The sequence below is a fragment of the Lissotriton helveticus genome, chromosome 5_1 (assembly GCF_964261635.1).
Source record: "Lissotriton helveticus chromosome 5_1, aLisHel1.1, whole genome shotgun sequence".
NCBI lineage: Eukaryota > Metazoa > Chordata > Amphibia > Caudata > Salamandridae > Lissotriton > Lissotriton helveticus.
The window spans coordinates 1,521,188,981-1,521,261,069 of NC_136065.1; positions in this window are offsets into that span (position 1 = coordinate 1,521,188,981).

A 72,089-nucleotide genomic window follows, 5' to 3' on the forward strand; every position below is an offset into this window, starting at 1 on the left:
CTACCACAAATAACACAACTGTAGCTCACATTTAGGATATTACAAAAACCAGAAAAATCAGCCGCCGGGCAGTGCAAGCACTGCATCGCATTTGAGGATGCAGCACACGCAGCAAAATTCGTTTTATTTATTTATCTGTTTACTTACCTGTAAAGCTCCATAATCCAAATATTACTACTCACCACCCTGCCCCTCCCCACATCACCGCCCGGCAGGTACTCCCAATACCGACCGCGGCTGAACGCAAGCGCTGCAGCGAGGTATGGAGTAGTGGGGTATGGTTTTGAAGCACCATCCACTCTCCACCCATATTTTTAATTGGCTTATGTCATTGTCCTTCGTAAACGCTGGCTTCCGAGTTGTTAGTAAGTTTGTTTGTCCCTCCCTGGTACCGCCATGTCAGAATTTGTTACCTTCCATAACGACTGGACCTTTTACTAGTGTTGTTACATGGTCTGCAATTTAAGTTGGTGAGCACTACTTTCTTTAATGCTCTTACCCTATTTCACTCACGCCACCACAGCACGCCCCAAGCTTTTACTACTTTATTTCTTTCAATTATTATATGGTCCGCTTTAACCACATCAACCGTGCTTATTCAATAATTTTATTTACGCCGTGGTCCGCTTTCAGTTTAGCGGCCAAGCCTAATTCATTATTTATTTTATAGGCGGCTGCTTTCACATTAGTGGCCATGCTTATTTATTTTATTAATTAATAGCCAACCGGCTTTCACTTCATCGGCTTTGCGGAACGTTTCTAAATGTTCTTTTTTTGCTTTGTATGAAAGGTCACCGTATGCGCTTTCACTTTAATATTGTCCTTGCCCCTTTGTTTAGACGCTGCTCACTGTAACCTGAATACAGTGCCCAGCGTCTAAAGAAAGGGGCGCAGCTAACATTAAAGTGCTCTTGCATTTGCAAGAGTTTGAGCTATAGGCATTAAAAATAACAATGCCTTTTATATATGTGTTATATTTAAAACACATAAATAAAAAACATTGTCATTTACAATGCCAGTCACTTAAACGCTTGCAAAAGCGAGACCTATTGCATTGAAAATGCTTGTTTACTGTTGTGCTGACTTTGTGTTTGCTGTCTGTAGAAATATGGTTACTTTACCCCTGCTAACCAGTGCTAAAGTGAATATGCTCTTTACTTACAAAAACATGGTAACATGGGTTTATCCACAATTCGGATATTTGATTTACTTGTAAGTCCATCGTAAAGTTCACTACACGTAACTCGGACCTGTAAATCAAATGCTACCAGTGGGCCTGCACCACTAATAGTTCTACCCGCTTAATTAGCCCTTTAAACATGCCTCAGGTCTGCTACTGCAGAGCTTGTGTGTTCAATTTTAAAGTGCTATTTCAACATGGCAAGTTATCCTACTTCCCAAACCTTCCTTTTTAATACGTGTCGGTCACCCCTAAGGTGAGCCCTGGACAGCCCATGGGTAGGGTGTAGCGTATTTAAAAAGTAGGACATGTACCTTTAAGGTTAACATGTCCTGGTGGTGAAATACTCCTACATTAATTTTTTACTGCTACAAAGCCCATCTCCCCCCCATAGGATAACATTAGCATTGCCTAATTACAGTTTCCAAGTATAATTTTCATTTGGGAAAGGACTCCCACATTTGGTGTCTCTAGAATCACAATTACAAAACAAAACTTATGGTAAAGTTGGTTTTTTAATTGCAATTCTGAAAATGCCACTTTCAGAAAGTCGCCATATTCTTACTGTCACTATTTGATGCCTTCTGCCTGTCTCTGGAATACACATCAGGGATGGGTGACAGATGGCTTCTTGCCTTCCCTACTAGACAGTCACACACAAATGAAGGGTAGGTATAACTGAGTGGACATCTGCATGCTAATGGGACATCCTGAGCAGAATGGGAGGGAGGAGCTGACACACCTGAAAGGGCTGAGTCCTGTCCCCACACAAAGGGTGCATACCCCCTGTAGTGAGTCCAGAGTCACAGCAGGAAAGAAAGGGACTCAGTGCACTTCAAAGCATATCTTTGAAGACTCCCCCACTTTGAATGCCCAACTGGGAATATGTACTATACCTCAGATACCCTCAACTCAGAACACCTCCGGAACTGAGAACATGCACCCAGGAAGAAGGAACCACACTATCTCAGAACTGGTGCATTTCTCACAGACCTGACGCATCCCAGCTGTTGCATGGAGAAATCCAGTGCATCACCCCCAACTGTGAGTGGATCACAGACATCTCTTGTTGCTTGCGACAGGATCAAGGTACTTCTGCTCAGCGGGCCCTACGTGGGTCTTGTCTCGCCTGGTCTCCATCGAGGCTGGCCTGACTCTTGACTTTGTAATGGTCCTGTAAGACCAAATAACTCTTTAAGCGCTTACTGCTTATAAAATTATTCTCCATATTTCAAAACTGGTTTGGATTCTTTTTGGGGTGTTGCACAAATACTTTGCACACTGCCTCTTAAGTTACCTCTGCCAACTAGAAACTCAATTTCTAACAGTGAACAAGAAGGAGTTTGTGTATAAATCACGATTCCAAGGTCTGCCAGAAACACCGTTTCCCACAGCCACATTGTGGCAAGTAAAAACTGGTGAAATCTGTCTAGACAAAACAGCCAGAATGGGAGAAAACATGTAGACTCCTTGCAGCTGTTGGCAATGAAAGTGGAGGGTGCTGGGGGCAGCAACAGAGGACAGCGAGTTAAAAATATAAAAAATACTTACCCGATGCGGCCAGCCACCTTGTTCCTTGTTTCTTCCCTGCTTCCTGGTCCTGGCAAACCCTGGGACACCATGAGAGACTCCCCATCCCATTCCCAAACTGCTCTTATGCTGCGTTTGAGCTGTGTGAAGATTAGTTTGCTCAGGGGCAGGGAATATGTGCCATTTCTCCACCCAGCTGTGGAATACAGTTGGGTTGGAGATACCTAATTGTTTGGCCAGCCAAACTTACATGCACACTTATATCCACTCCTCCTCCCTTCCATGGCTTATCCCCATACCTCTCTGCACACACTTGGCTCAGCCAGAAGCTGGAAAATAAAATGATAATACTATATCATTTTATTTTTAGACGGAGGCAAGATTGAGAGAGAGCTGGTTGAAACGCTCTCTCCCGAATAACTCGCCGATCTACGATGTGCCATGGCTCCTGAAGACTGAAATTAGACAGGACTTCAGTAAACTGACCTTACAAACTTCAGCAACTCTATTTTCATAATAAAAAGGAAAAAAAAACTCTATGCTGTGGTGGCCCCTTGTGTATAGCAACGGACTTACTAGCTGGATTCTCTCTCGTCGGACGCGCTTCTCCATTTGCTGTTTTGGCTGCGGCTCCGCATCTCAGCTGTTTCGCTCTTCACGCTCAGCTATGCCACCTAAAGCTCAGGGGAAGAACCTGGTCTCCGTCACCGCAGGACGTGCCTCGGCAGCCCGGGGTGCTGGCTCTTCAAAGGTAGCTGGTGTGGTGGAGCAGTCCCTGGCAGGAGCAGGAACTTGTGAGGATGCGGGGGCAGCCGACAGACTCCTGCAGAGACGCTGGCCCCAGCGATAGTGAAATCCAGACAGACCCTTCCGGTCATGTTTAAATCACAGGCAAACAAGAAAAGACACCGCAGCAACCCATTAAGAACAAACAAGGTCAGTATGCATTTGTCTCTCCAAAACTCTCGGCAGTATCTCTCCTGGTAAGGCGGATGGCGCACTTTTTTTGTCTCCTTTGGGGCCAATATTATCAGATGGTAGTAAGGGGGACTCTATAAGTAAGGCTGGGGAGCCGGAGGTCGGGGGGAAAAGTACTGATGATAAATCTGGAGCCCCCTCTAACAATGCAGACCATTCGGTTCAGCTTTGCGGAACTCTGGGAGCAGTAGTCTTAATGGAGCCTATGGAAACTACAGGTACTTCCCCTGAACAAAGGGCTGCGGAGCAGCCACAGCGAAAAAATAAGACTACCTCAGGCGAGGCATCCCATGCGGTTCCACAGAACACTATGTTAAATTTAAACGAGACACAGAAGGCAATACATTTTACTCTTTATCTGATCATACCGGGTCATCCGAGGATGATGTCGGTCTGGATGAAGACTGGACTGATGATGACAGCGAGCTGGGTGAATGACGAACTAGCGAGGCATTAAACTCAGAAGCTTCACCAAATGGGCTTCGTACAGTCCGGAAAGCATCCAGAGACCAGGGACCTTCAGCATCTTGCCCGAATACAGGTTCATTAGTCTGGGACTATTCATTCTCTATGCAGTCTGGTCTGGAGGGTAATACTACTGACGCAGGGAGTGGGAATGGGGCCAATCCCTCCTATCCACCCCCAGGCGAGATGACAGTTGCGGTAATCTACCAGACCATTATGGCTCACCGTGAAGAGACCTGCAAGAAAGTGTCCGAACTCAGGGTGCATGGCGTAGGGTGCAAAACTCTATCCGCAGAGTAGCAAAAACATGCTCGGATATTGCCTCCAGAATTGGAGAGGCGGAAGAGAAGATCTCCATCCTAGAAGATAACATGGCCACTCAAAGAGGCCTTACCGACCTTATTAAAACTCAAAGGGATGACATCCAGTGGAAACTTGAGGTTCTGTGATTTTCGACTTCGCTTCGTAGTCAGCCGCCATTTTGTGACAGCCGCCAATTTGTGTTGCCTTTACTCAGGTAGCACGGCGAACATAGTGTTTTTGCCTTTCCAGCTGCTATGCATCTCTCCCGTTAAAAAGTAACCCTTTGTCCTTGTTTATGAAACCTATGTCAGGGTCTGGCCGAGTTGGTTAATCCATGTCTAGACTGATTGATCCTTGTCTTAGTTGACTGTTTGGGTCCCACCATTCTTCCTTTACTTTCTTATTTGACTGGCCTTCACTATTCTCTCCTTGTATTCTCCTATTACACAACTATCCTTTGAGGCTTGCACATACGTCCTGCTACCTGCAAATTGGATTACATGCACTAGCATTGATTAACTTGAGGGGAGGGGAGAACACGGGGTCTGAAAAAAGGGCGTATTCAAGACATTCGATTGCTTGTTTTCAAACTTTTCCTATTTGTCAGTTTTGTATGTTTTGGGAGTAGATGTCGTAAATATGTATACTATAAAAGATTGTGCGCCACGGATTGAAGTGGCAGTCTCCTAAGAATATACCTTCTGTACTTCTTGGATAACTGTGCTTAGCTGCAGCTAATAAACCCGATTTTCTATGCCTAACAGAGTGTCTCATGTCTCTGACAAGGCAGGTGAACCCGGAAATTTCAGTCGTGCCTTGCGCCGCTCGGCCCATAAGGCCCGGTTCTCCAAACTCACAGATCTTGAAAACAGAGCACGGAGGAACAACCTGAGAGTTTTAGGAGTCCCGGAAGGGACCGAATGGTCGGACACCAGGCAGTTTGTGGTCAAATTGTTCACTGAAGCATCCCCTGTGGTTAAACAGTGGGACTGGCAACTCGAAGTCCAGCGGGCACATCGCTTTCCATTTAAGCAAAAGCAACGGACTGGCCAAACTAAGGATAAGCCTCACGCTATCCTAATTTGTTTTAGTAACTTTCTTGCCAGGGAAAAGATGTATGATTTGGCCAGGCCCGATAGGAGGCGGGCCCGCAAAGGTTGTGAGTTTTTTGTCAGGCCTAATTTTTGTCCAGCTACTGTTGAGTGGAGGTGGCAGCTCTGTCAGTTAATAACACCTTTCCCGTCAAAGGGAGCTCAAGTATTTCTGCTCTTCCCTTCTAAACTTAAAATTATCTATCAGGGCCAGACCAGATGTTTGGTCTCTGAAGTCCAGGCTAAAGAGTTTTTTAATTCACTTTAGGCTTCAAAGCTTGGTTCTCTGATGTCCTTTTTTCTTCAGGAACCTATGGGTCTTTAAGGAGGGTACTGACCATTTGTTGGGGAAGAGTCTCGGTTCTATATTCTTTTTTTTCTCTTCTTTCCTCCCCACGGCCGTATCCCCCACTGTTATTAATAGCTTGACACCGGGGGAGACTGCGCTAAATCAGCCCTTCCATCACAAGGACCTAGGTCCTCTTGCCTTACACGGGGGTGGTGGGGTAGGGGGTTTCAGGTGAGTTGGGTTGGGGGGTGGGCTGGAGGGGGAGTGGGAGAGGGGTGGGGTACAAAATATAAAAAAATGCTTACATTTACAGTCTAATCGTGGCACTTTGACTGACATTGGTATCATTAGGGCATGTTCATTTCTTGAAGGCTGGATTAAAATTGTTTTGTATCTGCTTGTCGGGTTAATATCTCTTATGAAAGCAAATGGCGTGAGGTAAATTTCGCCTAGGCTCTTGGAATATGTGTGGGTTGAATGATGGTAAGAAAAGGGTCCTGTTTTCGAGAATTGTTCAGGTCTTTCGAATAGATGTACTTTGCTTGAAAGAAACGCATGTCTCCTGGAGCAATCACGATTATTTGAGAATTCCTGGGTTTGATTTAATCGGATGCTCCCGCCAGACCTCTATGATTAGAGGGGTGGAAATTTTATTGAGACGGGGGACTGGGTCATGTAGGAAAACTAGTCAAGATAGCGCAGGGAGATGGGTAATTACTGAGTTGACAATCAACGGCAGACCTTTAACCGTTTGCACAGCTTACTGCTCAAATGTAGATGACCCGGCAGTCTTACATCACTTGAATGTAGAGTTGGCACTGTGGCCTCATCCTATTTGTTTCTGTGGGGGATATGAATATTAATCTGTCTGCTGATTTTAATTTAGCTGGGGGCCAAAGCTACGTAGGTAAGAAGGCTAGAGTATTTAGGGCGCTCCAAGCTTTGGTTCAAGAGCACTGTCTGACTGACCTCTGGTTTCACCATAATCAAAATCAAGATGGTTTTACATATTATTCTGCCCTCCACAATAAAATGGTCTGGCTGGACTATTTTCTTATGTCGGATCAGCTTGCTGAGTTAACCTCTATTTTAGCTCACCAAAGAAGTTTGTCAGACCATAATCCCCTGATTGCTGAATGTCCTCTTTTGCACGGGCCTAGTGTCCCAAGGGTCTGGACATTTGAAAGAAAACTATTATTAGAACAGTCTTACTTGGATCACATGAGGAACTGGTTATCGGAATTTTATTTAATATTAATAGGGGGACTGCCCCTGGTACCATTGTCTGGGATACACTTAAGTCTGCTGTCCGGGGGAAAACAAAGAGTTTTCGCCCTTTCGACGGAGGACTATTCAAGAACAAACTAGAAGGAGCATCGAGGAGCTGAGGGCCGCAGAGGTCCAATTAATATGTTCTATCAAGGAGGGTCGAGACACAGCTTAAAGTCAGTTACTGGTCGCTAAAACCAGGGCTGGCCTGCTGGAGTTCTTTGGTCAGGACCTTGCTGCGAAGTTCTTACAGTTTCGTACTATGATATTTGAGTTTGGTGAAAAATCTGGCGGGGTCTTGGACAAAGGACTCCAGCAGAGAAGTCTGGCAAATCGTATTATTAAGATCCAAGATTCTCAAGGCCATGATCACGACACACCGGAGGGGGTCATGGGTGTCTTTCAGCAGTTCTATCGCACATTGTATACAGAGGGAAATATTGATTTAGATATAGTCTGAAGCTGGGGCTTTCCTTCAGGACATCAACAGCCTCAATGTCACGGCCCAACAGAATGAAGTCCTTTCTGCCCCCATAGCATGGGAAGAGGTTGAGCTAGCAATTAATTCATTAGCCAACGGTAAAGCTGCAGGTCCAGATGCTATTCCTCTGGAATTTTATAGTGTGTTCCGCTCGGAGATCCGGCTGGACTCTCTCTAAGTTCATAGAGAGGCACAGGACGGTTGTATACTGGACTCATGGCGCCAAACTACTATCATTCTTTTCAAGAAGAAAGATAAACCAGAGCTCGACCCTTCCTCGTTTCGCCCAATATCACTAATAAACACAGACAGTAAAATGGATTCCAAAATTTTGTCCACCAGATTAGCCTCGGTGATCTCTCCGTTGGTTTCATTATGTCAGCATGGCTTTATCCCGGGTAGGGATACAGCCAACCATGTCCGCCGGGTTATCACACTTCTGGATTGGGCTCAGGTTACTGAATCTCCCCTAGGGGCGATCCTATTGGACGCCGAGAAGGCGTTCGACAGGGTCACTTGGGTGTTTCTATGGGCAGTCCTTTGTGGAAGGGTTTTAGTCTTGAGTTTATCCAGACAGTTCAATCTCTTTATACTGCTCCAGTGGCCACTCTATGTGTCTCTGGTCTAGTGTCAACTTCATTTAGCATTAGCAGGGGAACTAGGCAGGGATGCCCCTGCTCGCCTCTGCTTTTTGCCCTGTACATTGACCGTTTTTTAAGTAAAATCGAGTGTTCTTTAAATATTCTGCCGGTTAGGGTCAATGCTACAGAGTACAAGACTTTGGCTTACGCTGACAATATCGTAGTCTTGACTAGTGATGTCGCATCTGCTTTTTCCACTCTAAAGAACTTAGCAGAACAGTATGGTCAGCTCTCTGGCTACAAGCTTAACGTCACCAAATCCCAGGTTATTCAAATTGTCGCCATGGGCCCTTCTCGAGCCCCAGTGGTTCAAACTGCAACATATCTAGGGGTTAAAATCACTGCCATAGTTGGCAATCGCCCAGACATGAATATTTTGCCGGTTATTGATTCAGTTAACTCTACCTTAGCATGATTGGACAACCTACATCTTTTTTTGTATGGTAGGTGTAATGTTCTTAAAATGCTGCTTCTACCTACATTTTTATACCTATTCAGAACCATTCCACTGGAATTCCCACAACTAAGCCTGGCTCGAGCAGAAAGGACTTGTAATAGATTTCTTTGGGGGTATCATCGCCCTCGTAGGGCGGCTAAGTGGATGTGCCTCCCGAGAGACCGGGGGGGGGGTTGTTCAGTCCCAAACCTATTGCTCTATTACTGGTCTGCACTGCTCCAACATTTTGGCCTGCCACTGCTTGGGGACAGGGCGGCTGTGCTGTCGTTCTGTAGACCTTCTATTTATGAAATATGGTTAGGAGAGGATTCAAAAGGGATTTTACTGCGGATTCATGAACCCAGTTATTACAAGAAGACTGAGTTCAAGGTCATTGGGGCAATGTTCTCAGTTTGGCGCAAGATTCGGCGTAAATGGACGATTCCGAATATTAATTCCTACACACCTCTCACCACTGCTCGACTCTTGCTGATCATTTTTCAAGATCAGACCACTTTTAGGTGGATGTCGCTAGAGTTAGGAGTTCTGAGGGATCTAGGCTTTGATGGAAAAATGGGCTCCTTTTAATTTTTAAACAATAAGTTCCATCTTAATACACGTGCTTTTTTAAATATTTGCAGATCCCGAGCTACATTGATAAAATGAAGGGTCAGTGAAGGGTCAAGCTACCACCTTGTTTGACAGGATCACATTGATTGAATTGATTCTGAGGAGGTCAAGAAAAAGGGTGGGCACTGGGCGGGGCCAGCAGCATGGCCGAGTGAGTCACAAGCCGCCGCAGCACCGGCGCGCCGACTAGATCCGTCATGCTTTTCCCGCATCCAGCGGAAGAAAACAGCCCCCAAAAGAAGCGTGAGACAGACCGCAGGAGGGTATGAGCAACAGATTCACCTTCCAGCGAGTTAGGAGCAGCGGCACCGGAGAAGAGAGCTTAGCGCCCGGAGGCGGAGGCGAAACCAAGATGGCGGCGCCCTGCTAACCTCGAGAGCAGAACCAGAGGAAGAGGCCGTGCCTCGGGATTGACTGAGGAGACCGGAGGACACGAAGCGCAGCGGTACGGAGCGGCCGGGCGTACACACCACAGGGCATCCGACACTGAGACCGAGGAGGGAGCGAGGAAAGCAAGCGCTGCACTGGGAGGCGGGCCGCATCTTCAGTCAACACAGCCAGGCGGGGGTGAGCGCCAAGGCGGGAGAGTCTCCCCCCACTGTGAGGGAAGAGGTACATCCACAGCTGGCCGCCGGGAACACCACGGTGCCTAAGGACGTAATCTGAAGTCGAGGGGCTGTCACCGGTTTGCCCCCCCCCTTCGCCAAGAGAACTCGGCAGCGCTGCCGCATCGCCCCGCAGACCGAGGGGGGGACAGCAGAGGGAGAGTGACGGCCTGAGGGAGGAACGGAGCACGCAGAAGGGGAAAACGGATCACGCAACACCCTGGGCGAAGACAGAGGGAAACACCGAGTGACAGGAATGCCCGCCCCCTCCGCCTCAAACCTCCCTGCAAATCTGGCAGCAACGCTGCATCGGGGACAAGCCTTGAGCCGGGGGAGGTCACTAGGTTGAGGCAGAGCTCCTGGGAAGACCGGGGCAGACTCACACCAACGCCGGGCGCTATGGGCAATTGATCACCTCTGGCCTGAGATGGGGGACACCCCCTCGCCCTACCTTCCCCCCTCCTTGCTCGGGGAGACAGATCGATCATAGTGGAAGGAGGCGCAGCGCACCCCGCCGAGCAATTACTTTCAACACCAACCTGAGGAAATAGCGTGCCAGGCTGATATTGGAGGCGAAGTGGGGGTGAAACCAAACCTGGGCATTCAGTCGCCCCGGAGTGGGTACGGCTAATAGCACGTAGCCTAGTAAAACTGGACAAGGCTAGAGGAGAGGTGATGCTCTGGAGGGCAGAGGCGGACTGAGGAGCGTGACACAGAAGACGGGCCCTACCCTCCCCCTCCCCCGGCAGAGGGACCGGTGTAACATGGGGGAGAAGGACTGTTAAAGCAAACAAATTCATTAATAGGGACAAGAAGAAGGGCACATACAAGGTTTCAAATGAAAGTGGCTTTATTGCCAATAAAGCTGCAGCTTGAGACAATTTGCAGGAGTGCAAAGTGATCTAGTTTTTCAGTAAGCAAGCCAGTTCTTATATACAGTTTTCAGAACCTGGATACATTAATGATTAACAATGACATCATGGTGTGACCATGCTAGAATTAGGATCACGTGTACATTACAGTATCAAGGTGCATTTCAAAAATATGTCTACGTTCACAATTTACATTATTTGCAACACATCTGACCATGCAGCTATAGGTTAATCTTTAAACTACCGCCTCCTGACTTTCAGCCTTGCCTTGGCCGGTTATCTTGAAATGTCAATGTGCAATGTTGATCTACTATCAGCAGAGGCCCGTGTTTTCTGCTTTTCCATACAGATGACGCACTTGCTATCTACGCTATCTATGCTGAGCATACACTGCCCTTTCACTTAACCGGGCGAGGGGCAGAACAAACTTGGCGCGTCCTGGGTCAGCGAGCGATTCTTAGAAAGGTCTCGCTGAACTGACTGAACTGGCTCTGTTCATGGGTGAAAGCTAGTGATTCATTAAACAACTTGGAGCTACAGCAGAATAGGGCACGCACACGTTCACCAGCTATTCTTTTCTGGCTTTAGCTGAATTTCAGACAACTTAATTTAACTCTCTGTGCACCAGCTGTGCATCATGGAGCAACATTTCATTATGACTAGTGGGCTTATTTTATTAGCAAGCAGGTTAAAGACAGAAATTAAAATAAACTACGGTTCAATTTAATATTTTCATTCAACAAAGGGCCAACTTATTTTTCATCTTTTACAAATCGACCCTTTGAACCTCAGTTTAAAATAATTTCGTCACGCAGCATATCACAGTCTAATAATTATATTGTTCATTCTTATCAATGTCAGAAATGTCTATGTTCATTAACTCAGTAGTGGCTGTTTGCATCAGCATTCTTTTTTTTTTCTTTAATTTCCTCGCTTGGCATTTAGTCAGCTGTCCCAATAGTTGACAGCACATTGGCAGGCAATTAATTAATAGACAACAGCCTATTATTTTTTTTTTTCAGAACAAATTTTATTGGGGTTCAGCAGTTGAAAGAATATAAACAAGACACCGCTTCCGTAGCATCAGGAAGGTAGTGAAAGTAAAAGAGCAAAGAAGTCAAAATATTCAATCAACGTTCCCCCAGGCCCCCCTCCCCGTATCCCAACCCAACGCCCCCCCCCCCCCACCCTGCACGGTGTTTACATTGTCCAGAACATAACCTGAGAGATCACATCAGCAACCTGTGGCGCAGTTCACACAGGGGCAGAGCCAACAAGGTCTAGACCCACGTCTCTCGTCGCTGGGGGGTCCAGCAGGAGGCCCCGGTAATCTGCCCACTTCTTCCAGATTCGGTAATGTTTTCGAGGGCAGCCCCTAGCCTCAAAGATAGGACGTTCCAGGCCCATGTTGAAGTCCATGCCTCGCTTCCACACTCCCACCAGCGGAGCTCTGGGTGCCTTCCAAGCCTGAGCTATGTCCCTCTTGGCCACCGTGAGACCCAACAGGAGCAGATGCCGTTTATACCTATTGCCCCCTACTTGCTCCATAACATGGAGGAGGCCCAGCTTCGGCGTGCGAGGGAGGTCCCATGCCAAGACTTCCTCCAGACAGTCCCATACACCCGTCCAAAACCTCTGCAGCCGCACGCACTCCCATACCGTATGTAAGAAGGAGCCTATCTCAGTCCCACACCTCAGGCACTCCGGGGAGGCTATCAGCCCAGCCCTCCACAGCCGTTCCCTTGTATAGTATGCTCTGTGTAGGTACTTAAATTGGATGAATCGCAGGCGCACTGCTATTGCTGCTCCTCTAGGGGCCTCCAGAGCCTCCCTCCAGTCCTCCTCCTCTAACTCCCCCAGCTCACTCTCCCAAACCGCCCGCAGTTTATCAAGGGAGGGGGAACAATGGGTAACCAGCGTCTGGTATATAGTCGAAATTTTCTTCGTCTCCAATTCCCCCATAAATACTTTAGCTTCCAAGGGGCTGAATTCCGGCAAGGACGCTAAAGTCGCAATTGCGGGGGTCAGCGCGTGCCTGAGCTGTAGGTATCGGAAGAATTGAGACTGGGGCATGTCATATTCCACTCGCAATGCCTGGAACGACTTGAGGACTGTGCCTTTCAGTACGTGGCCCAGTGTCGAGATGCCAATAGCGTCCCAGCCGTCAAAGCCCCGCAGGGAAGCCAGGCCGGGCAGTCTCCCATTGTGCCACAGGGGGGTCTCACCTGTTAGCCTATTCCACCATCCCATGCGGCGGAGAGCGTCTCGCCACACCTTAAAGACCACCTGGGTGACCATCGGAAGTCGTTTCCGAGTGGCAGCCGAGTAAAGGATAATATGGAGTGTGTCCGGATCCATCAGATACCTTTCCAGGGCATAGGCCGGGTCTCCCCGGTCCCCATACCACCATTCATTGAGGACAAGCAGGTGCGACGCCTGGTAGTAGGACTGGACGTCCGATGTGGCCAGCCCTCCACAGTAGGTCGACAGAAAGCAGGTACGGAGCGCCACTCTTACCGCTCCCCCAGTCCACAGGAATCGACCCAAGGCAGAGTTCACCTGCCGAAACCAATGCGGCGGAACTGGGTACGGGTGGTTCTGTAACTGGTACAACAAGCGGGGTAGCGCCACCATCTTGAAGATGGCCGAGCGGCCATAAACATTGAGGGGCATCCTGGACCACGTCTGCATATCTGAACGGACCCTGTCCCAGACCGGCATTATGTTTCGGGACCATGACACACCCGGTATATCCGTCAAGAAGACTCCTAAATATCTAAGGCCTCCCACTGCTTCTTGTAAGACCGAGGCCCAAGGACCCAAGGTCCCCCGGTCACCCAGGACCCACAGTTTCGACTTCCGTACATTGATCCTGAGACCGGACACCTCGCCAAAAATGCGCATTATATCCAGGACCCTCGGTCCCGATTTATTGAGGTCTGTGAGGAAAAGGAGCACATCGTCCGCATAAAGTGCAATCCTGTCAGATGGACCTCCCACCCATTCCACTCCGTGCAGCTGAGCGTCCATCCGGACCCAAGCCGCAAGCGGCTCCATAGCCAGGGCGAACAGGTAGGGTGAAAGGGGGCATCCCTGTCGGGTGCCCCGACCAATGGGGAATGAACCGGAGACCGCCCCGGCGACCCTGACCGCCGCCGTCAGGTCCGTATACAGCAAGTGGATATACGACAAAAAGCGCGGGCCCAGATTAAGCCGGAGGAGGAGCGCTCGAAGATACGGCCAGCTCAGGGAGTCAAAGGCGCGGTCGATGTCCGCCAGCAGGAGGGCCGCAGGAATGCCCGCCGCCCGCACCGCCTCTATCACTACATGCGCGCGGCGTATATTATGTCGTGTCGCTCTGTGGGGCATGAAGCCCGCCTGGTCCGCGTGGACTAGGTCCGCAATAGGTGGGAGAAGGCGATTCACCAAAGCCTTTGCCAGTATTTTCGCCTCGAAGTTCAGCAGCGATATCGGACGGTAAGATTCGGGACTATCCTGGGGCCTCCCCGGCTTGCAAAAAACCACAATCTCGGCGTGTCGCCAGTCCGCCGGCATCCTGCCGCGGTCCCTAGCCACTTCCAGGGCCTTTTTATAGCGCATCCCCAACTGAAGATGGAACTGCTTCATGAACTCACAGGGGAATCCATTGGGTCCCGGGGCCTTGCCCGTATTTAGTCCGCCTAGAGCAGTTCCCAGCTCCTCAGCAGACAGCGGAAGGTCCAGCTGTTCCCTAGCTTCATCTGAGAGCGCCCGGGGCGGGAGGTCAGCAAGGAATCCATCAATGTCCTCTGCTGGGAGGGAGTCCTGGGGGGCATATTGCGCCTCGTAGTATTGAGCAAACGTGTGGGCCAAGACCTCGGGAGCCGATATAGGAGTTCCGGCAGCATCACAGATTCCCGGCAAGGGCTGGGCCTGGTAGGCGTCTCGACATAACCTATAAAGCATCGTACTAGATTTGTCCCCCCATTGATAGATTCGACTCTGTGTAGCTAGCCAGTTCTGTTTGGCTTCATCAAGCAGTAGGGAGGTATAAGAGCGCTGGAGGTGCAGCAACACAGTTATCGCGTCGTCGCTCTCCCCTGTCAGGCAGGTCGCCTCCTGGGCACGCACCTGGTCCGCCGCGTCCGCCAGGGCCAAAGTACGGGCCCTGCGATTTGCGGCGCACCACGCAATGTCCACACCCCGGAGCACAGGTTTCAGGGCCTCCCACAAGGTCACGGCATCAATGCTCGGGTCCTCATTCTCTATCCAGTAATGTGCTATCGCCTCCCGCATGTGTGATCGGTAGTCGTCGCGCTGCAGGTGCCACGTGGAGAGTCGCCAACGAAACGGCTGCCGCCGCGCACCCAGACTCAACGTCAGCGCGGTCGGGGAGTGGTCCGACAGACCCCTAGGAAGTATGGAGGTAGAAACAACCCTCCCTATCCAGGGCTGTGGGATAAACAGGTAGTCCAGACGGGAGAAGGATTTGTGGACTGCAGATACAAAGGTATATTCGCGGATACGCGCATGGTAGTGTCGCCAGGTGTCAATCCACCCCATCCCCTGCACCATCCTACTCAGGCGCGTAGTGGCATCCGTCAACTGGCCTCCCCCGGGTCTACAGCGATCCAGCCTCCCGTCCATCACGTCGTTCCAGTCTCCGCCCACAATCGTCAACACAAGCGGGATGTCAGTCCAGATATCAAACAGTCGTTCAATCAGAGCGTCTTGTAGTGGGGGTGGAGCATACACACTGCCAAAGACCACAGGCTCACCGCCCAGCTTCCCCTTAACAAACACGTACCGTCCATGCACATCCAGCCACTGTGTATCATGTGTGTAAGGGACCCTGCGGTGTATCAGGATCGCAACTCCCCTGGACCCTCTCGTGAACCCAGCATGAAACACTTGGTCATAGCCATACCTCCGCAGACTAAGAACTTTTGTACCCATGAGGTGCGTCTCTTGAAGTAACAATACATCCGCTTTTTCAGTCTTCCCCAATCGCAGAACCGCACTACGTTTGATTTTGTCAAGCATACCTCTCACGTTCCAACTTAGGACGCGTATCGTAGCATGCGGGGGGTTCGCACCCTGTACATCAGCCGCCATCAATCACCCAAATCTCGAGAGTATCGGGCCACCAAGACCACACGCACCTATGCAATCGTCCCCAGGTTCCCGCAGACACCGTGCTAGAGCTAGATCCAACTTCCCCCCCCATGTTTCCCGAACTCCCAAAACCCCGGTTCCCCCCCCTGCACCCCTTCCCCTGCCCCAAACTGTACCAACGACCCCCTCTCCAACCCCCCACCCCATACCTCAGAAACATTGAAGTACCTGTCGCGGTGCAGGGAATCACAGACCTCCAACGGGAGATCCAAGACCCACTACACCAATGGATCCCACCCAACTACCCACAAGGTATCTAACAACCTCCCACTTAACACGTGGGAACGAACTCCGGGAGTAGGCCCGCCCTTGGAGAGGCGTCACCCGACCCACTGTCCACCCATGAGTATGAAATTGTGTAGTCCATCAATGAGTGGCATGTCCGAGAGCAGCGCCTGGCCTATACTATACTGCCAAGCACTTCAATAGTCCTGTAGATCCATCGCCGGAGTCAGTGTGAAGAGAAGGGCGTCAGGATTTCGATGGGGAAGAGTCCGTCTCCTCCGGAGCCTCGGCCGACTCGTCGCGGGGAGGAGGGCGTTTCTGGGAGCGCGCCCTCCAGTTGCTTCTGCTGCGTGACCTTCTGGGTGGTTTCGGAGGTCTCCCGGTGGTCGACGAGTCCGAGTTCCGCCTGGGAGGGGTATGCACCCTGACACGCACAGTCTCGTCCGTCCATTCAAATACTTCCTCCGGAGAGTTGAAGAACTGGGTGCGGGACTGGAAGACCACTCGGAGGCGGGCCGGGAAGAGTAGAGCGTATGGAATTTTGAGCTCACGCAAACGTGCTTTTGCCGCGGTGAACGACTGCCTCTGCTGTTGGACCAGCTTTGTGTAGTCCGGGAACACAAGGATTTTGTGGTTCTCAAACATGAGAGGGTCCAGGGCGCGGGCCTGTCGCAGGATAACGTCCCTGTCGTGGTAGTTGAGCAACTTGGCAATCACCGAGCGGGGGCGAGCTCCAAGAGGTGGTTTTGGAAGGAGTGCTCGGTGCGCCCGCTCTACCACAAAGCAGCGCGACAGGGTGTCTGGGGGGAGCCATCCCTCAAGCCATTGGGTCAGGAAGGCCACCATATTTCCTTTCTCACAGTCCTCCGGGAAGCCAACGAAGCGCAGGTTGTTCCTTCTGGCCCTCCCTTCCGCATCTTCCACCCGCAGCGCAAGTCCCTTCTGAATCCCCTCCATGGCGGCAACTTTCTTCTTGAGGACGGCCACATCATCCTCGACCTCCGTGATCCTGGATTCCGTTTCGGTGATGCGGGCCACCGCATTGCGTAGGTCCTGCCGGAGCAAGGTCACGTCGGCACCGACCGCCCCGATCTTCGCATCCAACATGTCCCTCGACTGCGTGATCGCCGCCATCAGCGCCGCGTTGTCGGGTCCCGCGCTTTGGGGACCCCCAGATGCTCCGGCCGTCCCACCGGGTCCTGCAAACTTGTCCATTGGGCCCTGCTTCGAAGCATTGCTGCTGTTACTCCCTCTCGTCATGGCGCGGATAGAGTGATGGTTCCGACCACGAGGGACCAGCAGTCCAATGTGCTCCGCACGTCGTGCACGGCCTCTGATTATGAACGTCTCCCTGACCGCCGTGAGCCTGTGGAGATGGAGCGCACCCCCGTGAAGCTCCCGCAAGGTGCTATACGTGCGGTGGCAGGGGATGGTGCCACGCGGTATCGAGACCGTTCACTACGCTGCGGGCCCGCAGCAATCAGCTCAACATCCGTGCCCCACCTCCCAGCTGTAGTAGCAAAGCAATTTGGGGGGCCTCTTGTATGCCCAGGATCGTGCCAGTAGACTGCGGGGGTCTGTCCAAGGCACTTCCCCCCCACCGTGGCCCGAGGCGGCCACCGAGCAGGAGTGTAGCAGTATTCCAGCCCCAGGAAGAGTCCAGCAGGGTCGCAGTCCGAATATGGAGGGGGGAGGGGGGGGACGAGTAGGGGGTCGGCAGGGCCGCCACCCCCCTAGTGTTCCAGTGTCTCAGAGCCCCGCGGCTCGATCCCGCCGCCGAGTGGGGCCAGGCACAGTCTCAGGGCGTCCCCTCCCCCACTAGGCCTTACACCCAGTCACCTCTCCTTACCCCACCTCCGCTGGAGAACGGGCGCCGATTTCGTCCTCCCCAGCCGGTGTAGCCGCCACCGCAGCAAGTGTCCAGGCGTCAGCGGGGCTCGATCAGTCCCGGTCGCCTCTCCGCCACTGGACTTCCACTGAAGCGGCACCTTCCGGCCGGCGCGCCCCGGCTGCCACACACTTCCGGGCGGATCAGCCCAAAATCGAGGTCCCGGCCGTGCTGTGGAGGCAGGCCCCTTCGCCGTCAGAATTCCCGGCGGCTGTATCTCCCCAGCCGCAGACCGCCGGGACACCGGAGTCACTGCCGAGGCGTCGCCGTCGGATCCGCCGCCTGCCACCAGGTTTTTGGGCGCAGTGCAGTCGGGGCGACGTAGGATGCAGGCAGGATATGTGGCTGGCGGGACGGAGCTCGGTTAGGCTGCGTCCGCCATGTTCGCCGTCTTGCGACAACAGCCTATTATTAGTAGGAAAATTGTTATGAACACCATTCCTATCTTCCAACCCCATGCGCTCAACCAACTCCAAAGTGAACCTCCTATATCCCATGTACCAGACTCCTGATGTGCTTCTACACCTATATGATGTAATCTTTTTATTGCTTCCCTGACAGTAACAGAGGAGTCAGGGACATAGGTACAGCAGGACGCCCCTATAACCGCACAGACTCCTCCCCTTTCTGCTAGCATCATGTCAAGAATCATTCTATTTTGTAATGAAACTAATCTCACAGCTTGAAGCTCTACTGTAATATTTTCAAGTACACTTGTAGTTTCGTTTATTGTTGCTTCGAGTAGTCTGGCTAATCTACGTATATCCCTTGAGTTGATAGATGGACCAATCCATGGTATTATTCCTTTAAATATATCACCTGCTATTTCTGCTGCTGTATCTCTTTGATCCACACTCCTTCTGCCTCGCCGTGGTGCATGTCTTTGCATGTCCCTTCGTACTTCCTTTGTGTCTTTTATCGCTATAGCAGGTAATACAAAACCTAGGTGACAACAACCACTCCAACTTGTTGGAAGCCATGTATAAGCCTTATCTCCACAAATGAAATAAATTGAGTCACCTACGTAAAGTGGAATGCTAATATTTCCGGCCGTCATTTCAAATGTCATATTGCAATTTGTACTATTGCCCACCTGATAGGTCCCGTTACTCTTAATACAAATACTCCCTATTGCGTTGTGTTTTCTTAATTTTAACTTCAAAAATGGTATATTCTTATTTGCCTCTTTTGATGGGCCTGCTATCCCAATGCTTGTATTCTGAGTTGGAAAGATCGGGGTAAAGATGTCAGAAATATTGAGTCGACCATTGAGAATATTGAGTCGACCATTATGAATGAAATCCTCCCCCTGTCCTGGTCTGACCACTCCATGATATCCTTCTCATTCAAACTCACCGGTAAACCCATGAATCCCAAATTCACCTCACCCATTACCAACAGAGCTTGGAGACTCATTAATGACTCCAACTTTCATAACCATTTCCTTGACACAAACATCATCCCTAGTGACGACGCCTCCATCTGTACCAACGCCACTCTCCTAGAAACTGGAATTCGCCAAACACTAGACAAACTAGCGCCCCTGCGGGTGTTAAGGAAAAAAACAGCCACCAGGGAAAAATGGTACACCCCTCTCCTTAAAAGCCTCAAAAGGGAATGTCAAAAAACCGAACATCGATGGAGACAAATAAAAGATTCGGAAACCAGAGTAAACTATGTCACCAAACGGAAACAATACATCTCAGCCATCCGAGACGCAAAAAAAGTATACTTTAGTCAACGAATCCTTGACAACCAAAACTCCACAAAACAACTGTTCAAAATTGTAAAGGAACTCAGTAATCCCTCTAGTACTTCACAAATCCTTTCCCCGTCAACTGAGGCTTGCGACCGCATTAGCACCTTCTTCATGGACAAAATTAATAAAATTTACTCCACCTTCACCCCCCCACACTCCCCAAATTCGCACGATAACCCTGACGAGAACTCACCAGCATCAGACAATAGCAATTCCCAACAATTTTCCACGTCTAACAAGTTTTCAACCAGTCTCCGAAACCGAGGTACTATCTGTACTACAAACAATTAAATCAGGCTCTCCTGCGGACCCATGCCCCCACTTTGTGTTTTCCACAATCGCACCAACGCTCTGCCCCTTTATTACCAAACTTTTTAACCAATCGCTCACCACTGCATCTTTTCCTGAAACTTGGAAGCACGCATCCGTGACTCCCCTTCTGAAAAAAGCCGGATCCGACATCACCAATCCAGAGAATTACAGGCCTATCTCCCAGCTCCCCTACCTCTCCAAGGCCTTGGAAAAACTGGTTAACACACAATTGTCCCGATATCTGGAAGACAACTCACTCCTGGACCCCACCCAGACCGGCTTCAGAGCCAACAATAGCACCGAGGCAACGCTGCTGGCAGTATCGGACAGTGTGAGATGCATCACAGATCAAGGAGGATCTGTGGCTCTGATACTGCTCGACCTGTCAGCGGCGTTTGACACGGTGTCACACGACCGCCTTTTAAACATCCTCCTAAGCAAAGGAGTGCAAGCTACAGCTTTAGGCTGGATTAAATCATTTCTCAGCAATCGCAGCCAAGCAGTTCACATGGGCCAATTCTACTCAAAACCCTACCCCATCAGCTGTGGAGTCCCACAAGGGGCCTCACTGAGCCCCACTCTCTTCAATGTCTACGTTTCATCTCTGGCAGACATTGGAAGAAAGTGGGGCATCGGCATATGTTCCTATGCCGACGACACACAGCTGATGGTGAAAATGGATGAGGGATCAGAGACAGCAAAAGAAAAGCTACACGGCTGTCTCTCCGAAATGGCAGACTGGATGCGCAACCATTGCTTAAAGCTAAATGCCGGCAAATCAGAGATACTTCTGTTTGGAGGAGCTAAACTCACATGGAACGCTACATGGTGGCCACCCTCACTGGGATCAGCTCCCACCCCAAAACAGCATGCCAGGAATCTCGGCATCATTATGGACGATGTCGTGTCCATGAAGGACCACATCCGTTCACTTTGGGGCAAGGGATTCGCAATACTTAAACTCCTGGCAAAATTTTTTTCCTGGATACCCTTGGACTGCCGACGCACTGTCACTCAAGCCCTCTTAGTCAGCCGCCTGGATTATGGCAATGCCCTGTTCGAAGGGATGAACGAACAACTGTTCTCCCGCCTACAGGTCCTCCAGAACCAGGCAGCCAAATTGGTATGTAACAAAGGTAGGCGAGACTCGGCATCCGCATGCCTCAAAAGACTCCATTGGCTACCAATGCGTCAGAGGGCCACTTTCAAACTACTCTGTCATGCACACAGAGCCCTTCATAAAACGGGCCCCCTCATTCTCCAAGAGAAAATTGAGTTCTACATCCCCAACAGGAACCTAAGATCAAACCACCTGGCGCTGGCTAAATCTAAGCGTATCTACAAGGCACGAACTGGCGGTCGCGCCTTCTCATACCTGGCTGCCAAAAGATGGAATGAGTTACCCGTAGACCTTAGACACACCACAAATTACCTTCAATTCCGCCAAAAATTAAAAACTCACCTTTTTCCTAAAAACTAACTCCCCAATTCAGTCCTCAGCAGTTTCCTTTTTTTTTTTACAGCGCCGTGATGTCCCATGGGACGAGTGTCGCGCTTTACAAAAACCATAAATAAATAAATAGAAAGGGGAAATGTTGCATTCTGCTCTACTACCTCCGTGCAATTTCCCAGTGTCAGAATCTCTGCCATATATTTGTTATATAATGTTCCTGCAGGCGGAGCCGTAGTTGCCCCTGCACCACCAGAGGTGCTTTTCTTTAAATTCTGTAAAACAGCTATTATCTCTATCTTTACTATTGTTACGTAAATAGCATAACAGGATGCTGCGAAAGGCAGTGGGACTTGAACCAGGGGCAAACTTTGGTCTACCGAAGCTGGGAATTGCAAACATATCCAGCAATCTCCCCTTGGTAATATTTTATTGGTATGATGCAACAAAGTCACAAAGGTATTGTGGTGCATATCTTCTCTGTGGGCTATTTCTTCAGGTGACAAAGTGTATGCAGGTACTGTAGCAGGTGTTGTTGGTGCTGGGATCAATTTTTCCATGGGATAGAACACATCTAATAGATATACAGTAATTAATGCTAGCAATAACAGACAGAATATCACCCCAGGTATACACATTTTAGACTTGTACCATTTTTTCTTCATTTTTAAAGCTGTATTTTCCCTATCCATACCTATCTATTCTTATACTTTTGTTAATTGGATGTAGAGCTATTGATGACACTATGTTGTGAATTATCACTGTGAATTTTTACTATAATATAAGCTAAACACACAAAAATCATGAACACATATAAGGTGAGGCTGTAGTACAGAATATATTGCGAACAACTATTCGTTAATATTTCAGATGGTCTCTGAGAATTTCTTGGTACTTCTTGCCTCCCAAAGATATGCATGTAATTTTTGTAATGCACGACCCTTTGATCATATATACCAGTTGGTAGTGCAGCCACACTTAATTTCACAGGAGTGTCCACTATACCTCACCCAACAGGTAATTTTCTAAAGCTAGCTGTCTTGACGACCTGGAAAAAGTTCTTTGCTGGTTGCTGCAGCAGCACGGGTGCTCGCAGTGACAGGAGGACTCGCAAATACCTCCTGGATCAGTTCATCTACTATTTACTGCAGTGGCACGGGCACTTTGCAGTGACAGGAGGACTCGCAAATACCTCCTGGATCAGTTCATCTACTCAATGCTGGACTGGCACACTTAAAAGAGCTATTACCCCTGGTGGTAGCGTGTATCCTTTTTAGTCTGAAAGTACTCTACTCAAAGCTTCTTGTAATGCTATTCTATTTAGATCTCGCATTAATTGATATTCTAGCTGATCAAATACTTCCTGAAGGTGTATGAGTGCAATTTCGTTATCTTCTTCACTGCTATTCTCAAAGTCAAAAATTGTTGTTAAAATATCTGTTAGGATGATATCTAGTAGTAGTACTTCACCTACTTCCTGTAGAAGATCAGGTACTGGAATCACTGACATTTCATCTCCTTCTTCTTTGTAGATCTCAAGTTATACCTTTTTTCCTCTTTGACTGGTTCTGGTGTTGGTGTGTGTTGCTGACCTGTGTCTTGACTGGATGCTGTCTCAGTGGGTGCCCTCTTTATATGACTGGCGTGAATCCAGGATTTGTAGTTGGTGCACTTCACTGCTGTCTTTGTAGCGAGCAGCACCTGCTGCGGTCCCTTCCAGCGAGCTTGGAGGCAGTTGGACCTCTGGAATGCTTTGATGAGCACCCAGTCTCCAGGCTTGAACTTGTGCCCCTCGACCTGCAGCGGCTCTGGAAGTGCTCCCTTCACGTGCTGGTTGATAGAAGCAAGAGTACGTGTAAGTGACATGCAGTAATCATTCAACAGTTCATTCGTCATCATAGGCAGAGCATTTTTGTCTGGAACTCCCCAAGCTACCATCGGCAACCCAGTGACAATCTCGTGTGCACTGAGTTTGGTCTTGGCATCTGGTGTGCTCCTCATGCTCATCAGGGCAATAGGTAAGGCATCCATCCAGGTCAATTTTGTGTCAGCACATATTTTAGCTATTTTGGCCTTGAGCACGCCATTTTTTCTTTCCACTGCGCCAGCGGCCTCTGGATGGTAGGCACAGTGTAGCTTCTGCTGTATTCCCAAGGCTTTGCATGTCAATTTTATTAGTTCATTACAGAAGTGACTGCCATTGTCTGAAAATATTGTTTTTGGGACCCCAAAACGTGGGATCAGCTCCTTTATCAGGCACTTGGCTGTTGAGATGGCATCATTGCATTTTACCGGGTATGCCTCTATCCATTTTGAATACATGCACACCACCACCAGGATATACCTATACTTATTTGTACGTGGCATCTCCACATAGTCTATTTGCAGGGCTTCAAATGGCATTGTTGGCTTCTGAAAGTGTCCCTTGGGTACTGGAGCAGTCTTACCCACATTGTACTGTGCACATACCATACATGTTTGACATATCTCCTGTGCTATCTTTCTTATGTTCTTGTTCACCCAGAATTTATCCATGCAATTTACAATCGCATCCCTGCATATATGTGCCGGGCCATGCATGGCCAAACACATAGAGTAGACCATCCTGTCTGGTAACATATATTTATCTTTGGCATCATTCATCCAACATCCTTGAACAAATGACCCGTTCTTTGACCAACCCATCTGTTCTTCTGCTGTTGCTCCTTGTTGCATTAGTCTTATACCTTCACTTGTTAGATCTAATGACTTCACTTCATCAGGTAATTCTTGGACCGTTAGTACTAGTGCTGAATTATTTCTTGCTGTCTGTTTTGCTGTAATGTCAGCAAATGCATTTCCCTGGCCTACCTTGTCTGTAACTTTCTTATGAGCACTGCATTTAACTATGGCCAATTTCTTTGGAAGTGCCAAGGAATTAAGTAATTTAGTGATCAGCACTCCATGCTGTATCTTTGTGCCTTGTGAGGTAATAAAACCTCTTTCCTTCCAGAGTCTTCCAAAGGAATGTGCCACATTAAAGGCATATTGGCTGTCTGTATATATGTTAACACACCTTCCTTCAGATAATTCACAAGCTCGTGTGAGTGCCACAATTTCTGCTGCTTGTGCAGACAACTCAGGTATCTTACAGGACTCAACTACAGTTCTATTTGTTACAACTGCATAGGCTGCTGATGTATTTCCATCCTCTGTTCTAAGGCAAGACCCATCCACCCACAGTTCTCCTTCAGGATCTGCATAGGGTGTATCAGTCATGTCAATTCTACCCTTCGTTTGTTCTTCAGTTAACAGAATACAATCATGGTCTGAATCCACTAAATCATCAGTGGGGACAGGTAACAGAGTGGCAGGGTTAAGCACATTGCATTTGTGAAGTGTCACATGTGCTGCGAATAAACAGATCTCATACTGCGTGAGCCTGGCATTTGTGAGGTGCTGCGTGCGTGTCTTATTCAGTATCAGCTCTACGGCATGTGGAACATAGACATCAACTTCATGTCCCATTATTATGCTTTCTGCACGTTGTAGTGCTAAGGCAGTTGCTGCAACAGAACGTATACAGGAAGGTAAAGCCTTGGCTACAGTATCCAAGGTGGCAGAGAAATATGCGCATGGTCTTTTGTGGTCACCAAACTGCTGGCATAGAACCCCAAGAGCACTCCCGTCAGACTCATGAACATAGAGTAGGAAAGACTTAGAATAGTCTGGTAGGCCTAAAGCAGGAGCAGAGCAGAGAGCTTGCCGAATGGCAAGGAAGCTTTGTTCATGTTCTGGCAACCACTGAAGGGGTTCGGGAGTGTCCTTGTGGGTCAGGGCCAATAAGGGTTTTGAAATCAAGGAGAAGTTAGCAATCCAATGTCGACAATAGCTGGCCATACCTAAAAAGGCTCGCACCTGTTTTTGGGTGCGTGGCACTGGTGTCTGTAGAATCAATTTAATGCGCTTGTCATCCAATCTTCTCTGCCCTTTCGACAGGATGTGTCCTAAATAGGACACTTCCTGTTGAACAAATTGTAGTTTCTCTGGGGAAACTTTGTGACCACGTTCAGCTAGGAAATTCAACAAATTGATGGTGTCAGTTATACATTGTGGCTCTGAGTTGCTGCCAATCAGCAGGTCATCTATATACTGTATTAGCACAGAATCTGGTGATAAATTGAAAGTATCTAGTTCTCTTTTCAAGGCCTGATTGTAAATGCTAGGGCTTTCTGTGAACCCCTGGGGAACCTTTCGGAAGCAAAAGGTCCTCCCGGAGACTGAGAATGAAAACAGATACATGCTACCCTCATCTAATGGAATTGAGAAGAAGGCATTCTTCAAATCGACCACTTAAAAATATGCCATTTCTGGTGACAATGTTGACAGTATTGAGACTACATTGGGGACGACCGGGAACTGAGGCACCACAATCTTATTAATTTCCCTGAGATCAAGTATGAATCTATAATTCTTTTCAGTAGTATTTCCATCTCCCTTTTTAAGGACCGGTAAAATAGGGCTGTTGCAAGGACTGCCTGTTATTTCTTTCACAATCCCTTCTTTGAGCAAGTCAGTTACTATATCCTGCAACCCCTTTAGGCCTTCTGGAGCTATTCTGTACTGAGGTATCCTTGGTAATTTCACATTCTGTTTAATTGTAATTGTTACAGGTGTCATGTTCATTCTTCCTGTGTCATTTTTATGTTTCGCCCAAATTCTTGAATCTATTTGATCCATTATGTGTGCTGGTATATTTTTTATTCCTATCGACAGTAAACAGTTGTCTATTTCCTCTGTCATTGGCCCATCTACTTCCAAGAATACTCCATCTGCCCTACACTTAATTGTTGCATTCATTTTCTTAAGCAAGTCTAATCCCAACAAATTAAATGCACATTTTTCTGATATTAGAAATGAATGGGTGTCCTGTATTGGGCCTATACTGTATTTCAAGGGAGCCGAAATTGGGCTAGTTACAGGTATGTTGGTGAATCCCACTGACTTATTTATTTTTCCCGAGAGAGGAACATCTGGAAACTTTTTCTTCGTTAAGGAGGAATTGGTGGCCCCTGTATCTATTAGTAATTCCACAGGTGTACCTTCAATCTTACCCCTGACATATGGTCCAGTGGGATCTACAGGGATTACCATCCTCTGTATTAACTCTCTCGGGCCTCCCTATCGTGCATAATAGTCCCATTCCCCTTGGGGCCCTTCCTGATATATTCCATCGTAAGGGTGATGCACCTGCATTTTTGGTATTTGTTCATTATCAAAGAAATTTGTGTTGGGGGGATAGTCTGTGGGGGCAGGTTGTGAGTCACGTCCTTGCTGTTGATAACCAGCTCTTCCCATGCTCCTACCCCGACCTCTTGATCTCCCCATCCCACCCCCTCTCTGTGACTGCTTGACGGGGTGTGGGCATTGAGCTCTCCAATGATCCTGACCCCCACAATTAAAGCATCCTTGTGTGTGTCCTTGTTCATTTGTGGTGGTATGCTGTGTAGGGGGAGTAGAAAATGACCTTTGTGGACCCCCACGGCCTCTTCCTCTACCCCTGCTTCTTTCTCCTCTGCCGCTATACTGGTTTGCCTGCTGAATCAAAACTTTAGTTTTTAACTCTTTTAATTTGTTATTTTTACTTTCCAACTCCTTTTTACCTAGCATTTCGTAATACTGCGCCAATTGTAAAACTTCTGTTAGCGGTTTGCATGACCAAGTAGGGTTGTACTCTAGAATCCCTTTTTTAATTGATGGTTTTAAATTATTTACAAAACAAGAGACAAGTGCACTTTGTGTTGCTTCCTTTTCAGTATCTAAACCACTTGAAGCTGTGAAGACTTTCTGTATTCTAGCGAAAAACCCAGATACTGTTTCTTCAGTGTCTTGAATGCATGCATTTAATTTTGACCAGTCTATTTGTTTTCTGGGGATCAGTGTATTTACTTTAGCCATTATTTTTGCTGGTAAGTCTCTAATCTCATCTGATATATAATCTCCTCCTTTCCTTGTTACTGAAGTTATATCTTCCCATTTTATTTGGAAAAGTTCATCATCTTCTCTCCTTATTTTTCCCCAAATGTCTGGTGGCAATATTATAGAAAACATTTGTTCAATGTCATCCAGTGTCAGAGTGCCAACTCTTAGTATTATTTCTGTTTGTCTGTACCATTCTTCTCTGTTTTGTCTAATGTCTGGAAACTGAAGCGCAAATCTATGTAATTCAACATTTGGTGTGTGAACTTTAATAGTGGGCTTCCCTTCCTGACTTACCGGTACTTCTCTTAATGGCAGGGCTCTAGAAGTGGAAAGAGTACTATCTTCCTCTTCTTTACTTTTTTTTCTTTGTGTACATTTTTTTTGTAGTATCAGAAGAGTATCTATCCATTCGGCTAATATCTGGACAGCCTCTAGTATCTCTATGCTTGATGCCCCTACATCATCTATTGCTGCTGATATTGTGTTGCTATGAGCACGGGACAATCTGTCAGGTTGGGGGTAGCTGTCTTCCTCAGGCCAAAATTTGGCCCAGTCTTTAAACCAGCTGTAACTTTTTTTGTCCAATTTATGCAAAGCACTGCGTTGAAGTGCAGGCGTGAAATCTGGGGGGAAGCGACATTTCGCAGTACGCCATGTAGAGGTACCATTTTTCATAACGTCCATCACCCACTCGTGTATCATTTTCTGTTCTTTTTCTGATATTTTTTGTCGTAACCCTTGTCTACCAGAGTGAGAGAGAGGCGTTTCATGTAGTGGTATAGGTACTGTCTTACTAGGTGGTGATGTATCTCGTGGTGTGTGTGTCTGTGATGCTGATGGAGTTTGCATTGTTTGTGGGCTGTATGGTGGTGGAGTTGTTAATAATGCCTCTATTACAGGATCTTCATCATGTTCCTGTTCTAAGGGAGCATTAGGTAGAGTTGGGTAAATATCAGGTATTGGCTCGTGAACTGTGAAGCATTTGTCTACTTCCATTTCCTTTTCCCTACAATTACTTACATGTCTTTCTTCTCCTTTCTGCCTATCATGTACCAAAGCTTTTCCTCTCATACTTTTAGGTTCGCATGAGAATCTTGAAGCTACATATGATCTCCACGCATGGAAAGCATCCCACTGCAACAAACGTACCTTCTTTCCTTTCTTTTCACGTTCTCTTAAACAATCTTCTAAATAAAGCATTTTAGCTTTATCAAACGTGCCATATTCTGGCCATTGCAATTCAGTATTTTTCCTGGTGTAATGAGTCCATTGATCTAGATGGAGAATTGTAGAGTATCCCTTTTTCCTTGACACGTACCATGCTGGGGTACCGCGAGGTGCTGTCGGTTGAGTGACATCTAATGCTGCCCTGCGGCTTTTAGCTGTGCTCAGAAATAATTTACTAAACATTTTTTTTAGTTATTTATGTATGTATTTATCAATTTATTTTCTAGATATACACTGTTCTACACTTTATTTTAACACTTTTTCAACACACTGTTGTACAACCTATTTCAGTAATATGCATATTTTCCTAGACGTCTTTCAGAAGCATGCTCTGTCTAAAGGCGACCACCCACGGTCCCTCTTCTAAAAGCGACCACCCACGGTCCTTCTCCTGTCCTTGAGATCCTTAAGATCTTTCACAGGTTGGACAGTCTTCCTCAGGTACCTTTCTTAAAGGCACCCTCAGACCTCCCCTAGAGACCCCTAATGAATCTCAGTATGTACCTTCTAATGTATTTTTAGAAAAACACTATTCATTTAATAAAGTTGAGTTCAGTGCAATTAAGCACTGCCTACCTGATCATCAGACCAGACAGTATGATGCCGTTGTATGCGTCCTTCTTTGTTGTGGCAGCAAAAACCTGATGGCTCAAAGGAAGCTGGTGGTGTCTTTTGTCAAAGGCTGATCAACGGGAGCCTTGCCTTCTGGGCGTGTCAGGAAACAAGTCCTCTCATCAGTAGCTGCGCAGATTACACCGAGACTGGAAAGGCCCCTGAAGATTCCAAAGACAGCAGTTCTTTATCCCCTGCAGAGACCATCAGTTCCCGTTGGGTCACGGCACCATTCTGTTAAAGCAAACAAATTCATTAATAGGGACAAGAAGAAGGGCACATACAAGGTTTCAAATGAAAGTGGCTTTATTGCCAATAAAGCTGCAGCTTGAGACAATTTGCAGGAGTGCAAAGTGATCTAGTTTTTCAGTAAGCAAGCCAGTTCTTATATACAGTTTTCAGAACCTGGATACATTAATGATTAACAATGACATCATGGTGTGACCATGCTAGAATTAGGTTCACGTGTACATTACAGTATCAAGGTGCATTTCAAAAATATGTCTACGTTCACAATTTACATTATTTGCAACACATCTGACCATGCAGCTATAGGTTAATCTTTAAACTACCGCCTCCTGACTTTCAGCCTTGCCTTGGCCGGTTATCTTGAAATGTCAATGTGCAATGTTGATCTACTATCAGCAGAGGCCCGTGTTTTCTGCTTTTCCATACAGATGACGCACTTGCTATCTACGCTATCTATGCTGAGCAAACACTGCCCTTTCACTTAACCGGGCGAGGGGCAGAACAAACTTGGCGCGTCCTGGGTCAGCGAGCGATTCTTAGAAAGGTCTCGCTGAACTGACTGAACTGGCTCTGTTCATGGGTGAAAGCTAGTGATTCATTAAACAACTTGGAGCTACAGCAGAATAGGGCACGCACACGTTCACCAGCTATTCTTTTCTGGCTTTAGCTGAATTTCAGACAACTTAATTTAACTCTCTGTGCACCAGCTGTGCATCATGGAGCAACATTTCATTATGACTAGTGGGCTTATTTTATTAGCAAGCAGGTTAAAGACAGAAATTAATATAAACTACGGTTCAATTTAATATTTTCATTCAACAAAGGGCCAACTTATTTTTCAACTTTTACAGGACGCAGTCCCAGGGCCCCGAGACAAGGTCCTATAGATAAATTTGCAGTGGCACCACAGATGAATGGACTAGAAGGAGCCGGACCAAGCTCGGATACGGCCCTGCTGATGGGAGCCATACAGGCATCCAGAGAGGACATTCAAGCCTCACGCGCGGCCCTGGAGGTGAAGATAGGGGAGGTGGGGGTAAGGTCAATTTGTTGCGCCAAGATTTCCGCAACCTTATGGAGTGAGTTACCACAGCAGAGACGAGACTGAGTGAGGCGGAAGACACCATACACTAACTACAGATGGACGTTAAAGAGCTCAAGGACTCACACAAGCAGCTGCAATGGAAGGTAGATGACGCAGAAAACAGGGCGAGGCGCAACAACCTCCGATTTGTAGGATTTAGGGAAGGAATCGAAGGGTCCAACATGGCGGAGTTCCTGCAAACATGGTTACCAGGCGACGTTCTCCAACTGCTTTATCATAGAAAGAGCGCACAGAGCACTCCTCGTCAAACCATTGGTGGAAGCGCAACCCAGACCGGTCATTGCGAGATTTCTGAACTTTGCCGACCGAGACGTAATTCTACGTGAAGCCAGAAAGTTGGGTGAGATCCGGGTAGAAAACTCACCAATAATGATCTTCCCAGATTATAGCCAAGAAGTACAGAAGATGAGGTGCTCGTTTGACGCGGTGAAGGCGAAGTTAAGAGACCTAAAGATCCAATATATGCTGCTATTCCCAGCTAAACTTAAAGTCATCTATAAAGAAAAAAACATACTTCTTCACACATCTGGACAATGCATGGCAATGGCTGGAAGAACGCCCACCGCTCAGGAGGTGAGAGGAAGGTGAACAGGATGCAACGGCTGCGGGCGCCACACCAGGGAATCAATGGGAGACAGTGAAAACACGAAGGACACGCAGAACGAGGGCAATGGGGAAGACTCAAACAACACCGTATCCCTAGCAAAACCAGACTCCCAGGAGACAACAGGACCTGGCTCTTCACAACAAGATAGCCAAGCAGGCTCTAGGTTCCGCAGTTTGGCAAGCCAGGACCCTCTGCGGGAGAGGAGGACACAGGAGGAGTCACGTCAGGAAGTGACGAGGTGGAGGTTCAGTCACTTCACCCTCTGGTGGCGGCAATTAATCAGATGGAGCGGGACGCTACTAATGAAGGGACCCACATGCAGGGAGAGAGTAAAGATCTCAATACCTGATCAGGAGACGAGCTGAATGGACGAGATATCGGCTCCAGGACTGGACACACGCAAGTTGTTTTCTCACGCCACCTATTCCTTAACTATATAGTATTTTCGTTTTTTTTCCCCTCACACTGAACTACTGTACAGAATTGTGGACATTGTGGGAGTATATCCTTAATAGTTGTTGTTAGACAGACAATTTGGGGTAGTTATGTAGAGGGAAGGGGTACAGAGGGGGGCGACAGGCCTTTTCCTGCCAGTAAGTTCTATCTTAGTTCGGGGTAGAAGATGGGGCTGAAGGGGGAGGAAGGTAGGGTGGGGGGAGCGGGGAGAAGTTGGGGTGGCTCAAAGGGTCAGAATGAGTGGGATTAATGCAGTTGGGGGAGAGTAGGTTGGGGGGAGTATAGGACTTGGGGGTGAGGGGGAAGGGGAAATCATATCACAAAGGCTGCAAAATCTGGTAGCCCAGATGCCATCCTCACACAAGAGTCCAGCATCAACACCCAGAAAATAAGGCAGGATGTCGGGTGATCACATGGGGGAGAACCGAGAGCAGGAAGGATTCAGTGTACTAACATGGAATGTAAATGGGCTCGGCAGCAAGATCAAGAGAGGTCTGGTGAATGCACATATAAAAAGGCTAAACCCGGACATGATCCTGCTTCAGGAAACGCACCTCAGGGGGACAAACTGTGCTTTCTTAGCTAGGGGTCAGTATAAAGTATTGGCACATGCAGGATTCACTATGGGCGCGAGAGGGGTGGCCATACTCATAAAGAAGACCACACCATTTTGCACAGCTCAGACATGGAGGGACACACAAGGGACATATGTTGGGGTGAAGGGGATGTGGAGAAGACGAGAATACACAATAATTTCAGTGTATGCTCCCCCGAAGCTACAAGCCACCACGCTCAGGGGGGTTGTAGATATACTCCTGGACACAGCTGACACCATACAGGTCCTAGGGGGAGATTTTAATGATGTAATGGATCCAGTGCTAGACAGGACGGGGGCTGGATCTAGAACCCGGACCCAGACCACGCTATTCAAAACAATCTCCAACGTGGGGCTGAGAGATGTATGGAGGTGGCTGCACCCCAAACAGAAGGCCTACTCCTTCTCGGGTTCCCATAGAGTCTATTCCAGACTGGATTACGTTTTTCTGCCCAGACAAAACTTGAAGATAGGGAACACAGCCGAATACTAACCGAGAGGGATTTCCGACCACTCCCCACTACTGGCGAGGGTGGGGGGAGGGAGGGGTGAGAGCAGAGGATCTTGGAGGTTGACGGCTTGGGATCTACAAAATGCAATGATATTGAAGGGTATAAGAGCGGATGTAAAGGTCTACATAGGAGAAAACGAAGGGACAGTTCAATCCAGGGTAGTATTCTGGGAGGCGTTTAAAACGGTCATGAGAGATAGGGCACAAAACAGGTTGGCGGGGGAGAGGAGGTAGCTCAACGCTGAAATTGGCGCATTGGAGGCGCAAATATTAGACCTTGAGAGGGATTACGAGGCCACAGGGGAGACGGGGACGGTTAGGAAACTGACAGACGTGCAGCTTCAATATTGGGAGGCAGTGACGGGAGAGGCGAAAACCCAGGCGTTGGCCACCTTACTCCGACTATAAGATGTGCGGGACAAGTCTGGTAAGCTAATGGCATGGCTCAGCAGGAAGGAGCGCACAGCCAGATGACCACATCAGAGACCCCCAGGGGACACTGCTCAGATCGGACACCCAGATTGCGGAGGTGTTCGTTGCTCACTATGAGCTTTTTATGGGGCTAGAGATCTTGCACAATATGGCAATAATTGAGCTGCGGGCCCTGACCCCCGAAGCCCACCAAGGCTTAGAGGCCGACATTACTTTAGACGAAATCATGGTAGCCCTGACTAAGATGAGGACGGAGAAGTCGCCGGTCCCGAATGGCTTTCCGGCGGAATTTTTTAAATGAATGCCGGACCTCCTTGCCCGCCATCTGAAGGGGCTATTCGAGGAAGCGACACAGGAGGGGAGACTCCCACCAGACTTGTGTATGGCGATAATAATTCTGATACATAAAGAGGGAAACCGGAGGACGATTGCACGTCATCTCCCTCTTGAATATAGAGGTGAAAATATTGATGACTATCCTGGCGCTACGACTTCGGGCGGTGATCACAGGGCTGGTCCACCTAAACCAGACGGGCTTCCTACCAGACAGGGCCACCAGGTTAAACCTCAGGCGCACTCACAACTGGCTGCAGGAGGTACAAGGGAGGGAGGAATCACATTGGTTCCTGTCCCTCGATTGCACGTCATCTCCCTCTTGAATATATAGGTGAAAATATTGATGACTATCCTTGCGCTACAACTTCGGGCGGTGATCACAGGGCTGGTTCACCTAAACCAGACGGGCTTCCTACCAGACAGGGCCACCAGGTTAAACCTCAGGCGTACTCACAACTGGCTGCAGGAGGTACAAGGGAGGGAGGAATCACATTGGTTCCTGTCCCTTGATGCCGAGAAGGCCTTCAACGCTGTCCACTGGCCCTTCCTTGAGGGCGTTCTAGCTAGGTTTGCCTTTGGCCCGAAATTTCAAAATGGGTTTGGCTGCTCTACAAGGAACCCAGAGCCAAGGTGAGAGTCAACGGGACTGTATCTCGGGCCTTCCTGGTCCGGAGGGGAACTAGACAGGGTTGTCCGCAGTCTCCCCTACTCTTCACACTTACGATAGAGGTGCTGGCGGCCAGAATACGTCAAAACTAGGCCATTAAAGGATTCAGGAGGGGGGAGGAGTACTCCGCGGAGGAGAAAATATCACTCTACGCGGATGACGTCCTGCTATATATCACACAGCCGGAGAGCACGATCCTGGAGTTGTTCTCGGAGCTGGAACGATACGGAACCTACGCGGGATACCAGATAAACTGGCACAAGTCGGGCCTCTATGACCCCAAGGGGCGGGGAATCTGGCCGGACTTGCCTGGAAGATTGCTAACGACAATGGATGGGTTTAAGTACCTTGGAGTATACGTGACTTTAGACAAAAAACAGTCGTATGAGCAAAATATAGAACGAATAATACTGAACTTCATAGCGGACGCAACTCGGTGGAGGCAGCTCCCCCTTACCATACTAGAGCAAGCGGCTATGTTTAAAATGATCACACTCCCTAGATTTTTATACGCACTACAAAATGAATACTACCCTTTTCCGCGAAAGGTATTCGAGAGGATAAATGCAGAACTTAGGTCCTTTTTTTGGCTGGGCAAACAATCAAGAGTGGCACTGAGCACCCTTCAGCGCCATCAGTACAGCGGAGGGATATCACTCCCGAACCTGGAGGCGTATTACTGGGTGGAACAAATAGCTCCAATTAAAGGCTGGCTGCATGCACAGGTGGATCACCCTACATACGCCCTTGAGAGACACCATATGTCAGCTCGGCCTCTGATGTATTATTTATATGGGGGTAAAAAGAGTAGGCAGCTTCTCCAGGCCACTGGGCTTACCCTAGAGTTGTGGAACAAAGCAACTACATGCACCGGGTGGGGAAAAAAACCTACTTGACAAACGCCGATTTGGCACTGCACGTGGCTGACAGACCTGAATAAATTAAAGGGCTTCCAGAGATGGGACGATATAGGGATCTCAACATTGGGAGACATAGTGGCTAAGGGCGAGCTGAAACCATTCACGGCTCTGCGGTCGGAGTTTGGCCTGCACCCTTCGCAGTTTCTTAAATATGCACAACTGCGGCACGCTTGGCGAGCAGAAATGGTCCAACTGGATACGTTTCCGGAATACACACCGCTAGAGGGCAGGTTACTGCAAGAGCAGATACAGGAAAAAGCAGTATTACTCACATTTAAAACATTAATGAACAATATGACTGATGACCTGGGCAAACTTAGGAGGAAATGGGAGAGTGAGGGAGGAGACATGGATGACGTAGACTGGGACACGGTATTAATGCATCCTAGGGAGGTAGCTATTAAGTCCAGACTGCGACTAATCCAATTTAATGTACTCCACAGAACCTATTATGATGAGTACGACTTCATAAAATGGGCAGGACTGACGACACGAGATGCCTCAGATGTGGAGCCACAGGAGGGAATTTTTATCACACCATCTGGTCGTGTCCCATGATTCAGAGTTACTGGCAGGGAGTGTTTGGTGAGCTGGGTGAGGTGCTGGCGACTCCCCTACAACTTGAGCCTAAGTTGGCCCTCCTAGGCACGACGAACGACGTGGATCTGGCCCATCCCTTATTGATTTTCCTGGTTCTGGCATTGGTGATTGCGAAGAGAGATATAGCTAAGTACTGGGGAGTGGCAGCACCGCCAGTGTTGGAAGAATGGAGAAGAGGATTAGATCTTTACATGGCAGCTGAAAGGGTCACATACAAGGCGAGAGGTTGCCCCAAGAAGTTCCGCAAGGTATGGGGCAAGTGGAGAAGATATCATGGGCTGGATGGGGGGCTATGAGAAGGGATAAAAGCTCCATGGAGGGGTAGGAGTACTAGACCACAAACACCGGAGCAATACGAAATTGGATGCACCAGGCTGTCACAGCACCACACATACGAAAATAGGGCGGGTTGAACAAGAAGGTATTTGTGATGCAGTGCTGGGGAGGTGGAGGGTGGAGGCAGAGGAAATGCGGACTGAAGATGATATGACTGTATTGTTGGTTTCTGATAAAATGCAAATAAAAACGTTTAGTAAAAAAAAAAAGAATAAGGATGGGCACAGTGGGCGTAGTGGGGCTACGCAAAGCAATGCGAAGTGGGGGTGAATCTACGCACACCCACACACTTTGCCTAGCCCCACTACGTGCCGCCTGCCTCCCTCCTGCCCTCTTCTAAATGCACATTTCTCGCCAGAAATGCGCATGCGCGGGCGCCCGCGCATGCACATTTGGTGAAGAAGAAGTCGCGAGAAACAAGGAAGAGGGAGCCCCGGGACGCCGCATCTCAGGCAAGTCATTTTGATTAGTTTTAGAATGGTTTAAATGATTTTAAGTGCATTTAGAAGAGGGCGGGAGGGAGGCGGGTGGCAGGCAACTTCGCTCCTCCATGGCATGTGCGTAGTGTTGACTACCACGCCTACTTTGCAAATCGTCAATCAGGCAACACTACGCACACTCCGTGGACAGGGCGGAGCACTAGGGCCACCCCTAGTCAAGAATCGGTGTAGTGTATCAGCACTTACTTTCTGGCCTTCCGGATGATCTTTCTCTACAGAACGCCAAGTGGCAGGCTAAGCTGGGTATGACAGGTGTGGACATTATCCAGGCTCTCGAACTGGCTAGTAGTGAGTTAGTATCTGGAAGCTTAAGTTCTTAAAGCTATATGGCTCTACTCGATCTATATTACACTCCTGCCAAAATTTCTAAATGGGGGGGCAGTGGGTGCCATTGTTGGTCGAGATGCCAATGATGTACATATGTTCTTTGGGTGCCCAAAATTGGGGCTCTTTCTTCTGGATGTAGAGCGATTTTTAAATTCTAGGCTCAGTATTCCAGTTGTCCTTTCACCAGAGGTGGTGATATTTGAATGTGAAAGCAATGGCCCGTCAGAGAGATCGAGCCATGCCTCTGCCCTCCTGTTTATTGCTATGTCTCTAGTCGGGCTCTGTATCACCTCAGAATGGATTAGCCCAGATGCTCATACTTTTTTTAATTGGAGAGCGAGGAACCTGGCCCTTCATAATCTAGAGATCTGGGCCACACTAGTGGAGTGGCTTAGGGACTAGTTAGGAATTATATTTCCTTAGGCTGCTCAATTGTTTACTTCCGGTATTTTGTTGGTCTGCTATGTTGTTTGTTCCCTTGATCTTAGCTTCTGTTCATTATTGTCCCCTCTGTCTTTTCTTCCCCGACTGGCTAGGATTATAAATGTATTAATTCCCCCTTCTTCTTATGTTTCTAACCAAAATGTTGTGCCTTGTCTTCTATGTATAATGTTTTGCCCCTGTTCATTATGTTCTTGTATTATGCCTATGTTTTGCCAAGCTTGAATCATTTTTTTTTTTTAAAACAAAATAATTTTATTTTTCAGCTGCTGGCGCTGAGCCAGTGGGACGACGCTCCTCCGCCATTGTGGAGTAGCTGCCGCTGATGTAGACGATAGTGTGTAAAATACCGATTCCACACGTTATCCAGTGACATGAAGAGATCAAGAGGGTATAACGCACCAAGTAATTACAATACCTTACCATGCCAGTAATTATGAGATGTCGAATTTCTCACTTAATTACTGAGTCACTCAGAACAAGCATCAAAATGTGCACATTTGCACTGTATGAAAGGAACAAAGTGGTATTCAGATCTCTTAAACGAGCCAAGCCAAGAATCTGTGTAATCCTTTCACGATACCGCATGGCTAGGAGAGCTTGTTCCATGGTAGTCTGTGTATCGTTGGTGACCGGACTTGCCATATCGGAGCAGGAGAAATAAAAATAGAATTCTTGCTACGAGTCCCAAAATGAGAGGCTTAAATGGTGCTAACAGTCCCGAAAAGATCGTCTTAAATACATGTGCGATGCCACTGGTATCAGACATGTTTAAGATTTGACCGGACATTTCTGCGAAATGTACTGGGCAGTTTGTTGATAATAATGCATGTATCTCTGCAGAAGTCCTTGCAACTTGCAGATCATACTTTTCCTAGACGGGGTCAGTGGCACAGTTTTTTGTAAAAGAATGGCTTTCATTCTGCTTAAAGTATCAATTTGTATAGAAGAGATATTCAGTGAAGGCCATAACATCATTTTCCTGTCTGTAGTACTCTTTGGATACAATACTTGCATACAACATGTGAGCCTGGCTGGCCCTTACCAGATAGGCTCTTCCTGGCAACATGCCACAACAGCTGTGATCGTTGAGCATAACGTAGCTCCCATTGGAAAGCTGCCTAAAAATTGGTTCAATCACGGCCGCTGGAGTACAGTGCATGTGGCAAGAAAGGTTATTTAAAGAACCATTGCAGGTTTCATGTAAATTAATACCTTCACATAAAAGTGTACCGCTTAGTGAGATTTTACAGTTCTTTGTACTAAGAAATACCTCCTTTCCCCCACTCCAACATTTGTGTGTGTATGGTAAAGACCAGGTTGACTTAATATATCCTTTACCCAACCTTTCATACAAGCCTGCTGGTATATGCTGTAGACAATACTGAAATTGGAAAATCGTCACTGGTATCGAGATGGTGCCATGTATTATCTATTCAACGACAGGTTTCTCAGAAACTGTCAATGGTAATCTTTCCAGTTTTTCAATGCTCAGCACCGTATAGTCTTCTCCTCTTTGTGCAAAAGAGATGTATTTATCTCTAAGGTTAAGGACAGTAAACAATGATGTGGTATTAAATTAGACGCCATGGCACATAGCCTGAACGGAGATTTTGCAACGTCCAGCCTAGTAGCATTACAGAACGCAATTAAGACTGGCCATGTTGTAACATCCTCCATCGTCATCCTCCTATTTAGGAGTAATTCCTTCCCCTCCCAAGTGATCGCAAGCAGCCCGGTGGCAGAGGGCTAGTGCGCGATTGCGGGAGCGCTGCTGCAATCTTTATTTTTAATATTGTTCTGCTGATTACGAGCTGTGACAGCTACTTTTTCGACCTTTGTCCTGCTGACTACGAGCAGCGACATTAATTTTAAACTCCCTAACTATTGTCCTGCTGACTACTAGCAGTGACACTCACCTTTTTAATTTGGTATTTCACCCTCTCTGTAGCCAAGCCGCCTGCTGTGGGCTGACCGCCTAACGGGCTCCCCAGCGGCCGCGGGCGCCATTTTGGGTTGGGTTGGTTGGCGAGTTAGAGCTTCGCCACACCCCCCTCGTCATCCTCCTATTTAGGAGTAATTCCTTCCCCTCCCAAGTGATCGCAAGCAGCCCGGTGGCAGAGGGCTAGTGCGCGATTGCGGGAGCGCTGCTGCAATCTTTATTTTTAATATTGTTCTGCTGATTACGAGCTGTGACAGCTACTTTTTCAACCTTTGTCCTGCTGACTACGAGCAGCGACATTAATTTTAAACTCCCTAACTATTGTCCTGCTGACTACTAGCAGTGACACTCACCTTTTTAATTTGGTCTTTCACCCTCTCTGTAGCCAAGCCGCCTGCTGTGGGCTGACCGCCTAACGGCTCCCCAGCGGCCGCGGGTGCCATTTTGGGTTGGGTTGGTTGGCGAGTTAGAGCTTCGCCACACCCCCCTCGTCATCCTCCTATTTAAACGCCCACCATGTGTCAGCGCAGCGGACGAGCGCAGCGGGCGCGTCGTAGGCGCGCCGGAGTTGCGCCTGAGTTAAGCCCGTCTGCGCCCGTCCGCGGCCGGCCGGGGCAAGGGGCACACCACTCTGCCTCCTTCCTCACATATTCCCGCTCCTCCCTCATAATTTGTTATGACCCTGCACTCCCCTCACCTGAGTCATCTCCTAGGCTCGTTTCACTTGGCCTGTTCACGGCCCGCAAATCTTTCCCTGAGATTATTTCCTCCTTACCCACTGCCAGGTCTCCAGCCTTGGGGCCCAGGTTCTGCACTTCTCCACCGGTAAGAGCTTTAAAATCTTCTCTGTCAGTGATCTACCTTAACACCCGGTCCCTGGTTAGCCATCAGTCAGATATCTTTTATCTCCTGGGGTCGGAACAGCCGGACATCTTGTTCCTGACCGAGACCTGGCTTACAGACGATTCTTCCCCTGATATCCTGGCAGCCATCCCCCCTGGATACTACATACTACAAGTCAACCGTGCCTCTGGCAAAGCGGGAGGAGGGGTCGCTGCCATCATTAAGCACCCGATTCGTTTCTCTCTAGTGCCCACTACCAGTATCCCCATGACCGACTGCTTGGTACTTAGACTGGAACAGCCAGGGTCATCCCTCATATGCGCCCTGGTCTATCGCCCCCCTCAACCTATGCCCAATTTTTCAACCCAGTTTGGTGATCTTATCTCCCAGCTCACTATCAATAACGCCAACGTTTGGGTCCTGGGAGATTTCAATTACTGGCCATCGGATGCCCATGAAACCCCAGGCTCAATGGCTTTCTCAGACCTTATGCTAGGTTTAAACTGCACTCAGCACATTCACTCACCTACGCACGTCAAGGGTCACACCCTAGACAAGGTTTGGACATCCTGCCTGGACATTTCCGCTCCCCTTATTCTTCCCTGTCTTTGGTCAGACCATTTTTTAATTACTTTTACCTTAGCTATGCCCCCCCTCGTTACCAAGACCCGAGAAACTAATTTCCTGGCTCGCAATTGGAACAGGGCAGACTTAAATGATTTCACCTCTCTTCTTAGCTCATCTGCCCCACCCACCACTGGATCATCTGTCTCTATTGATTCCCAGACACAGAGCCTCACTCACTGGCTTACCTCTGCTGCTGACGTGGTAGCACCTTTAAAATTAGTTAGAGCGAGACGATGTCATGACGCCCAGAGGTGGTTTACCGAGGACCTGAGAGCCCAAAAACTTGGTCTCCGCCAGGCAGAACGGCGCTGGCGCCGGGGGTACTCCCCCGAGACCAAAGAGATATTTTCCTCCCTGCTCAAAAAGTATAAATTAGCCATAGCATCGGCCAAATCCCTCCACTTCTCCAACAGAATTTTGGATTCCTCAAATAAATCTAAGGACATTTTTTCAATTGTGGAGGAATTGTCTAACCCGGCGAGAGTCACTATTGTGCCCCTCCCCTCCCAAGCCTTGTGCGATTCTTTGAACCAATTCTTTGTGGAAAAAATTGTTAAAATTAAAACCAGTATTTCTTTCCAAGCCCCGTTAGTCCCCTCTTCGCTCACTGACCCGCCCAACTATCTTAATTCTCACACCTTAACCCAGATCCCCCCCATCCCGACAGTCACCTTTCCCTCACTCTTGCACAAAGTTTCTTCTGGTTCTCCTCGCGACTGTTGCCCTCCCTCGGCCCTCCGGGAGGCTTTCACCTCCTGTCCTGAACCCCCCTTGGCCCTTTTAAACAACTCTCTGGCCACCGGGGAGGTCCCTCGTTCTTTTAAACAGGCCAAGGTGGTCGCCATCTTGAAAAAACCTTCGGCAGACCCCTCCATTATGAGCAACTATCGCCCCATATCCCTTCTCCCTTTCCTTAGCAAAGTCTTGGAGTCGCATGTAACTCACACCCTCAGTACTTTCGTCGAAGACTCATGCGTCTTGGACTCCAAGCTGGCCGGGTTCAGACCTGCGCACTCTACAGAGGCAGTCATCCTCTCCGTGATGGATGAACTGCGCAGAGGGGCCGACGCCAACATCCGCCAGGCCCTGGTCCTCCTGGATCTATCGGCCGCCTTTGACACTGTCGACCACGTATTTTGGTCGACCGTGTCCGAGAGGCTGGTATCCATGGTACCGCCCTGGACTGGGTTCGGTCTTTCCTTACTGAACGCCAACAAGCTGTCAGGCTGTCCCAGTTCTCTGCTACCCAGGTCGGGCTGACCTGTGGTGTCCCACAGGGCTTCTCTCTGTTCCCCCTCCTTTTTAATTTGTACCTGGTCCCTCTACTTCGTTCCCTTCGTGGGCTGAGTGTCACCGCGTTTAATTACGCGGATGACATTCAACTGGTCTTCACCATTGATTCCTCCGATGATTCCATCACTACCTTCCAAAACACGCTCTGCTTTATTAGCAATTGGATGAGCTCAAACCATCAACCCCGACAAGACCGAACTGATTCTTGTCGGGGGACTTTCCAATCCTTGGCAGCCTTCCTTTTGGCCTACAAGTCTGGGTAGCCCTCCTTCCCCAGTTAATTCAGCCAAAAGCCTGGGTGTTGTCATTAGCAACGATCTCTCTATGACACCCTAGATCAGCGCAGTAGTGTCCGCCAGCCATTTTCAACTCAGGAAAATCCGAAAAATCTCTCGCCTACTCACCACCGAAGCTCTTACCTTGGCTTTGCTTGCGTTAGTCATTTCGAGGCTTGACTACGCAAACGCACTGTATGTAGGCATCCCTGACTACCAACTGAAGAGACTCCAGTTGATCCAAAATCAAGCTGCTCGCCTGATTTATCACCAACCTAGAGATCAACATATTCGTCCTCTCCTAAAAAGTCTCCACTGGCTGCCGGTATCTGCTCGCTGTAAGTTTAAGCTTGGCTGCATTGTCTCAAAATCTCTTGCAGGCCAAGGTCCTCTCTTTATTTCCTCTCTTCTCCACCCGTATGTTCCTCCTCGTAATCTCCGGTCATCTCAGATGGCTTTGCTATCAGTCCCCAGATTTAAGAGGAAGAAACATGGTGGCCTCAGGTTTTCATTTCTAGCTCCATCTTTCTGGAACTCCCTTCCCTTTTCTCTTAGGTTTTCTTCTTCATATTCCGGGTTCAGATCACTCCTTAAAACCCTCCTCTTCACCGAGTCCTATATTTAGTTTCTGTCTCCTGTTTCCCTCACCGCTTCCTCAGCATAAGCGACAAGAAACCTAATGGTGTTAGTCGCGCTCAATAAATTTTTTTAACATAACATAACATAACAACATTAGCAAATCTTGTTCTATTATGTCAATGGCAGATGATACAATGCTGTCCACAGAATCAATTCTGGAGTACAGAGTCGTTAACCCATTGTCCACTACAGAGAGTGCTTTCTCTAAATTAATACAATCAATATCTCGTATTTTTTCTGCAGTGTCCATTTGCGTTATTTTCCAAGCTTCGTTGTACGCAGCCTATATACCGGCATATATGAAACATCGGTGTCTTTGTTTGCGAGGCTCGAGTAGGAAGTCTCGCAAGACAACGTCTTCTTTAAGTAAAGTTAAGTGTTGTTTAATTTCTGGAAGTGTGGATTTCTGTAGCCAGTCAAGGCATAGTTTTCCTACACTGTATGAGGTGACTATCCCTGGATGTTGTCTCTGGGAGTACCTTGGATCCGGCCTGTTCATTTTGAACCCCTGTGTTTTGTTCAGGAATCTATCTTGACAGTTATTTGTGTCTATGGGCCAGATTAACCATTGTTTCCAATCAGGATTGGTGCTGTTGTGTTTTAAAATCTGTTTTACGTCTACCTCCTCAACTGCAGTGCCATTACTGTCAGGTGTGGCCTTAGGTATGGACGGTTTGTTTAAATCTTTTAACTTAGCTAAGCAAAGACATGATGTTTGTTGAACGCTCAAAAATATAATTTGTTCTGGTATAATGCAGGCCCTGGACAAGGCTTCTAAACCCTGCACCTGCCATTCTTTTGTGCCCCAGACAGTTTTTGTCTCAATGTTGTCTTTCCAAAAGTTAAAACCTAATGTAGACAGCTGAGCATAAAAGTTGGCAGAATAAATTTGTTTAGTATTGGTCAACATGGTTTTCATTCCTGTCTTATTTATATTTTTAAAATAAAACGTTTCTGGATTTGTCACATTAAAACCTGTAGAGTATGGAATTTTCTTATAAAATGTTTTAGATCTGCCTGTTGGTGGTGTTGGAGAATGTTCCCATTGATTATAAATAAAAACATTTATAGGATTTACGGATTTGTGCAAATACTGGTGACCAAAATGATTGTAACAATACAGTTCTTCATAACTTGTTGAACCTTCTAAGTGTTCATGTTTTTGTCATTTTGCTGACATTTCTAAGTCTGACATCATATTATTAACAGTTTCAAAGTCCCAATCATCTGAAAAGGTGCTTGATGAAACAAAATCACTTAAAGAAACCTTGAACTGGTGTAGAATTTTCAACAGCTCCACCAGGCCACAAATTTCATAGTCAGTTGTGTCCCATGCTATACCACCTGGTATAGGAACGGCTGTGATGTTCACTGATGACAGGTCTCTTCGCTCACGATGAGATGATTTGTAAGGTTGCTGGAGTAAGTTGATGTTCTTACTTGCTGTGTCCATTGTACTGTATTTTCCATCTATCATTTGTCCCAAACTCAAAACAAGAATGAGCCATAGTAGTAGAAAAAGTACACCTAATCCATTCCAAATTCAACCCATGGCGAAACCAGGTATGTTTTTTCAAGTTGATGAAAGAGTTTTGTTATTTTATCTTTGAAAGTTTTATAAACTGGCGTTGTTTCAGGTTCACTGGGATCCTCAGAAAAGTTATCGAAGTTGATAAAATAGCCAGAAGCAGTTCTGTCAATAGTTGGTATCGCATCCGGATTCTTTAAAATCACTGGAGTCGCTTCCTACTTTGACATGTTTGTATAGTCAGATGCTACATCATTGTAGACAGGAGTTTCTTGACGAAATGATATTTGGGTATCAAGAGGGACGAGTTCCATAGCTTTGTTGCTTAGTCCTTCTTTTCTCACTGTAGGTTTATCAAAGGTGATAAGTCTTTCAGTTAGAACTTCTTGAATAGTAGCCAGATTTGGTTGTCTGCTACTTCTTGGGAGTCCACTGGGCCTACTACTTATTATGGGCCACATGATGTGGTTTTACCAGGTCAATTGATACTGTTCTGTTCTCCCTTTTACCAGCAAGCGGCGGTAGTAACACTGATCTTATTCCAAGAATTGCTAAGACAGGTACTGCTTTTCTATAAGAAGGCCCAAATTCCTTCTTCACAGCGATCTTTTCCCTGACTAGATCCCCAATCTTTGGAATCCAGATAGGTCCTGCTGGGACTGGTGGTTGTTCTTCAGTGGTCGTCAGGCTTTGTGTTGTGTTACTCAGACTTCTTCTTGTTTTATGTAAGTCCAGCCAAACGGTCTTTGATATCAAAGGGTTTCTCTTCCACCACTGAAGTGCGGCAATCATGGTCCTGGATAAGCAGTCTAGTACCAAATAATAATTCATATGGAGTGATTCCCCCCAGAGAATTTCTTGGCAGATTATAAAGACTTCTTTGGACACTATTTAGATGTTTGGCCCATCCGTCACCCAAACGTAATACCCTAGCTGTTATAGATTGCTTTATGTCACAGTTTTTTCTTTCCACTACTGCATTTCCCTCAGGATGGGGACTCAAAAACCGCAATGCAACGCCCAAGCTGGCCATGGCCTCCTTGTAAGCTCGAGAGCTAAACACAAGACCCTCGTTAGAATGTAGCATGCCGATTGCGTATGTGCCAATAAAGACTCGCAAATCTTTTATAACAGTTCTGGCGTCAGCCGAGCGCTGGGCTCACATCCAAGTGAATCTTGTATTAATATTTGTAGGACCGCGTACGTCTATGGTGACGTCTGCGTTTAGAAAGTCTGATGCTGTCAAACAATGGTATCTGGACAGGGCTGGCTATACTGTAGTCAAGTACCTGATGATTTTCGAAGCTATGGTCTTTTTAACAGGTGTCACAGTTAATACCAAATTTGTAAACTTCGACGCTCATTCCCGGCCACCAGTACATCTCTTCTAATTCTATTAGAGATTCTAAGATCCCTTGATCTCTCAGACCCTCTCCCATATGTGCTTCATGAACCAAAGCACCTCTCTGGTTTGGGATTACTCTGTCCCCCACTCCAGGGATTCGAGCAAAAGGAACGGAGTTTGCATCAATTATGTATATATACATGAGTGGATAGTTTAGAGGTAACGCTGCATAGCTACCTTCCATTGAGGCTTTGACTGCTAGCATTGTTTCACCGTCTATTTTCGTTTGTGAACGAGTGATTGCAGCTATGGAATCCGTTTGCACAGCTTCCTTCGAGGCTTCTTCAGGCAATGAATTCCCTGCAACGTGAACTCCATCACGCTGATGACTCAGTGTATTAATCACGTGAGTCTTTTGTAGTTCTTTTTGCAAAGGAACTTCTTGTTCCCATAGCAGTTTATGCTTAATTGTGCCACCTTTAGCCTCTTTGAAGCCGTTCTGAAACCAGTTCTGCAAGTATTCATTATAAGATTGGACGCAGTAATACGAATCGCACACTATGAATGTGGGGAATTCGCGATCGGTATTTTCAAGCGCCATCTTGAAAGCCTGTAGTTCAGCTCGCTGAGCTGTGCAGTGTCCGAGTGATTGAGTTTTAGTGACTATAGATCTGAATTTACCTTCATTACAGCGACCTTTAACAATCGCGCACGCAGCACTATAAGCTCGTTTACCCCCAATCGGGGGTTGTTCTGAGCCGTCTGTATATATTATACAGCCATAATGTTCAAGTGGCAGAATTTCAGTCGGCAGAGGACATTCAAATTCACATTGTAGGAATTCTTGTGTTTTCAAATACGGATCAAAAATGTATTCAACGTCTGTTGCAGCAAGAGAATTAACCCATTGTATCCATCTCGGATGTAAAGCTTTAGCATTTGGAATGCTGCCTTTGTCACTGCCTCTAAGGCAGGTACAGGTGTAACGATTTTAATGCATTTACCCTGTGCGAGGGCTCTTTCTTTTGCTACAGCAGTCTGAACCGCTGTCAGTATTTTTTCTGTTGAAGTGAATTTCATTTCAGCTTGTGTGTACAAGTGTGACTTGTATGCTATTGGTACCGTCTCACCTTCGTTAATGGTTAGGTATGTGAATCCGCATCTCCCGGGATGATTCGTATCACTAGGCTGCGCACGTTTTCGCGTGTTTGTTACTGTGTTTTTGCTAACATGTCTGTTTGCACTGAACGCTAATTTTCTGTGTGTTTTTGCGTCTAATTAGTAAGTTTGAAATCAGGTATGATTAGTTCGTAGAGAGGTTTAACCCTTTCTGCGTAATTTAGAACATAAGTTCTTCCAAAATTCAGGAAACCTAGAATTGACTGTACATTTTTCAGCATTTTTGGAGGTTGAAGCAGCGCACATTTCTCTAAAAAGTTTGCTGTCAGGCTTTTGCCTTCACTTGATTACTCATATCCCAAAAATAGGACGTTGAGATGGGCAATTCGTGATTTCTTGAAATGGAATTTATACCCTTCAGAAGGAAACCCAAGTATTATGATGCTCACTCTTTTCAAGTGCACGTCCAAATCATCGTCTGTAAGATAGATGTCATCGACATAGGACAATGCCTCATCATCGTACATTTGTAGTAACTCTGTTACTCTGGCTGAAAATAACCCTGGACTATTCTTCAATCCCTGGGGGAGACGGCAAAATTGTCCCTGTGCCCCCATTATGGAGAAAACGGTCAAATACCTGCTTTCTGGTGCAATGTTTTGACAAAAGAAACCATTTGAGAAATCTAATGTAGTTTTATATTTTTTGCGCACAATGTTATTCATCAGTGCTGCACTATGTGCGTTTTGTACTGCAAAAGTTTTGCAACAAGAGTTTAGATGTCTGTAATCCAAAACTAGACGATATGAATTGTCTGGTTTGGAGACAGGAAACAAAGGATTATTCATTGATGAGGTGCATGTTTCAATCACCCCTTGGAATTCAAGTTGATTTAAAATCTCCCTGACCTGTTTTTTACCTTCCTGTTTTACAGGATCTTTGCCTTTGCATTGTTGGTTGAGTTTTCAACTGGATTTTATGGTGAGGGGAATCCTCATCATATCCTACATGATTTTTGTATAATGCTGGGGCCGGGGCTACAGCCCATTTCCTGGCATATGTGCATTTTTTATGAATTGGAAACTGATTTGAGACGGCTAGCATAATTATATTTTCACCATGTGGGCACTCCCTGACAAATTCAGGTGGCCAGACTTGTTCAGCTAGTAGGGTGTCATAACCCTTAGAGAGCTTCTCCCAAAAAAGTGCTCTAATTTTTCTTGATTTGTTCCCCTCCATCCGGTGTGTTACTTCATATAACTTATGGGGTACACTAACCCTGGTATCTGCAGTTTCAACTTGGATACTTTCATTCAAGTCCACTGTCTCCAGATAATCCTTCAGGATCTTGCGAGCTATGGTTACCTCTGAGGCACGGTCTAGCATTATTTGGGCCCACTCCCCATTCTATATTGTGTCTTCAAGATCCTCGGCATGTCGGATCTTTAGACTTGCTACCTTCTTTTTTGGAAATTGGCTTTTCTTATTTTTTGGAACGTGCTGTTTGTCTTTGGACTTCACTCGTTCTTCTTTTTGTTCTGTACGTCCTCTTCTTTCGGATTTCTGCAAGGAAGTCTGAAAGGCACGAGAGGAACGTGTATCATTATCTTGATATCTATTAGGTTTTCTCAAATTATCCCTATTTCTAAGGTTGTACCTTTTTTCGGAGGGCTCCTGCTGAGGAGACCTTCCTCTGGACTGGGAATGCTTCTCTTCAGGAAGTGTCTGTTTAGTGTTTTCCCACCTCTTTTTAGGAGCAGTGAGATTATTTTTAATAAAAACTTTTTCAGAATTTTTAGTTAGTTGGGGTTTTAATGGTTTCCCACTCAAACTATCTACCTAGTTCTTCATAGGATTTTTCGATAATTCTGGCAAGCTCATACGGTTGCTCAGTAATATCTGTTTCTTTTAGTTTTTGGCGGATTGCCACTGATGCTGCTTCACCATTAATGTTGGCTAATAGTATAGCTGAGACCTGTTTTAAATCCTTCAGTAATTTAATACCCAGATTTAAGGCCGGTTCTGAGCCATATTCATTTTGAATTTGTCTTAGAACGTCTGGTATTACCGCCATAGACGGGACACCACGTGTTTTTGTGTAGATTGAAGCAAAGACTGTACCCCAGGTCCTCTACGTGTGGTGCAATCCCCATTGGTAAAAAGATTGTCAGAATCCTGTGTTTCCCATGAGGTGTACTATCAGGGAATACTGCCTCTATTTGAGTAATTTTTTGTGCTAACCAGAACAGAATTTGTTCTCGTTTTGCGGGCAATTTACCAGTGACTGACTGTATAGTCAGTGGTGTAATTTTGTTTGTGTTCCCTTGATAAGGGATGTGCTGTGGAATTCTTACTGCTGGTTGGACTGTTAAAGTCCTCATGACATATTGAACCATCTGCCTGGTATTTTAATCAGCTGTTTTAGCTGAGCTAATAGTTCAGGACCTGTCTTTGTTTTAATGTCAGAATGTGGTGTATAGCTGGCTAGTACCGGCCATGTTGTTCCTGGTCTACCTAGCGAACCGACCCTGCTAATGTGATTTTGATGTTGTAGGGCGCCTTTAAACCAGAGCTGATGCTCTTGGTATGTTAATGGAATTTCAATATCCTCGTAAGGAATGTATTCCGCTGGTGGCTCCTCTATTCTGTAGTAGTGGAACTTGTGTGTTCCTGCATCTGCTGCAGGGAACTGAATCCATGAATAGAATACCTCTGTCTGCCGATATTCATGTGCCTCTATAACAAATATTACTTTACCACCTCTTGGTGATACTCCATTATTTATGAGTTTGTAAGTTATACTTTTTCTTACATGTACCGGGATGATTATAACATCATCCTCGTTTTGTTGAAGACCTGTGTCTTCTATGGCTGGTCGAGCTGCTGCTGCTTCACTATCCGACATTTTGTCGACTGGAAGTTTTTGCAGAACAAGTTTCAAGGGAACAAAGATTAGGTGGATAATATTTTGGAACACTGTATCCTTCAACGTTGAACAAACTAAAAACTAATACATAGGATTGTTTCGTCCTACTCAGTTTAAAGCGGATATGTTATCCTTTAACCCACTCCAAACGCCTATTAGAGTATTTTACGGGAAAAGGGGGTCTGCGTGAAAAACACGACTGAGTTAATCGATTATCTAGCGTTAAATTATCGCCTTACCAAACGTTGGTCGCCATGTAGTGTAGTTCCTATATTCCCAATAGGCTCTTTGCATTGGAATAGTGTATCCTGTAGTTTAGACATAGGACTGAAGTCAACTAGGTCTCTACCGAATATACTAAACTTAATTGTGTGTGTGCCAGCTAGCTCAGAGGTCACTAGAAACTTTCTTGAATAAACAAGAAGGGATTAGTTTCTGACAACCGCTTAAAACATGACAACATTGTTCCCAAAGAATAAGAAATATATCTCTAGAGTCGCAGAAACAATAGATAGTTATTTCACTCAGTCAATCGTGCATGCTTCGTTTCACCAGACGTGTAGAGAAATAGAGAGACGGGCGCTTTCAATAAGAGGGTATTTATTGAACCGTCTTCTTTCTCAAGCATAAGAAATGAGCTGCTGCAATCGTAATACTTGCTGTAAAGTACAGAGCATATAATACGAAGAGTATTATAAAATAATACTGTAAAAGCGTGGTATGGTTTCTAAGCCATAAGGTACCTAAAATGCATAAAATACGTACATTGATAAATAATGACTAAAAGTACTCAACTGGTGCTTCTAAAATACGCCTACCCCAGTGTACCTAACCTAGGTCTAGTACAAGGGAAGAAGTAAGTGAGGTGTAGCCTAGTTTTAGTATTATTTGCCAAGAATCTATTCCAAGAATTCTCCTAGGGTCTAATCAGCTCCGTACCTTGGTTTAGAATGTAGGAGGTCTTGTATCTTTCTCTCAGGACTCGATTTCCCAGCAACCCGCAAGGGTTCTGTTATGTTAGGCTGTACTTATAAAGCGCACTGTCACCGTAGGTTTCCTGGCGCTGAGAAGAAGATGATAGTGGGTGAAGGTGGAGGGCTAATTGGAGTTCGAGAAGAGCCAGGTTTTTAAGCTCTTCCTGAAGCTCAGTAGGGTGTCAGAGGTCTTGATTCCTAGGGGGATGGAGTTCTACAGTATGGGTGCCAGATAACTGAATCTGCGGCCACCCAGTTTCTTAAGTTTAGCCACCGGGGTGGTTAGGAGGTGAAGATGGGCTGAGCGAAGATTACGGGCTGGACAGTGCGAGGTGATAAGAGATTTCAGAAAGGCCGGAGACTTGCACTGCCGGGCCTTGTAGATTAGGCAGCCGATCTTAAAAGCGGCTCTATGTTCATCCTGCAAACACTGGAGCTGGATTTCTCGGCAGGAGAAAGTACAGCGTCTCTCAGGGCGGCACTTTTTGGAGCAGTTCGACTATCTTGTTTGTTTGGACAAGTGTGGGCATATTATACCTTAAAGGTGCCGAGTTTGACGTAGGATTGGACATAATAACGTCATCAGAGACTTAATTCTCTGAAAACTCCATGATTTCTTGTATAACTTAATATTCATGCAGGGGGAAGTCCCTGACTGCTGAAGGCGGGTTTTTCCAAGAAATCGTTGTAGATTTTCTGAACTGGTGGAAGTAGCCAAGCCGTATTAGGACTACTTGAGCTATGTCTTAATATGGTTATGATTTCTATGCCTATATAAGGATACAATATGTTATACCTATTTAAGGGCATGAATCAGGAAAATTACACCAGGGTCCTAAAACGCTATACAACAGCACTTACGGGCCATGCATCAGAAACCCTCTCTGGATCAAATTAATTTGGCTAACCTTTGACCAGTTTATTTATTTCTGGTGGCAAATAAAATATTAGAGATGTGAACACTGCTCTCTTTCCATTTACAATACATCAATTGGCTCTGGACCCAGTTCCAGACAATGCATTGTACAGTCTACAATTCCTGCTAAGTTTGAAGTTCCTCATGGCTCGTCATTGAACATGGCTCTATAACTTTTGCCTAACTCCTTCTGAAAAACTTATTTGATCTCCTCGGCATTAATTCACAATGTATGCTAATGATAACTAGTTTATTCTTTCCCTTGATGGCTATCACAATCAGAACTGTGCATCATTGAAAGCCTATTTATGAGAGACAGCCTACTGGATGATAAAGAACACGTTAAAACTTAATGTTGAGAAGACATTTACTGTTGATATGACACAAACACACTCAATTTAAACTCCTCACTCTAATATTCAAGGGACTCTACAGCTGAGGCTCCACCTGCTTGAACAGTCGCATCTCCTTCCACCAACCTTACAGACACCTCACCTCCGCATCCCCTATTTGCCAACATCCCATGCATACACAGAACCAGCTCAGGAGGACAAACACTCTCTTACATCACTCCTAAAGCATGGAGCGACTTCCCTCTCCACATCAGAGCCTACTCCTCTCTTCTTGAATACCACAAGAAGCTGAAGACCTGACTTTTCAATTAATCAAGCTACCATAGATAGGGCTAGGCACAAATGCATAGCACCGGGATACCCTCATTAGTGATAGTGTGCTTTACAAATACACATCACATAACAGAACCACAACACTGGTTTTAAAACAAGAGAAGTCAGTTTGATTAAATAACTATTGGAATGCAGATTTCGGGTCCATCTCGACCCAAACTGTGGTTAGGGATTATGGGGTTTATTTAGAGGACAGGCTGTCAATCAGCAAAGTAATAAGGTATTATCCTCCTGTATTCAACATTCTCAGAATGTTCCTTCCTTCCACTTGAGGGTCGTGGGCTGGCAACACAAGCTCAAATTCTATCCCGGATTGGTTATTGTAGTAGTTTTTACCTAGGGGCTCCCGAGGCTGAGATTTAGAGATCTGATTAATCAGCAGTTTGTTTGATATTCAATCTGAATAGACAGTCAAATATCTGCACATGAGGGTGGTCACTTCACTGGTTTCTGGTGAAAAAAAATACAAGTTCAGGTTTCTGGGTTTGGTACATCAAACAAAGCTCGCTCTATCTTTAGGATAAATTTCACACACGGTGTCCAACTCAACCCCTTTGTTGAGCCTTTAAAAAGATAGCCTGAAACATACTCATTTTATTTGTGACACCTTTGATTACTTGGTGGCCAAGTCATGGAAAGCCCTTCCTCATCTCTTAAAATCTTGGACTCTGTACCTTCCATTTCGGAAAGCTCTAACACCCATCTTATTTACGTGATATGCTAAGGCTGTGATGTGATTTTAGAGCAGGTTAGCTCCAAGGCACCAAAAAGGTAAACATTTGCACTTTATAAAGAGAGTAGCATAACATAACTGCAGTCCTGGTATCTGGGCTTTGAGTGGGCCAAGTCCCTCCGTGTCTGAGGCATTGAAATGGGTCCCTTTCAGACCCAGTATTCATGCTCTTAACTGCACATGCTAAAGCACTGATCGTTTTCTGAACATTGAGTGTAAAAACATTAAGATAATCCATGTCGTTCTTTGCTTATATTTCACATGCTAAACTTAATCTTGCATTCCCTATGAGTGTTCATTTTTCCTGAATGCTGTGTTGCCTTTCTTTTTCAGGCAGCATATTACTCTTGTCTATTGCATAATTTGGATTAAGTCACATCTGGGTGATTATAACAGGGCACAAGTGCGTTGTAGGTGAAAGCATTGCGAGTTTCTCACAGTGCCTATCAATTCTTAGAACTGTTCGCTCCCTGTCTAGGTTAGGGGGCTTATGGCGGCACTGGGAGCTAGTTGGTCCAAAGGACAACATACTCTGTGGTGGTGCACGGAATCAGTTAGTCACCATCTCAAAGTTTATGTCATCCACAAATACACAGTCCCTACTGGTTAGTGGAAACAACACAACATGGCACTTCCAACATTGGTTGCATTTTTATTTTGTTTGGATCAACTGATTAGTCCAATCGTACCTTTTCAGAGATCCCTACACACCTTTTAAACCAGAGACGTCCGTGGTGGTAGGGATATCCTCCTAAGCTGAGTAGGTATACCCTATGCTTTGGCTGCTGGTAATTAAAGCTAGAAAGGGTCTAATTCCCACTGTGTTAGACAAACTGTGTAATTTATTTACACATACATGACACAAAACATATCTGAGAACTGCAGATATGCAGTCACTCAGAAACCACTACTAAATGGTTTCAGACTAAATCGTGGGGCTGTTACATTCATGGTAAAGACACATGAAGCATATAGCACCAAGGTATTTTATTCTTGGGTTCCATGCCCAGCTACAGATGATGCAACACAAGTATTTCACAATTACACTGACAATGAAATACCAGTTGAATGCACTCCATATGAGGCAATAAAAGTTGCTCTCACTTACCAAGAACATATTATTTGTTGAAAGATGCCCTCCCCCACAGTACAGATAATGTGATACTGGGCCCACTCAGTAATGGTGGGGCGACATGGCCAGTCCTAACCGCATATACCAAATTCGGGTATCAACAATTTGACTGTAGCTCAACTGCGGAAATTTTACAATAATCTAGTCACAATATATAGATGCCTTACGCAGTTCATTAACAATTACTCCTGCACCGGCTGATCAAGCTGCACCACCGCAATTGGTCAAAATGGACATTAGCCCACAAACACTGAATGCATTCATGAAAAAGATTCCCACCAAGAGGGAAGACATTCTGTTTCGGATTGCACGAAAAACAGATCAGCTTGAAGTAATATTTCCCCATACAAGCCTGCATAAAAAACACAGCATATTGGCAATTTTCTTGCCAATGGGGATGACTCTCTCCATAGAGTACTGTGCAGCTTGGAGTACAGTCCTTGTTGCGGTACTTACTAGAATACATGGTACCCCTTCTCGGGGTCAGGCTACACAATCCAGAAGGGTTTTTTATGTTACAGGGAAATTTTTAGGCGCTCAGCATCTAGTGGACGCAATATTCGGGGATGAAAAAGAGATTCTTGTGTGGTGCAGCTGGGTGAGGGGATAAGCCCTGTAACCCCCCAATTGAGTGCGGGAGAACTCCAACACAATGTAGACTATTAGACTAGTACCCAGGCACACACCAATGCAGTATATAACTGTGTCAGCGACTTTCCACTTTTTATCTTTTCGAACACAGCCCTGAGGAGTCACGGAAAGATTGTTCCACTAGCAACCAAACATGTGTCTGCTGGGGAGTTCGAGAAATTAAAAGACCACACTGTTTCCAGTCTTCACAAGAAATTCATTTCTTTTTTTGTTGGCTCACTTATCTGAAATGTATATGTGTCCACACTGACACACTGTTATATACTGCATTGTTGTGTGCCTAGCCCCTTCTCTGGCTGTTTTACCTGAAGTATTGAAACAGGTCCAAAATTAGCACGGGGCAGCCCCCGCCCTGGACTTAGAGATGAAACTGATGGACAACTTTGCTGCAGTATCCACCATAATATTGAGCAATATTAAAGGGGAAGCAGCAGCATTAGTTATATGCCAACGTCTAAGGGATTTGACTACCACACAGCAGGAGCACATATTACATAAAATTATCAAAGAAACCTATGCTACGCTTGGTAGAGATAATTTGGGAGCCAGACCTCGGGGACCACTGTTAAAGACTAGTTCTCAAAAGAATACCTCTATTCAAGCACCCAACTCTTTGACAAAGAAGAAGTCAGACAATAAGAAAAACAAGGATAAAATCAAATAACGGGGCTGAAATCCTACACAGGGATCCACTGAGAAACGTTTTCATTTGCGGAACCGTGATAATGTTAAACCGCCTGACAGGTATCAGGATACTGATAAACATTACTGTCATTCCTTCCAGGATTCATTTGATAAACGTTCGGAGAGAGGAGGGTGGTCTTAGCGCATATCAGAGGAGCATCTGAACCTAAGGAAAGACTCACAACACTCGTCTAACTGCATTATTAAGCAAGAAGAGATCACAGTTTCTGCATTTGGCAATTCCATTATGAAATCAGTTGGCTAATCCTTTTCGGCCTGGAGGAAATTGTATCCTTGTGTGAGCTCCCCCCAAAAGAGGACATTAATAAACGTTGGTATGTCCCCCTCCAACCGTACTTGGACTTAGAATAAATAATCTAGAACGCTTACCATGGAGTCTTTTGTTTCCACTGTATATATACTCACTCAGTGCTCCCACCAGACAATTCATCAGTTTCTGGTGATCTATGGTGACTTCTGCCGCACTGTCCAGCATTGTCAATGCCCATTTACCATTTAGAAGCAGAGTTCTCAGTATCCGGGGCATGCCTGACCTTAAGTCCAGCTAACTTCTTGAATAGATGTTTTAAGCTTTTCTTCTTACACATATAGGACCGTGAAGGATCATTGATAATCCAGCAAGGGAGCACACTTCTTTGAATTAGGTTAGTACACCTCACAAATAAAATGAATTCTCTCTAGGGCAGTATTAAAACCTATTTTACACCACCACTCACAGAATACCCATTTCACTTACCCTAATGCACCTTACGGCTGTCTCTTAAAAGATCTCCAGCAAAAAGCCACTTTGCAGGAGCCCCTTGGGCATTGCAGCACCGGCCCAACAAGGAGCACAGCCTAGGGATGAAGCATGACATCCTTTGGGGGGTGTGAGGGCATTCAATAAGAGACCTGTTCACTTATCCTTTCTTGAGGAACAGCACATTTATCTTTGTTTCAAGTGTACCCTAGGAGCGCTGTGCAAGACCTCCACAAAAGCTCCCAGTTCCCCCGCTTTGAAAAAAATATTTTATTAGCAGCCTGGCTGCTTTCTTGTTCTAGTACTTCCAGGTGCACCTTGTCTTTTCATGGCTTGTCCTTTTTTGGTTGGGGTACCTGGTCCCACCCAGGCACCATAACATGCAATTTTGAGGGGGAAAGCGCCAGAAGCAAACAACCACACTAACAATATCCAGCAAGCTTCCCGCCCAGCCAGCCAGCTCCATTGAGTGTCAGTCCGGGAGCAGGAAACTTTATTCTCCTTGCCAGCTCCATACAAACATGGAGCTGTCTTTACAGTGACAGCCCCGCTCCCCAGCCATGGGTACCAGGGGCAGGTGCAATTCTACTGATATTGTGTGGTGAGGGGGGCACAACAGTGCTCCCCCACCTTATCTCTGTGTCCGGGGCCAAGGAATGGGGTCTCTGGCCTCTTTCTCTTCTGTGGGGGTGCCACAGCGATCCCTCTCCTTTTTCCCCACTAGGGACTCCAGGATAGAGTCTTGGGCCCCTCTTTTGCCTAATCCAGCCTAGGGGTATAGGATGCCTGGGCCCTTCTGAGTTCTGAAGAGGGTGGCCTAAAAAATGCCCCCCAATGGATCCTAAATTAATAATGAAGCTTCTATCAACCCCGAGCCATGGCCTACTCTGGGGGTAAAGTTCAGTGATGCGGCAGAGCCCCACATGAACCATTGCTCGAAAAGAGTCATCGGTCACCAAACTTTAAAGATGAATATTCCAGGCCCTGTTGGGCTGATTTCCTCAATCTTAGGTTCCATATGATCCTTGTGGTGAGCCCTAGCCGCCTGGCGCCTTTGTAGCAGGCCTTATTACCTCTAAAGCAGCACAGTTTTCAGGGAGTTAGCTCCACTTGGTTCCTGTGCCAGCCTTTCTCCTTGTCTCTTGAGCTCCTCTCCTCGGCCCAGATATTCCCCCAATTGGTACTCATGGGCTGTAGGTGAAATCCAGAAATAAGCCTCACTTTCCCTAGAGAGACCACTAGTCCAGGCCGAATCCTTAGTCCATTAGAGCTTTGGGGGCATGTCCTTCCAGCTGTCCACGTTGTTGCCACCATGTAATCCAGTGTCCCACACGCTTTCTCTCCCTTGTGGAAGAGTTTTCAAATGGGGATGGAAAGTTCAAGATGCCAGGCACCCTAGTCAACCCTAGGATGCCACATCACTGCTTCAAACCTGCCCCAACCCTCCTGCACATCATGGCAGGAAAACCCAAGATGGCACCATCGTGAAGTCTCTGTGCACATCTTCTCTGGGGGCCTCAGCTCCACCCTTAGCAAAATGTTCCCATTAAACTTAAAAGGATACCCCCCGTGTTGGCTCCAGAGATCTGGGCTTCGCTCCTTCGTTCAGTACGTCTGGACTGTCCCAACCCTGGTGAAATGTGAGAGCTAATCAACAGATGCAGAATTTCTCCCCAACAGCTTACTCCTCAGGAGATGATTGAAGCACTGTTAATTACTGCCTTTGTGTAGTGGGGAGGAGCCTTGCTCCCTCTGCTGTGGAGCAGGGTAATTAACTTTGCCCAGCTGGGTGACAAAAGGCTTGGAATCTCATCCTGAGCTGAGCCAGAGACATTTGGCAATTCTGGACACTCCATTAGGTATATATATAGACTCTTGGGACTTGTATTGTTATGAACCACATTGTACCCCAATATAGGCCTAGATAGTTGCACAACCTTTTACCTACCTTTGTCTACCTTGCTCTACATAACGGTTCTGGCAGTGACTTTTTATCTAGTTAGGTGCCGCATAAATGTTCTGTGGTTTTCTCCGAAAACTAGCATAATTTATTATGCATGAGGATTCTCAGTATCACAGCAGGATTACCATTGTCTGCATAACATCTCTGTATAAGGGTCACCACTATGGCTGACATGCCCACAGTACCATGACACATCTAGGTAGAACCCCTGAGGGTACCTTTCGGATATAAAGTACCACATCCTTGCTGGGAAAACCAGAGGAGAAAAAGCTTACATGCTGACATGAGACGCTGTGGTCTGACATCCCCTGCGGGGCGTCCTACTCAAGACCAAGACGGGTCCTTCACTCTCTCATATAAGGTAATGGGGTTGGCTCTTTCCTTGGGGAATTCTTAGCTATACAACTACATACATGCTAGGTACACTTAGTTACATTTAGCTAGGCGTAGCATCGTAGGAGTACGCATTATTACGGTTATGTATTTATATCCTTGCATATGTTGATTGTTTTAGCACCATAGTAGAATTCTACCTTTATTTACTCTAATGGTGCATGTAATCATCTATATGGTGACAATCACAATATCAAAAGAAAATTATAGAATTGACAGAATATTTAGTTTTTTATATTGAATGGACAGAATATCGAATTACAAAAATATAGTGGTGCAGAATATTGAAATGCAGGTAAGAACTATCGATTTTCATAATATCGAAGTTAGTAATATCGACAGTCATAATATAGTTGTTACAAATATCGATTTTTTATAGTGTTTTAAGTGTTAGTTTATGTGTTAAAAGTATGTATTATTTTTGTAGTGTATGTTTGAATTTTTTTAAAGCAATGAATTTTATGTTATTTAATTTTTGCGTAATTTAATTCTGTAGTGGGTTGTGGGTTTTTGGGGGAATAGAGGGGAAGTAATTTAATTATAGTAAATTAAATATTAATTTTTAGGAATGATTAATTATTTTAATTAATTTTGCATTTTACTTCTGTAGTGGGTTGTGGGTTTATAGGGGAATAGAGTGGGAAGTAATTCAATTGTAATTAAGGAATTATTACAATTATTTTTGTGTATTGATAATTAATTTACTGTTAATTAATTATTAACCCCTTCCAGGCTGATGACGAGCTCAGCTCGTCATGAGCGTAACCTGCCATGCGCTCATGACGAGCTGAGCTCGTCATGTAATGCGGTATTTTAAAAATGACCAAGCACAGCGGGAAAAGCCGCCGCAGCGATGCGGTTAATTTATTTATTTTATTTTATTTTCTTATAAAGCGCTAACAATCATCCGAGTAGGATATCACGGCGCTGTAATTACTAAAGTGCGTGGACAGTTGGCATGGGTCGAGTTGGATTAATCTGGATGGGGGAAGAGGAAAGTTTTCAGATGTTTCCTAAATGCCAGGTGGCATTCTGTGAGTCGGAGGGCCACAGGTAGTTCGTTCCACTTGGAAGCAGCAATGTGGGAAAAGGCTCGCTCACCCATCCTGGCTCTCTTTACCCGAGGGGTTCTGGCACGTGCCGAGAATTGAGAGCGGAGGTTCCTGGTGGGAGCGTAGAACTGAATCCTGTTTCTAAGAATAAGTGGGCCTGTCTTATGCAGTGCTCTGTGTGTTATACACATCATTTTAAAAGTTGCTCTTTGCTTCTTCGGCAACCAATGGAGATCATGCAAGTAGCTCTTGGCTGAGTCAAATTTTCTTTTCATGCAAATAGCTTTGGCCGCTGCGTTCTGCACAATTTGGAGCTTGGTGAAGAGATATGGTATTCGATTTATTACTTATTAATTTTGGTGTTATTGAAATTAATGTATTGTTAATTAATTGTTAATAGGTAATTAATTTGAATAAATAATATGTATTGGTATTTATAATGAATTAATTATTACATATTTTGTAATTGGTAAGTCATTTTAATTCATTGTTTATTGGTATTGAATATTAATTTATTTTTATTTAAATATTAAATCATTACTCTTCCTACTGTTGCACTCCCTGGAGTGGGAATAGTAATTTTTACCCCTATGCTATCCAACACTTTCTCTACTTTTGCACTCTCTGGAGTGGGAATAGTAATTTTTCCTCTACGCTATCCAACACTTTCCCTATTGTTGCACTCACTGGAGTGGGAATAGTAATGTTTACTCCTACTCTATCCAACACTTTATCTACTGTTGCACTCACTGGAGTGGGAATAGTAATGTTTACCCCTACGCTATCCAGCACTTTCCCTACTGTTGCACTCACTGGAGTGGGAATAGTAAATTGTACCCTCCCGCTTAAAATATTGAGTATTTTTTATTAATATTAAGTTAATGTATGTTTCTATTAACAAAAACAATGCATATTTTCGTTTTTTAACTAACATTAATTATTTATTAATTGTAAGGTTATTTAAGTATTTTTAAGTATGTTTCAGTTAATTACATTTATTATTTCATTAATTTTACCTTACTTTTAAGACATTTAAAACATGTGATATTTTAACAAACTATATTTTTTACAACAATATTTTAAATTCAATATTTTTGTACTTACCTGTTTGTAGATAGTAATTCGATATTCTGGCATTCTATATTTTTTTCCTTGATATTTTGGCAGGTCGATATTTTGCGTCAGTGATCCCATCTATATATGTTTATGTCTTATGGTTGTTGCAGCAAGTGTATTTTACACTAGAATGGCGCTGGTTCAAGAAATACTTATTGAATACGTCCCCACCATTAATTCTATGTATCCCTCTGAGATAAAGTGACTGAGCAAAAATTACTGTACTGTTTCCTCAAGCCCTGAGGGGTCAGGGTTGTCATGTTCGATAGTTGCCAGAAACTATTCGCTCCTTGATAAGGTTGGGGGCTTCTAGTGGCACTGTGAGCTAGCTGGTCTACTGACTAACATATCCTCTGGTGGTGTCTTGAATCAGTCTGTACAACAATCCTTTAGTTGATGTTGTCTGAAAAGTACAGAGTCCATATAGATTTGTAGGAACTACACAACATGGCTGCTCCAACAATGGTTTGGTTCTTATTTAACGGTCAAATGTTGTTAGTTCAGTCGTGCTTTCTTAGAGACCCCTACTAACATTTATCCAGAGACATCTAGAGTGGAAAGGGAATAATCTATTGCAGCTGAGTAGGTAGATCCTATATATTGGCTGTAGGTATATTCAAGCTTGAAGGATTATAATTTCCTACATTGTTCATAAACCTTTATCTCTATATTCCTTGAAAAAACTTTTCGAAATGTCTGTAAAGGTGAGGCCAATGCAACGGAGAACAGGAAGGTGCAATAAACATTTCATAAACTGTCAGAAATGTACTTTCTTTAAAACTAGCAGATTTTGGAGTCTCAGCATTAGGTGGAACTGTTACCTTCATGATTGAAGCAAACGAGGCATACAGGACAGAGGTGTTCAATTCTTGGATCAAATTCCCTCCTGCAGATGCACATACAAATACATTTCATTCTTACATAGTGGATAAATACCGGAAGAATACTATACATACGAGGACATAAAGGTCCTGTTAACATACAGGAACATATAAACTGGTTTAAAGGCGCCCTCCCACACACCACAGAAAAAGTGAGGCTTGGTCCACTCAGCAGAGTCGTAGTGATGTCCACTTCACAAAGAAGTAATATAACTTTAAAGAAACATGACACACTTCATTATGAGAACATTCACACTTCATTTATCTGATGGACGATGAATTATTGGATCATTTGACCAGGGTGAACAACATAATTTTGGGGTTGCCTCTGAGGGCTACAAATCTAACTTTCAAAAAAATCAGAAAGTGACCACCTTAATGTCCTATTTTGAGGATCTGAGCTCTCAAGTGATGGCAAAAGCCTAGCAGCTAATTTTCTAGAAAAGTGTGCGCTGCTCCTACCTCCAAAGACCCTGAAAAGCTTACAATCCACTCTACGATTCCTAATTTTTGGCTGATCATACAATTTAGAATATGCAGAAAAAGTAAAACCTTTTTACAACTTAATCAGGCCTGATTTCTTAGTTTGACATTGGACACAGGAACATACAGATATTCTCCATTCCCTACAAGCTGTCATGGTAGCTTCCAAACATTTGCATACACGTGTAAATACCACAAATTTGCTGTTCTGTGTAATTGCGGGTCAATCCGGGTACACTTGTACGTGACATTTGTACGTGAAGGCTGAGATGTGTTTTGCATCAACAGAAACATTTTTGACAGCAGTACAGACTGCTGTTGTGAGAGAACGATCACTAGCTCAGGGGAAATTAATCATTGTGGTAACTCCGGTACCAACCTGAGAGTCTGTCATCAAAGCACACGTTCTCAACGCTAAAGCACTGCATCCATGAAAGATACAATGGGCTAATTCTCTCTACAACACATGTAGACCACAATTTCGATTCTACATTAAAAATGCAAGCATTTTTGCTGCACGAACAAGAATATCCTCTTCCAAATTAAATAATGCAGTAGATCAGTATGAATATATTGTTTCCACTGACAGTTCTGCTCAATCTGCCATAGGAAGTAAACAGCAATACAGCACCATATGAGCGATTGTAAAGGGACATATGCGGATCGTAAGTTCCGTCCTAGCAATACGCCAAAGCAGTCTCTAGGAGGTTGCACATCACAGTTGACAAAACTAAAATCCCTAATACTGGCGCTAAAACATATGGATCGATAATTCTCCACACTTATTGTGTGCGATTCATTTTATTGTGTCTAGTTTTACAATTAATATCTTCACTATTGGGGCTGGAAGGGGTTTAGAGATTCAAAAGGGTGCACAATAAAGCACAAGTTACTTTCAGAACAAGTGACAGAACTGAAAAAGGGATTGCCACAAGCTCACATGCTGTGCACGTTGAAGAGAATTCATTGTCTGTAAATTGCTACTGTTGCTGCAATCACTTGAGGATAGATGGACAGAAAATGGTATCTGTCATCGCTTCATGTAAAAACAACTCATCCATGCCAAAGGTTTTTCACTCAAGTAGTCCTACAAGTTATATGCAGAAAACATTCCATATAGTCAAATTTTGAGGTGTGGGATAGAGTAATACCAAACATGAATCGCTGATCAGGTTTAATTTTAGCTGCACACGAGGGTCTGTGTTCAGCAGACGCAGGTATACTGCAACAGTTTTCACTACTGAAACAAAGATTTTGGTGGTCAGGCTAGGAGGAATGAGGGGAGATACATGAACTTGAGTGAGCTCAATGTAATATTTGGAGAGATACCAATATTAAGTAATCAGGAAAATATTAAGGTGCCTGTTTGATCAAAGAAATTGGAACAAACATGTGAGAATGGGAGAGGTAGAGGTGATAGAACCGAAGAGCTAGTGGCCACAGAATGAGCGATATAGGAACCTAAAGTTACAGTAGTAACTCAACAAGAACAGACGGGGCGAGGGAAAGCAAAGTGATGGAGGTCATTTTGTGATACAAATCTGGTAGCGGAACAGACCTTTTAGATGTACAGGTTGCCAAAATGGCCTAATAAATATGAGATGTGGAAGGGAAACTCAAATAAAGCAGAGACTCATCAACAAAGGTGAGAGAATGAGGGCAGTAGAGTTGGTTGCATTAGGTAAACTAGGAGAGATAGAGTGGAAGAGTGACAGAGAAAATAGGAGAAATAATAAGGAAAGTAAGAGTCAAAAGCAGGTGAGTGAATGAGAGCTGGAGGGGTGAGGAATTAAAAAAACTGAGATAATGAGAGGTCACATTGTAGGTAAATTGGAGATTGGAAGAGATGCATGTCATAGGAATTCAGCGTTGGAGTTAAGGGGGGAGCAGGGTGAGAAAGAAGGCAGGATCACATGTGAAAGGTATAGATGAGTGTAATTAAATAAGAGGCAGAGTCTAGAGGAGGACGGGGAAGGATTGAGAAGAGTACTTAAGTCCAGGCGAGAGGCGACTGAGTATGATGAATGCGAGTGTGTGAGAGGTAAAGAGAGTGAAACAATGTGAAATGGTGGCAACCCAGTTCATTAGGAGGTACGTAACTCGAGGTGAACTGGGCAATCCTTGTGAACATTTTGCATGTTGTCCCTATACTTATTGGAACCATATCTAGATTTTGACCTCCAGGGGTTAGTGAGCTTGAAGGATTTGGGGTAGAATCTGATAAAGTACACCCTTACAAAACCTCCAATAAATGCATTGTCTTCTCAGTTCCATGCCTTATAAAGTATAGCAATTGTATTCTCCATAAGCTCACTAGTGTAGTTAAATAATATGACAATGCCGCAATTAAACATTTTCACCTAATGTTGCCAGTTCTTTGGCTTTCCTTTAAAGTAGCAGACACACAGCGGTTGCACCTGAGGAAATTGGGAGTGCGGAACACTTGCTTGTTAACGAGGTTACTTATGGCCAGCACACTCTGTAAGGAAATTCAGCATTCTCTACCTGCCCTCACAGTGTATATGACTTGTGTGTCCGTTGAAGCAATTGCTGAGTGGCTGGTCAACTGCAATTCATTATTACAAGGTCTGAGTCACTCATGGTAAGCATGCAGCTGTTGAGGATGGCTGGGTAATTGCGTAGAGGTGGTGCTCTGTATCAAAGGCTGCTGGGAAGGTTTTAGCCTTGAAGTGTACAACACAGTTCAGTACAAGGCATGTGTGAGGACACATAGCCCATGGCACAGTCTTAATGCACAAGGGAGGCAGTGACAAGACTGTGAGCTTTGCACTGATAACAAGCTCAGGAAGGACCACATCGCTGGAATCTCTATTACAAAAGCATTATCACAGACGAGGGAGAGTGCAAAATGTGTTAACGCAACCTGCTCCTCTGCTGGTCTTCTGATGAATACAGGCAGGTTCTCAGCTCACTCACAAAGCCATCTACTGCCTTATCTTTGGAGTAATGGTAAATGTTTCTTCATTAAGGTATAGTTCACTCCCATGGACATCACTAGTCGATAATATGCAGTAATCTAGCTCCAAGCTGATGGCAGGCATCCCATCATGTCAACTGGATTTGTGAATATGATCCAGACTGTTGCAGAGCTCATTTCTCTTAGACAGAGCTGAAAACAGGACGTGGGGGATTGGTAGGCAGTGCATGCCCATGTGTTGTGACGGATATAAATTCAAACCTAAACCGACAACACCTATCTTCTAATATCAGATGCAGAGGATCAAGTTGTGACTGGGAGATATGCAGGAAAGATGACACACTGTACATTATTGCTATCCAATATACTACTAATGTATGACTGAATACCTGCAGGGGCATAGTACATATGCTGCACTTCCCCAGCTCTCATGCACCCAAGACTTATCATATACATCCTCGCTCTCTGCAAAGAATTGAGGAGTTTCAGTCATGGCATTCTACAAAGATTTTACCAGGAAGATGCAGTAAGAAATGACCCACCCCAACTTGGGGCAAAGGTATAAAGGCTTGAACCCAAAAGTGAACAGTGTTATGTCACCCACAATTAGAAGTAGCTTGGCATAGACATGGGGAAAATGATCACCCATGTTAAAAGTAGCACATTTTGGGGATAGCACTACAATTCAATTGAATCTAGGACTAAGTAGAAAAATACGGTTTATCAGGAGCACCCAAGTGTTTATCTAAGGGAACTAGCAAAAAGAGGGATTGAAATAGCTTTGGATATAATATAACCACTATATTTTTCAGTGAGTTAGCTGTCGGACTGCCTTCACTGTAAACAACGGCTCTGACTATCAAAATGTACATTAGAAGTAACATGAGGAATGTTGTATCCTAATTTGTAAACATGGTTGTAAAACTACAAAACCGTGTGTTGGCCTCGAACTCAGAACTAAAATTAAGAAGGGAAGAGGATGCTTTATAACCAATAGAAATAAAGACTAGGCAGAATGTTTTTTAACTGCAAGTATTACCAAAAAGGAAAGGTGTCCCTTACAATGTACATTATATACTTAGATGCTAAACATCCCCTCAAAGCATAAAGAGGAAGGAACCTTGTGACACGCTTTGAGAAGATAAAAGAAAGAAATATCCTCGTTCAAGCAAGGTCAAGAATGAATAAATTTGAAATTTAAAAGATACATCGCGTTTTAATGAAGCGTGTCGTCATCTGATAATAAGTAAGTACATATTGGGATAGATGTCTAAAACAAGAAGACAGTCAAGACTTAAAATAAAAAATAAAAATATATACTGTTTTGCACACAGATTCTCTGATGAAATACAGAGGCGAAGAGGAGGCCCACTATTTACTGGGACTCCAGGGATATATTTGGTACCCGAATATTTTGAAAATAATTTAAGATCTGTTTATGACCATCCACTTTAGTAGCCCGCCAATAAATAAATAGCTTTTTTTATATAAGTATAAATTTATTAATTGTATGTATTTAATTTTAGAAAGAAGAATTGATGTTTTTAACCCATACCGTCCTGAGGAAGGTGTCCTATAAAAACGAAGCACCGAAACGCGTCGACACACGGATTTTATATGTATAAATATTGTTTTATTGTAATGATGTATTGTGTAATATGTTTTGATTCACTGTAAAATTTATATAAATTGAACCAAATGTTGCTATGAGATATATGGATGAATGTTTTTTATGAATTGCTAAACAAACCTGTATCTAATCTGAAACCTTTTTTAATAAATAGTACTAAGATACATACATTTTTATGTTTTGATTATAATGTTATGCACAGGGCTATAAATGTGGATAGAAACTGGTCCAGGTTGTACTAGGGCACATACAAATTCATGTACCACATCCTTTTTTTCCTCACGTTTTCTTTAGAAGTGTGTCATTGTCTCTGCAAGAGACATTTGGCATAGGCTGTCACTATTAAGTGGCTCTTTCAATGTCAAGTGGGTCTTGGTGACAAGATGTTCAGCAATTCGGCTTGCAGTCTACCCAGTTACTATTGGGACAGTCACTCTGCAAAACCTGCAAATTAACATATTTTGCCCACGCACTTCTTCAACCATGAAATCTTTGTTTTCCAGCGTATAATCTTCTGCCGTCTTTATTCTGCAGGGCATGTTGTTCTGCGCAAACTAGATCAATACAAAAAACACTTAGAAACCTGTTGCATACAGTTGAGAAAAAAATGAGAAAGTCACCATTTTCATGGTATTCATGATTTTACAAAACTTGTTTACATTCAACGCCAAATAAATTTTCTACATCTGATTGTTTTTTTATTTGACGATCTGCAACCATCAAGATAAATTAACAAATACAAAGGATGTATGACTGCAGGCAGTGAGAAGTACCTGAAAGGACTCAAGAGACATTGAGAGATCCATCCTAATGTACTCTGTCTTTCTCAAAATAAACTTTTAAATAAATGGGATAAGGGCCATTGCCCTCCTGAGATGGCACGTTTCATCGTAGGGTCTACAACTCGCCCCGGGTGAGTGGCTTTTGTTAGGAGCAGGCTCCAATGGAGCTTTTTGGTTGGGAGGTCATCATGTGGCCTAGCATGTGGGCCTGTTCAAAAAGATAGTAGGCATGCAGAAAGGTATGTAGAAAGGAAGGATGAGTGGGCGCAGAACGCAATGCTGTGATGTGAAACATTTTGTGCATGCCCACACATCTATGGGGCAAAAGCTCTGCAATGCAACGCAGCATAGCAAAGCAGGCATATTTAAATACACAAGACAAAGCATGCCAAAAAAAAATTAACGCAAGTGGATTTATAAACAGCCCACAGAACCTTTTGTGCTGTCCTGTTCCACTCCACTGCTGTGCTGACAAATGGGCAAGGGAGACTTGGAGAGAACAGCAGCATTCATTTAGCCATCTTCATCTAAGTTACACCCTCCCCTCCACGTGAGCCAGGAGGCGGACCTGGTGTTGCTCTGGCACTTGGGCCATTCACACCTCGGTTCCCCAGCACCAAATGCAAGCCATGTAATTAACATAAAACAAACAATAAACACACTCCATTCAGTGAATGTAAACTAAGAAAATAACTCACTGACCACTGCTTTGAGCAAGTGTGCAGGAAACAAACACACACAACAACAAACACACCATGAGCATTAACAAATAATGTTAGAATATCACACTGAGAAACAAAAATATGCAGACAAACACATACTGAATAATAAATATACTAAGTAACAAAGCCATTATGCAATACATTAATCAAGAAAATCATGCCACAAAACAAATATGCATCAACAAACACACAACTGGTAATACTTCATAGTCATCAACAAAGAAACCAAGCAACATACAGTGATCTCCACTTATACACTGAGCAAGAAGTACACACTGAGGAACAGACATGAACCAAGAAACAAATATTTGCAACAAACAATGAGCAATAACAATAGGTAGACACACAGAAACAGCAATTCCCACAATGCATTAAATACGGACTGAGAAAGAAATATACATTAGGTACTATACAATGACCAACGAAGACCTACTAATCAACAAACCCAGACTGAGCCTGATTCTAGACAGGTCAAGAAACTCATGGAGCAAAAGGCTTGAAGAGCAATAAACTCATAGATTAATAAGTATACCCAGCAGTAGCAGAATGTATATGCAATTCATCCAAAAGTTGGCTATTGCATATACTACATTAAAAAAGGAATGCATTTATCGAACCTAACTATGCACACAGCTTTTCCCACGGAAACAAGGAATTGTATGCTGAAAGAATAGGGTGATTCAGAAAAGGGGGTGGTGATGAACAGAGTGTCTGAATTAAGCAGACCACTCTTACCCAGTCCAAAGATCAGGGCTTGATCCATCACCGTTATTTAGCTCACTGCCCCATCCCAGCTCAGAACCTGGCTATATGCAAATTAGTCTGTCCCTGGCCCAGTGCATCATGGGAACAGGGCAGACCAAACTACCAAGCCAATTCTTCACCAGAAAGGAGACAAGCTTCCGGGGACCGGTTTCTGCCATTTCAGGCGTCGTCGGCCCGGCTTGCTTGAATCCTGATGGAGCAGTGAGCAAGGGACTCATGTCTGAGTATACCCTGCCACACCTATAGTGGCCAAAAACGATTCAGAAAAGGGGGTGGTGATGAACAGAGTGTCTGAATTAAGCAGACCACTCTTACCCAGTCCAAAGATCAGGGCTTGATCCATCACCGTTATTTAGCTCACTGCCCCATCCCAGCTCAGAACCTGGCTATATGCAAATTAGTCTGTCCCTGGCCCAGTGCATCATGGGAACAGGGCAGACCAAACTACCAAGCCAATTCTTCACCAGAAAGGAGACAAGCTTCCGGGGACCGGTTTCTGCCATTTCAGGCGTCGTCGGCCCGGCTTGCTTGAATCCTGATGGAGCAGTGAGCAAGGGACTCATGTCGGAGTATATCCTGCCACACCTATAGTGGCCAAAAACGATTCAGAAAAGGGGGTAGTGATGAACAGAGTGTCTGAATTAAGCAGACCACTCTTACCCAGTCCAAAGATCAGGGCTTGATCCATCACCGTTATTTGGCTCACTGCCCCATCCCAGCTCAGAACCTGGCTATATGCAAATTAGTCTGTCCCTGGCCCAGTGCATCATGGGAACAGGGCAGACCAAACTACCAAGCCAATTCTTCACCAGAAAGGAGACAAGCTTCCGGGGACCGGTTTCTGCCATTTCAGGCGTCGTCGGCCCGGCTTGCTTGAATCCTGATGGAGCAGTGAGCAAGGGACTCATGTCTGAGTATACCCTGCCACACCTATAGTGGCCAAAAACGATTCAGAAAAGGGGGTGGTGATGAACAGAGTGTCTGAATTAAGCAGACCACTCTTACCCAGTCCAAAGATCAGGGCTTGATCCATCACCGTTATTTAGCTCACTGCCCCATCCCAGCTCAGAACCTGGCTATATGCAAATTAGTCTGTCCCTGGCCCAGTGCATCATGGGAACAGGGCAGACCAAACTACCAAGCCAATTCTTCACCAGAAAGGAGACAAGCTTCCGGGGACCGGTTTCTGCCATTTCAGGCGTCGTCGGCCCGGCTTGCTTGAATCCTGATGGAGCAGTGAGCAAGGGACTCATGTCTGAGTATACCCTGCCACACCTATAGTGGCCAAAAACGATTCAGAAAAGGGGGTGGTGATGAACAGAGTGTCTGAATTAAGCAGACCACTCTTACCCAGTCCAAAGATCAGGGCTTGATCCATCACCGTTATTTAGCTCACTGCCCCATCCCAGCTCAGAACCTGGCTATATGCAAATTAGTCTGTCCCTGGCCCAGTGCATCATGGGAACAGGGCAGACCAAACTACCAAGCCAATTCTTCACCAGAAAGGAGACAAGCTTCCGGGGACCGGTTTCTGCCATTTCAGGCGTCGTCGGCCCGGCTTGCTTGAATCCTGATGGAGCAGTGAGCAAGGGACTCATGTCGGAGTATATCCTGCCACACCTATAGTGGCCAAAAACGATTCAGAAAAGGGGGTAGTGATGAACAGAGTGTCTGAATTAAGCAGACCACTCTTACCCAGTCCAAAGATCAGGGCTTGATCCATCACCGTTATTTGGCTCACTGCCCCATCCCAGCTCAGAACCTGGCTATATGCAAATTAGTCTGTCCCTGGCCCAGTGCATCATGGGAACAGGGCAGACCAAACTACCAAGCCAATTCTTCACCAGAAAGGAGACAAGCTTCCGGGGACCGGTTTCTGCCATTTCAGGCGTCGTCGGCCCGGCTTGCTTGAATCCTGATGGAGCAGTGAGCAAGGGACTCATGTCTGAGTATACCCTGCCACACCTATAGTGGCCAAAAACGATTCAGAAAAGGGGGTGGTGATGAACAGAGTGTCTGAATTAAGCAGACCACTCTTACCCAGTCCACAGATCAGGGCTTGATCCATCACCGTTATTTAGCTCACTGCCCCATCCCAGCTCAGAACCTGGCTATATGCAAATTAGTCTGTCCCTGGCCCAGTGCATCATGGGAACAGGGCAGACCAAACTACGAAGCCAATTCTTCACCAGAAAGGAGACAAGCTTCCGGGGACCGGTTTCTGCCATTTCAGGCGTCGTCGGCCCGGCTTGCTTGAATCCTGATGGAGCAGTGAGCAAGGGACTCATGTCTGAGTATACCCTGCCACACCTATAGTGGCCAAAAACGATTCAGAAAAGGGGGTGGTGATGAACAGAGTGTCTAAATTAAGCAGACCACTCTTACCCAGTCCAAAGATCAGGGCTTGATCCATCACCGTTATTTAGCTCACTGCCCCATCCCAGCTCAGAACCTGGCTATATGCAAATTAGTCTGTCCCTGGCCCAGTGCATCATGGGAACAGGGCAGACCAAACTACCAAGCCAATTCTTCACCAGAAAGGAGACAAGCTTCCGGGGACCGGTTTCTGCCATTTCAGGCGTCGTCGGCCCGGCTTGCATGAATCCTGATGGAGCAGTGAGCAAGGGACTCATGTCTGAGTATACCCTGCCACGCCTATAGTGGCCAAAAACGATTCAGAAAAGGGCGTGGTGATGAACAGAGTGTCTGAATTAAGCAGACCACTCTTACCCAGTCCAAAGATCAGGGCTTGATCCATCACCGTTATTTGGCTCACTGCCCCATCCCAGCTCAGAACCTGGCTATATGCAAATTAGTCTGTCCCTGGCCCAGTGCATCATGGGAACAGGGC